Below are 60948 nucleotides of genomic sequence, written 5' to 3'. Positions count from 1 at the left end.
TCAAGTACCCTCAGAATGGTTTTCTGATTCAGTCTGAAGGTTATGGTACATTCAGCTCGTCAGACCTGACAAACCATGTCTTCCCACAGCTGGTTCCACCTGTTGGTGTGTCCTCTTTCCTCCACCTCCAGGGAAGCTGCATCTCGACACAAACTCCTCACTTGAGACGACTTTCTGTACCCGTGACACAGGAAATCACATCACTGTCAGTCTCCTGATACCGTGTCTGACCTGCTCACCTCCGGGTATCCTCCCTCAACAAGCCTCTTCCTCAGTCACCATCTGTGAGATTATTTAAAAATACAATCAGTGTAGAACGATCTATCAGACAGCTCCTGTACCCCTCCATCCCGGACGATGGTTTCCTGATTAAAACTCTCTCTCCTCAGCCCCTTCCCTATTCCCTTTCCCTTTGCAAACTCCAGATATGCCAGCTGATCCGAACCCACTGTGAGGACATTTATATCTCACAGGAGGATGTGTTGTTCTCTGATACAGAGGTCACTGACACCACCACTCAGCCGGCCGGGCAGCATCTATCAGAGAGAAAAACCACACTCCCACCCCACCTCCCGCAAAAAACAATGCAATCAGAGGTTTATGATCATTTTCAACATCAAAAGATTGCCCTGACACAAACTGATGAAATGCCTCACAAGGAAACAAAATGCTGAGCAATTCTTTTTCAATCTGGGCATAACGTGTTTCTGGAGCAGATAATGAACGAGTTGCATGTGCCACTTGTAGCCATTCCTTATCATGTTATGATCATTTTCAACATCAATAGATTCCCCAGTGGGAATCGGAATGAAAATGTTTGGACACCAGGAAGTCCCGCTCGGAGCGGATAGTTCAAAGGATAATTTATTATCAAAGCAGGTATCCGTAAACAATTCTTGAGCTTTTTTTCTTCTCCGGAAAACCACGAAACAAAGAAAGAGCATGAAAGTCGTTCAGAGAGAAAAATCAAACTCCCACCTCAACCCCCGCATCAAAAAGACAGGATCCCGATCATCAAACCCCCAAAATCCACCTCTCCTGCACAAAAGGGAACAATATCGTCGACCGCCCCCCCCTAAAAAAAAAACAACCCTACCCCGCACAACTGCGGAGGAGCCGGTGTCACCAGTGTAGAGGCGGCCGCATCGGGAGCAGCGGACACAACGGGCGACCCCGGAAGATTCACAGATGAAGTGTCGCCTCACCTGGAAGGATGTTTGGACAACGGAGAGAGTTCGACTGTCCGGCCCTTTCACTGTGACACCCCGAACTCCACATCAAATCCGTCCAAACGAATCTGGGCGAACTTTAATGACCAATAAATATAATTCCTCTCAGCGATCAGCTGTCTGAATGATTCCCTGACTCTGAGAGGAAGGGGTATCTATGGTCCACACTGTCAGGGTGTTGAGTTTACCAGGAGACAAAGACTGCAGGGACGAGAGGTTTTCTGTTGACTAATACACTGTGTGTGGACCCCGCTGGCAATTCTGGTGTTGTGACCCGAATCGAGACAAACACCACGCTGCCCACTCCACCAACAACACGGCACAGCCGGACACATAACAGGGGACTTTACATCTCACAACACTGGATTCAGTGATGAAACCCGTGATTAATGTTGTTGTCCCACCGAAAAATCCATTAAGGTGCTTTTAAATACGAGCGCTCCCCCACAGGTGACGTCACACAGCTCCCCCCCCCCACTCGCCTGACGTCACACATGGGCTCCCCACACCGGGATCTGCCCTCACGTGTGCGGTGTTTTACGTCACCGACGTGCTGCTGTGCTCGAGCTTTATCGGTTTAACGGCTGGGCTAATAATTAAGTGTTTATAAACATAGACTGATTTAACTGAAACCCGCACATTTCCTGTGTGGGTCTGAATTGTGTGTCGGGATGGGAAGTGAATCGAAATCATAACCCTGAGAACTCTGTGACCTGGGGGTGGCTGAAAAGGGATCGGGGAAGATATGGAGGGAAAAACTAAATACGTGTCTGGTTTAAATATGGAAATAATATAGGGAAATAATGAAATAATTTGGGAAATGCGACGGTGAGTCGGGCAGATGTGAAGGGGGAGGAACAGTCACCGAGTCACGTGATCCTGTTTTGCCGCGGATCGTCAGCATTTTCCGAGGCTCCGCCCAACGCCCGTGACGCAATAAGCAGATTGCGCATGCTCACATTCCCGGGAACGGCAGTGTTTTTTCGTTCTTTGTGAAAGCGGGACGGCGGTGAGATCGGGATCGGGAGGGGGTTCTCGCCCCCTTGGATGGGGAGCCGGAGGCGGATTATTCTCTGCGGGGCAGCAGCAACAATTTCCCTTCGGTGAGTATTGAAGTCGGTCCCGAGTGGGGAGGTCTGACGTTGGGTGGTGACTTAACTTTCCCGAACTCAAACAAGAGAAAATCTGCAGATGCTGGAAATGCGAGCAACGCGCACAAAATGCTGGAGGAACTCAGCAGACCGGGCAGAATCCAGGAAAAGAGTCCAGTCGACATTAGCGGCCGAAACCCTTCGGCAGGACTGGAGAATAAAAGGTGGGGGTGGGGAAGGGAGAGAGAAAGACAAGGTGATCGGTGAAACCTGAAGGGGGAGGGGATGAACTTTCCCGAACTGACGGCCTCGCCTCGCTTCCTTCACAGAATCTGCCGGGGTCGGTCCGGGTTGTGAGACCTTCACACCGAACCGTCTGAGATGAGCCGCCGCTCAGCCCCTGTTGTTCTGTTCCTATTAGAAGGATGAAGTAAAACATGTTTCTCTATTGTCACTGACAGAGAAATGTATAATTTGTGTTCTGTGTGTTATCTGAATGTACTTGCCTGTGTTGCTGCCACAAGTCAGTGTTTCTCTGTCCCTGTACCTTCCCGTACTTGTGCACTTGGCAATAAATTCAGCAGGACCTGAGAAATCTCAGTGAGATTTGATTAGTGATGATCATCTTGGCAACTCGGTAGGTCGAATGTATGAGACAGTACACTGTTAAATGCAAAACCCTGAACAGTGTCGATGATCAGAGGGATCTTAGACTCCAAGTTCATCGCTCCCTGAGAGAGACTGCACAGATTGATCGGGTGGTTAAGAAGGCAAATGGCGTGGTTGTCTTTATCAGTTGAAGCATTGAGTTCAAAAGTCGGGAAGTTGTGTTGCAGCTTTATAAAACTAATTCGACCACATCTAGAGTGTTTCATACAGTTCTGGTCGCTCCCATTCTCGGAAGGATATCGGGGCTTTGGAGTGGGCGCAGAAAAGGTTTACCAGGATATTGCCTGGATTAGAGGGCCTGAGCTTTAACGGGAGGTTGGACAAAATTGTGTCGTTTTCTCCGGAGCCGTGCCGGCTGGGGTGAGACTGGATAGACGTTTATAAGATTACCAGAGGATTAGAAGCAGTTTCTCAGAAAGGCAGCGTCCATTATCAAGGACCTCCAGCACCCAGGGCATGTGGTTTTCTCAATGTTACCAGCAGGTAAGGAGGAACAGAAGTCTGAAGGCTCACACTCAGTGATTCAGGAACAGTTTCTTCCCCTCTGCCATCCGATTGCTAAATGGATATTGAACCCTTGAACACTACCTCACATTTAAAATATATAGTATTTCTGTTTGTTGCACGATTTTTAATTTATTCACAGAAACATAGAAAACCTACAGCACAATACAAGCCCTTCGGCCCACAAAGTTGTGCCAACATGTCCCTACCTTAGGAATTACTATGGTTACCCATAGCCTTCTATTTTTCTAAGCTAGTATTTCTTTATTTTTCTCCAGTGTCTCCAGGTACCTATCCAAAAGACCATATTCTACCCTCCTCCACCACCGTTGCTGGTAGCCAATTCCACACACTCACCACTCTCTGAGTAAAAAAACTTATCCGTAACATTTCCTCTGCAACTACTCCCCAGCACCTTAAACCTGTGCTGTCTTTTCATAACCATTTCAGACCTGGGAAAAAGTCTCTGACCATCCACACGATCAATGCCTCTCATCATCTTATACACCTCTATCAGGTCACCTCTCATCCTCCGTTGCTCCAAGTAGAAAAGGCCGAGTTCACTCAAACTATTCTAATAAGGCATGCTCCCCAATCCAGGCAACATCTGTGTAAATATCCTCTGCACCATTTCTGTGGTTTCCACATGCTTCGTGTAGTGAGGCAACCAGAATTGTGCACATTGGGGTGTGACCAGCATCACATATAGCTGCAACATTACCTCTCGTCTCCTAAATTCAATCCTACGATTGATGAAGGTCAATATATCATATGCCTTCTTAACCACAGAGTCAACCTGCGTAGCAACTTTGAGTGTCCTATGGACTGGGACCCCAGGATCCCTCTGATCCTCCACACTGCCAAGAGTCTTACCATTAATGTTATATTCTGCCATCATGTTTGACCTAACAAAATGAGCCACTTCACACTTATCTTGGTTGAACTCCATCTGCCACTTTTCAGCCCAGTTTTGCATCCTATCAATGTCCCACTGAAACCTCTGACAGCCCTCCACACTATCCACAACTCCCCCAACCTTTGTGTCATCAGCAAACTTGCTAACCCATCCCTCCACTTCCTCATCCAGGTCATTTATCAAAATCACAAAGAGTAAGGGTACCAGATATACTGTAAATGATTTAGTTGTTTATTTTTATTATTTTATTTTGTTTTTTTCCCTTCTATAATATGTATTGCATTGAACTGCTGCTGCACAGTTTTCAAATGTCATGACACACACCGGTGATAATAAACCTGATTCTGATTCTGAGTGGACAGACAATCTATTTTTCCTGGGGGTTGAAATGTCTAATATATTTATGGTGAGAAGAGATGTAAGCAGCAAGTTTGTTTCTTTACACAGAACGGTGGGTAGCTGGAAAACTCTGCCTGGGGTGGGAGACACGACTGGTCACGTGATCCCGTTTGCCCCTCCCATTTAACAGCAGATGGGCAACAGCTGTGCATCTGTTTCTGAGGCCCTGCCCTCTGGATGATGTGACACTCACTTCGCGCATGTTCACTGTCTCCGGCCGAGCGGTGTTTTCTTTTCCGCTCATCTGTGGGATTGAGGGAAGGGTCCTCACCTCCTGGGTGGGGGAGCCAGGGGTCGGGATCACTGTCTGTGGGCCGAAGATATCGCGTTCCCATCGGTGAGTATTGAGACCGATCCCAAGCTGGGAGATCTGATGTTGGCCGTGAGCCCCGAACTGAGGACCAATTACTCATTTATTTTCTGATTATCTGGGCTGGTCAAAAATGTGTAGACTTCACTTAATCTGCATTGAACGATCCAAACCTGGAGCCCAGGCTGTCTATTTCTGCAGAGTTGAAATGGGAGACCCACCAACAGGTCACGTGAGGCTGTTTACTGTCGATCTGCCCTGCCCTTCACTTAGCGATGCAAGATGATGTGGTGTGTGCTCAGAGTCCCCGGGTGGGTCAGGATGCTTCCCCTATGTTGTGTTGGGGGATCTGACATTGGTCACTGAGTCTTGTTAACTTCCCCCAACTCACCTCGTTTCCTGAGGTTGCTCACATTTGTCCTTGAGCTTTCTGGCTGTTGTGTCTCCTCCTGGACTGGGGTGGGTGAGAAAGGAGAACGTCCCAGGTTGTGGAGATCTTTGATTTCACTGCCTGCTTTACCGAGGGACTGGGAAGTCTAGGGGGAGAGTCTTTTCTGTGATGTGTATGTGGCCGAGTGGTTAAGCAATCTGAAGGTCATGAGTTTGAGCCTCAGGCCAGGCAGTGCGTTGTATCCTTGAGCATGGCACCTAACCACACATTGCTCCTGCACGTTTATAGCCCAGATGGATCAAATCACCTAATCCTGTTCCTGTGTCTTATGTATTACCATGACAGAATGGTGGCTCCTTCTTATCCCATATTGTTTTGTGATGTGTGAGGGACAATAAAAGATTGTTCACTGAGATTATTATATTTGGCTTCAACGTTTAAATTTCAGTGAGTTTTGTTCTTAGTGACATTGAGCAGAAATGTTTGGTTCTCCTTTTCATTGTTAATGTGCTTCATTTTCTCTCTGGTTAATGTTAGACCTGCGGTGAGAGGTTTATTGGAAGAAAAACCCCAACTGCAAGCAAACCATGGCTAAAGATGTGGGAATAGCAACAAGTGAACTAGCCCGAGGACTGAGAGCATCAACTGGAGAGAACACCTCTGAATCAGCTGACTTGGAGTTCCCAGTGAGTCAGTGAGGAGGAAGTTTGGTGAGTCTCATTTACTCAAACACTGGTCCTTTATACATTACATACCTGTACAATAGAAGGTGGGAAATAGTTGGTGAGACTGAATGTGCCCAGAAGAAGCATTTATGCCTCTGTCAGACACAGTTGCAATCACACCAGTTCTGGTAATGTGCTTCCAGCAGCCCAGCCCTTTAAAATCACTCGCATTTTGTGGAAGTCAGATCTGGATAAAATGGTGGAAATCGGGCAGAATCTCAAGTTGCTGGAGATCTGCATTAAAAACTGAAAATGAAGTCATCGTGACAAAATGTTTTTAACCTGAATTGTAAAGATTGTTCCTCTCCCCACAGGTGTTCCTTACATGCTGAGCAGTTTGGTAATTCCAATTTCTTTTTATTACATTCACTCTGGATTGGTTTATGTTTCCTGAAATGTACCGGTTTTAATATGGACATGGAAATGGCTCACTCTGTGATAGAAGAACAGTAAAGTAACCACAACTTTCCCCTGCAAATTACCCTGGTACCAATTAGTTTGTTATTCCTAGAAATGTGTTCAGTACAGTTGCTGCGAACAAGGTTTACAAAAATAATCTCAGGACTGTTCGGCGTTATGTATGAGGAGCATTTGATGGCTCTGGACCTGTGCTCAATGGAGTTCAGAGGGACGGTGGGGGTGGTGGAGGGATGTATGGTTAAGTAAACCTACCAACTGCTGAAAAGCCTGGATACAGTGGACATGGAGAGGATGTTTCCATTAGACTGTGATCTGACAGCACAGTCTCGGAATAAAGAAGCTTCCCTTTAAAACTGAGAGGAGAAGAATTTTTTGGCCAGAAGATGTCTGATCTGTGGAATTTGTTGCCACAGAGGCTGGTTGAAGCTGCCATTTGGGTATATTTATGACAGCGATTAACATATTCCTGATTGCTGAGTAGCTCAGGGTTACAGGAGGAAGGCAGGAATATGGTGTTGGAATGAAAATCAGCTGTGGTTAAATGGTGGGGCAGACCAGATGGATCGAATCATCTAATTCTGTTCCTGACTGAATGATGGCTCCTCCTTATCCCGTATCATTTTGTGATGTGTGAATGACAATAAAAAAATGTTTACTGAGATCATTATATCAGCCTTCAACGTTTTGTTCTTAGTAACATTAACCAGAAATGTTTGGTTCTCCTTTTTATTGTTATTGTGCTTCATTATCTCTCTGGTTAAAGTTAGACCTGCGGTGAGAGGTTTATTGGAAGAAAAAGCCCAACTAGAAGCAAACCACGGCTGAAGACGAGGGAACAGCAACAAGTGAAACAGCCTGAGGACTGAAAGCATTAACTGGAGAGAACAGCTCTGCCTCAAGAGACTCGGAGATTCCATTTATTCAGTCAGGAGAAAGTTTGGTGAGTCTCATTTACTCAAACTCTGATCCTTTAGACATTACATACCTGTATACGGGAAGGTGGGATATAGTTGGAGCGACACTGAATGTGCCCAGAAGAACCATTTATGCCTCTGTCAGACCCAGTTGCAATCACTCCAGGTCTGGTAATGAGCTTCCAGCTTCCAGCCCTTTAAAACCACTCCTATTCTGTGGAAGTCGAATCTGGAGAGAGTCACTCAGAGACCGTATAAGTACAAATGCTTTGTTCCAAGCACCTGAGGCTTACTCAGTTGGTCACTCAGACAGACACAGTCGATGACTGTCCCCACCCAATCCACTAACTGACTAACAATTCCCCTTACACCACAGATATATCCATCCAGATACTCCCCACGCAACACAGGCTGGAGCCAAAGATATTTACTACATGACCCGCCCCTATAGACAAGTTACAGAACAGTCATAATGGCTTCCAGACACAGAACAGACTGAAGCTGTCCTATCTCTTCGCATGAGTGCACATGGAGATAAGCATCCTGAAACCCTAGCTAGCTACCCTCAAGAAGAAACATGGCTCAGCATAGCTTAGCACATCTGTTGATCATCAGCAGTTTCTTTCAGAAAAACAGGCTGCTATTGTTTAATGAAGTGTTAACCCTTTTACATACTTTATCATTCCATCTTTTAGATCATTACATGATCAACAAAGCAATAACTTTTTACAGAGAAAGCAACTGAGTACAGCTTTGACTTCTCAGTGGGTAATGACAGTGTACAACAGTAATTATAACAAAGATATGTACAACTATTAGGCCATAATGCAGTATCATGCCCCACATATTACCAAACAGGCCTTCAAGATCACCGTTTCGATCCTTCGGTGAACCCGTGTAAATCCTGCCCTACTTTCTTGATGCTGTCAATCTCCTTTGCAGTGTGCTCGAAGAGGGATGTAATGTTAGCAGATTCATCAGGGATATAGGTTCAACATTCTGTGTCAATAATAGCACAGGTTCCCCCTTTCTCAGCTAGGATAAAATCTAAAGCCATACAATTCTGTAGGACTGTTTGTCATATTGCAATAATTTCAGTGGATATTTCTGTTACTTGGGCCTGTGTTTCTGTCAGGGCCCCTGCAGTATTGTGGCCAGCTCCTCAAGTGCTGTATCCAAATTGATCATCTCTCATGAATTCCCGGCTACTCCATAGGAGAGAAAAGTAATCATCCAAAATCAATCAGTCTCAGTTGTTCCTCTCGGCTGCTGGGCACCTGCAAGTATGGCCAGGATGCATGTTTCCCAGGACAGGAAGTTCCATTTGGTGGGGGCCTGAGACACCTTTCCTCAAAACACTGACAGCCACAGTCATCTATGACTGGACCACAGGTCCTCATCTCACTTCCCCGGATGTTATTTGAGAAAGCCCAGGCTGAGAGTTCCTCACTCTGGTTGAGCGGGATTACTGAATTGGAACCATAGTTTTACCATGATGTGGAATTTCAGCACAAACCCAGCAGGCCCCTAGTTCTACCTATTTGGCATAGGTATGACAGAAAGACAGAAATGTGTTAACATGGGGGCCCCCGGATGCTGGGGTGAGCCCTCTCAAAGACATAAACATGAACACCACTAACAACCAATACATTCCCATTAGTCCGAGAGAGACCTTCTACACAGTTCCTTCAGTAACATGTTTGGCACCTAATTGATGTATCCACCGAGATTGCCCCTTCAGTTTCACACCCATGTGAGTGGTCGGCACACCTAATATGGTCCTCTCCACCGAGGTCCAAGATTCCCTCAATCCCAGTTGTTTGTCAGGAAAAAAATATCCCAGGTTCCATGGTGGGATAGTCACTCCTCTCTGTGGAATAGTTCTCTTCCTTGTAAGCCTGTCATACCTGTGAATGTATGCTTGGAAAATTTTGGTTAGTTAGCATATATATTTCCCCATGTCTTCCCCTCAGTTATGAATATCCAATTTTGCTGGTAGACTTTCTGGGAGCAATGGTACACAAGGTCTTAGTCCCCAGGGTGTCATCATGGGCCATCCATAAATGATTTCAGCTGGTGACAACCCTGTTTTCCCCTGTGGGGTAACCCTCATGTGGAACTGGGTGATGGTAGGACCTTCAACCGAGTCCAGTCTCCACTGTTAGTCTGGCCAGTTTACTGTTCAGAGTGCCATTGGCTCTCTCCACTGTGCCAGCGGCCCGTGGGTGGTGTACACAGTGGAATTGTTGCTGTATAGCTAGTTCTTTACGTACGCCTTTGTTTACCTTCATCACGAAGTGTGGGTCATTGTCAGAGCTCAGCATCTCTGGCAGGCCGTACCTGGGAATTATTTCCCGTAATAATACCTTCACAACAGTCATAACAGTATTATTGGTAGTTGGAACAGCTTCAATCCATCTACTAAACACATCTATAATATCTAAGCAGCATCTATAGCAATGTACTCTAGGTAATTCAATAAAATCAACGTAGACACAAAAAGGTCCACCTGGCAAGGGACTCGTACCCGGTGTGCAGGGTACAGGATACCAACTATTTCCTCCTTTCCCAGGTGTGTACAATTATGTATATAATCGACCAATATTGGTAAAAACTGTAGGAACACAAACCTTTCCCACTGGGTGATCCAAAAACCTAGGTTGGGGTCTTTCTGGCACCCCATCTGGGACCACAGTTTTCACTCCTCCTCAGAGGCGTCCCCCTGAGAAGAATAAAACTCGAGATAGCTGTACAGCGGTGAATAAGTTGTTTACAAAGGTGACATTACTAATGGGGTGGCCAGAGGAATTCTTGAATCCCCATGTTCCCAGAGAGCCCCGTAGTCATGTACAATTCCAAATGCATAACAGAGTCTGTATAAACGTTCCCACTTTAGTCTGTTGCTGGGATACAGGCACGAGTCAGAGCAAACAGCTCAGCCTTCTGGGCGGAGACAGCTGCTTCAAAAGAGGCCTGCTCAATTACTTCACTGTCCGTCACTATCGCATCGTTTTCCTGCTGGATCCACAAAAGAGCTTCCATCCTCATAAAACGTTGCCTCGGGATTGAGGGGATATTGCTAAATGGATGGGAGAGTCTGTCCTTCTTTCGTGGTGATCCAGACAGGGGGGCAGTTGGTGCGACAGAATTCTTGGGCTGAAATTACACAGAGATGGGGTACAACATCTTGGGATCGGTCAATATTAAAAGGTTGTCTTACCAGATATCCCGTCTTCACCTCAGACTCCTTCCCGTATTGGACTAGACCCGCGGCCAAGTCTTGCCAGTCTCCCTCGGTGCTGGAGGCTTGTTTCATTAGGGTGTAGGCCAGGAACCCTGGGCTCTTTGGCTTGAACCCAGTGCAAACCCTAATGGTGGTATGGGGAACTACCAGTTCTGTCTGTTGCCAAAGGAAATCTGGAAATTCGGCCAGTAATGCAATACCGTCTCTTCTTTTAACCTGTCTAATCACCGTGACTGGGAACTTCTGTCCCTCAAGAGGTGCATAATATTGGCTTTCCTCAGTGGCGCACCCTGTAGGGTCAAAGCACAGAGTCACATGAGGGTCGGCTGCTGGCAGAAGGAGTGGAGTCTAAATTAAGTGCCCTCCACTTGGGGGTCGGAAACTGGGGAAACTGCCGGTTGTTCACCTGTCAAGGGTGACTGCATTGTCTGTGCAAAGAATCTCGACTTCCAACAGACAGAGCAAGTCTCTCCCTGCTAGATTACACCCCCCCATCTGGTGGTGACTGTAAATGAAACCTCACACTGGCTCCCCTGGAATTCCACCTGCAGTGGCTGGATACGTGAATACGTACGTTCCGTGCCTTCGAACCCTGACAGAGTGATTATAATGTCTGATAGCTGGAATCCCTTTTCCAATACTATTTCCTGATCGATAGTGGTTGTGGTTGCCTCATATCAATCATAAATGGAACTGGATTTCCAGCAACTTGCAATATTACATTGGGCTCTTCCTGAGGGTTGGCACTCATGGTTGGAAGCATCTTCTTGTCAGTTTCTAAACGGGTTGTTGTCCCTACCTGTCCCGTGCTAGGTTTTTTCTCCCATTTCTGTTCCTCAGATATAGCCCGCTCGCGTCCTTCTTCCCGCTGAGCATATTCAGCTTTAATATTAGTTCCCTTCGGGGTTGATCGAGATTCGAAAGTTGGGTCCTAATGATATGTCAAAGCTCGTCACATTTGATTTCGGTCATTGTCAGACCAGTCCATATTATTTGTTTTAATCATGTTGGCTAACTTAGTTGGTAAGCATTGGAGCAGTAGGGCATTAAACTGGGGGGACAGATTTGCTTGGTCTCCTGCGAAGGTGCCGTACCAGGCCACAAATCACTCTCAATAGTCTGGTCCCGATTCCTCAGCCTTATGTTTGCATTCAGGTACTTTAGTGATGTTTACAGGTTGCTGGAGAGCCCTTTCCAAAGCTGGAATGATCTGGTCCATCTGTTCATTCTCATTATGTTTTCCCGCCTGTGACTGCTGATAGGTTTGGTATCTCAATTCTGCCTTCAATTTCCACCCCTCATCAGCTGAGAGAATCATGCAGCAGAGACCAAATAAATCTTGCGGAGTCACATTAAACATTTGTGTAGTACTGCGGACACACTGAGCAAACTGTGCTGGTTTTTCTTTTCTATCTGGGGCCTGATTCATGATCATTATCATTTCTTGAGGCTTCCAGGGAGCATACACAGGAATCACTGAGGGCTGTCCCTCCTCCTAGTCCTAGGGGGAGCGTTTGCTACTGCTGTTCAGGAGGATTTAAATTGAATGTGCAAATAGTTATTAATGAATATGATATAGTTGGGATCACAGAGACATGGCTCCAGAATGACCAAGGATGGGAGCTCAACATCCAGGGATATTCAATATTCAGGCGGGATAGACAGGAAAGAAAAGGAGGTGGGGTAGCGTTGCTGGTTAGAGAAGAGATTAACGCAATAGAAAGGAAGGACATTAGCCTGGAGGATGTGGAATCGATATGGGTAAAGCTGCGTAACACTAAGGGGCATAAAACGCTGGTGGGATTTGTGTACAGGCCACCTAACAGTAGTAGTGAAGTTGGGGATGGCATTAAACAGGAAATCAGAAATGCGTGCAAAAAAGAAGGAGCAGTTGTAATGTGTGACTTCAATCTACATATAGATTGGGTGAACCAAATTGGTAAGGTGCAGAGGAAGAGGATTTCTCAGAATGTGTGCGGGATGGTTTTCTGAACCAACATGTCGAGGAACCAACTAGAGAACAGGCCATTCTAGACTGAGTATTGAGCAATGAGGAAGGGTTAATTAGCAATCTTGTCATGTGAGGCCCTTTGTGTAAGAGAGCCCATAATATGGTGGAATACTTCATTAAAATGGAGAGTGACATAGTTAATTCAGAACCAAATGTTCTGAACTTAAAGAAGGGCAACTTTGAAGATATGAGATGTGAATTAGCTAAGACAGACTGGCAAATGATATTTAAAGGGTTGACAGTGGATAGAAACATAGAAAATAGGTGCAGGAGTAGGCCATTCGGCCATTTGAGCCTGCACCGCCATTCAGTATGATCATGGCTGATCATCCAACTCAGAACCCTGTACCTGCTTTCTCTCCATACCCCCAATCCCATTAGCCACAAGGGCCATATCCAAATATAGCCAATGAACTGGCTTCAACGGTTTCCTGTAGCAGAGAATTCCACAGATTCTCCACTCTCTGTATGAAGAAGTTTTTCCTCATCTCGGTCCGAAACGACTTCCCCTTTAACCTTAAACTGTGAACCCTCGTTCTGGACTTCTCCAACATCGGAAACAATCTTCCTGCATCTAGTCTGTCCAATCCTTTTAGAATTGTATACGTTTCAATAAGATCCCCCATCAATCTTCAAAATTCCAGTGAGTATAAGCCTAGTCGATCCAGTCTTTCTTCATATGAAAGTCCTGTCATCCCAGGAATCAATCTGGTGAACCTTCTTTGTACTCCCTCTATGGCAAGAATGACTTTCTTCAGATTAGGGGACCAAAACTGCACATAATACTCTAGGTGCGGTCTCACCATGGCCTTGTACAACTGCAGTAGAACCTCCCTGCTCCTGTACTCAAATCCTTTTGCTATGAATGCCAGCATACCTTTCACCTTTTTCACCACCTGCTGTACCTGCATGCCTCCCTTCAATGACTGGTGTACAATGACACCCAGGTCTCGTTGCACCTCCCCTTTTCCTAATCGGCCACCGTTCAGATAATAATCTGTTTTCCTGTTCTTGCAACCAAAATGGATAACCTCATATTTATCCACATTAAATTGCATCTGCCATGAATTTGCCCACTCACCCAACCTATCCAAGTCACCCTGCATCCTCATAGCTAACACCGTCGCCCAGCTTCGTGTCATCCGCAAACTTGGAGATGCTGCATTTAATTCCCTTGTCTAAATCATTTTTTTATATAACAAATAAAGCATTTATTAAACACTGAAAAACAAACTCCCAAAAGTAGACAAAACGCTAACGTAACCGGAAATCAGCTGTTGTGCGGCAGCATAAACAGTTCTTAAAGCAATAAAGCTTAAACAGTTCTTAAAACGATGTTGCAAAAACAGTTCTTCAAAGTAGTACTGCAAAAGTTCAAAATGCTTACAGTCCATTAAAGGAGAGACTTTTTAGACAATTTAAATTCTCTTTCACATCGTGTTGTTGTGGTACCCAGTCAAACTATACTTTTCCCGGAGAATTTACGAAGATGAAAATGAAACGGCTTAAAGGCACTGATCTTTCCTTTACAAAACTGTGCCCAATCCTCTCTGCTATATTTCGCAGGGACTAACATGGGGACAGCCAACGAATTCTTTCTGAATGAGGATCAAATAAGGTCGAACCTGTTTCACCGTCGAAGTCGACTTTTCTTGATCTTTTAGCTCCCGAACTCCGATCTTCAATCACCACTGATTTTTAAATGGCAGTATTATAAAGAAACTGCTGTCGACGACCTTTTAAACTTTAGGCATTAATTAAAACTCCACCTTTCAACCAAAAAACGAGATAACAATTCCTTCTCTATTGTCAAATAGTTTCTTTGATGCTTATTAAATTTCTTAGAAAAGTAAGCTACTGGATGATCAACCTCATCACCCTCATTACTTTGCATTAATACTGCTCCTGCAGCCTCATCACTAGCATCTACAGCTAATGAAAAAGGTTTTTTCAAAGTCAGGTGCCTTAAGCACAGGTTGTTGACATATCATAGTTTTCAATTTTTCAAATGCTTCTTTTTTAAAAATATTTATTTATTTATTAAATTTCAGAAAATTACAAAGAATAAATGTGATGATAAATAGTGAGAAAAATAATATTAACCCTCCCCCTCCCCCCTTAAACCTTATCTAAAGAGAGAAAAAAAAGAGAAAGTTTGCCTGGATATCGGAGGATCCCCACATGCTCCATGGAGTTCAAAATAATTTTAATATTTATTTTTACTTTCCCCAATTACTTTATAATTTTATCTTCAAAGGACCTATGTATTTAATCCTATCTTTTGTAGGTATGGGAGCCAAATTTTCAAAAATATATCATATTCATTTCTTAGATTGTATGTAATTTTTTCAAGTGGAATACAACTATGTATTTCATTAATTCAACAATCCATAGTTAAATATAAATCAGATTTCCAAGTAACTGCGATAACTTTTTTGGCTACTGCCAATGCAATTTTTATAAATTTTTTCTGATACTTATTCAATTTAAGTTTCGGTATTGTCCCTTCAATATCTCCTAATAAAAATAATACTGGACTATGTGGGAGTTGTACTCCAGTAATTTGTTCCAATAAAAGTCTTAGATTTATCCAAAATGGTTGAATTTTAAAACAAGACCAAGTAGAATGTAAAAAAATACCACTTTCTTGATTACATCGAAAACATTGGTCAGACATATTTGAATTTAACCTATTTATTTTCTGTGGTGTTATATAGATAGATAGATAGATAGATACTTTATTCATCCCCATGGGGAAATTCAACATTTTTTCCAATGTCCCATACACTTGTTGTAGCAAAAACTAATTACATACATACTTAACTCAGTAATAATATGATATGCATCTAAATCACTAACTCAAAAAGCATTAATAATAGCTTTAAAAAAAAAAAGTTCTTAAGTCCTGGCAGTTGAATTGTAAAGCCTAATGGCATTGGGGAGTATTGACCTCTTCATCCTGTCTGAGGAGCATTGCATCGATAGTAACCTGTCGCTGAAACTGCTTCTCTGTCTCTGGATGGTGCAATGTAGAGGATGTTCAGGGTTAATCTAAGTCGAACATTTATTGTATTTCTTATACTATCAGAACATAATCTTGACCAGTTTTTTCCATCAATTTTAACATTCAAATCAAATTCCCATTTTGTCTTGATTTATGAATTCCTGATTTAATTGTCTGTTTTTGAATCAAATTATACATGCAAAATGTAAATTTTTTAATTTTACCTTTTCGAATTAATATTTTTATTTCACTAGATTTTGGCATCAATGTTGTTTGACCCAGCTTTTCTCGTAAATAAGCCTTTAATTGAAAATAACAGAACAGAGTGTTATTTGATATTTTATATCTATTTTTTAATTGATCAAACAACATCAATATACCTCCTTCAAAACAATCACCTATATATTTAATCCACTTTTGGAACCAATTATGTAAAAGTTTATTATCTATTCTAAAAGGAATAAGCCTATTTTGAATTAAAGTTCTTTTTGCTAATAAAGATTTCTTTATCTCATCGTCCATAGTTACCTTATTCCATAAATAATCAAGTGTCTTAATATAGGAGATTCTTTTTTTCCGTATCCATTTAGATTCCCATTTACATATATAATCTTCTGGTATATTTTCTCCTATCTTATCTAATTCTATTCTAATCCATGCCGGTTTTTCTTCATCAAAAAAAGACGCAATAAATCTAAGTTGATTTGCTTTATAATAATTCTTAAAATTTGGAAGTTGTAACCCTCCTAAATCAAATTTACATGTCAATTTTTCCAATGATATTCTTGACATCTTTCCTTTCCAAAGAAATTTCCTTACATATTTATTCAGTTCTTGAAAAAACTTCTGAGGTAATTGTATTGGTAAAGTTTGAAATAAATATTGCAATCTAGGAAATATATTCATTTTTACAGCATTAACTGTACCTATTAATGTTATTGGTAACATCATCCATTTATCAAGATCCTCTTTTTTTTAATAATGGCAAATAATTTTGTTTATATAAATTTTTTACATCATTATCAACTCTAATACCTAAATATTTTATCCCGTTTATTGACCATCGAAATTGAGTTACTAATCAACATTGATTATAATTTCCTTTGGTAAGGGGTAAAATTTCACTCCTTTCAGATTTTCGGAGAAGGACTTCTGAGAATCGGAGCAAGAGTGAGGCGGAAGCCATTTTGAATTTTACCGGTTTTCATCTGAGTTGAGAGAGGCGGGACTGTGCAGGCGTGTGACGTCGGGCAGTGAAGTGCGGGAGATTTAAAAGGAACACAGCCAGATACAGTGGGCAGCGTCATTGCGGGCAGTGGAGTGAGCCGGGAGTAGAGTGGAGGCCTAAGGGCTTTGGCTCAACGGGCTTCGGCGGAACCGGGCGAGGCGAGGAAGACCGGAGCTGCAGAGCTCTCACAGCTAGTTGCTTGGTAAGTATTGGCAAGTAGTCCTGCTTCCTTTTACACTTATGACTTTAAAATTATTGTTAAATAGTGTAATAGTTAGCTGTATTGGGGCAAAGGGTTCTTGCATAACTAATACTAGTACATTAAATTAACTATATAGCATGGAGCAGGTGATGTGTTACTGCTGCGAGATGTGGGAACCGGTGGACCCCATTGAGGGACACGGCGACTACATTTGCAGCAAGTGTTTGTTGCTCGAGGAAATCCAGCTTCATATTGATGAGCTACAGTCCGAGCTTCAGACACTGCGACACATCAGGGAGGGGGAGAGTTACCTGGACTCTGTGTACCAGGAGATAGCCACACCTAATAGATTAACTAATATAGATTGCAGTCAAGCACAGGATGGTGTGGCTATGAGTGAGGCAAGTAGGGGAATCCAGGAGGTAGGGCTGGAAGAGATGCAGGCCTTGCTCTTGTCCAACAGATTCGAGGCTTTAACTCCCTGTGAGGGCAGGAGCGGGGACTGTGGGGAGGATGAGCAACCTGCCCATAGCACCATGGAGTGGGGGGCCATTCCAGAGGGGGGAGTCAATAGAAATGTTGTAGTAATAGGGGACAGTATCGTCAGGGGGATAGATAGGGTTCTCTGCAACCGAGAGCGAGAGTCCCGAAGGCTATGTTGCCTGCCTGGTGCCAGGGTTAAGGACATCTCTTCTGGGCTGGAGAGAAACTTGCAGTGGGAGGGGGAGGATCCAGTTGTCTTAATACACATCGGTACCAATGACATAGATAGGACAAGGAAGAAGGTTCTGTTACAGGAATATGAGCAGCTAGGGGTCAAATTAAAAAACAGAACCTCAGGGGTAATAATCTCTGGATTATTACCTGAGCCACGAGCAAATTTGGCTAAGTTAAATAAAATTAGGGAGTTAAACGCGTGGCTCAAAGACTGGTGTGGGAGAAGTGGGTTTTGCTTCTTGGGACACTGGCACCAGTACTGGGACAGGAGAGAACTGTTCCGGAGGGACGGGCTTCACCTGAACCGGGCTGGGATTAGTGTCCTGGTGAATCATAGAACTAGGGCTGCAGAGAGGTCTTTAAACTAACTAGTGGGGGGGAGGATTCTAGAGAGCAAATAATTAAAAAGACAATGGAGAAGGTAATAGATGTAGGTAAAAGTGAAGGAATAAAAAGACAGAGTGTGTCAGGAGGGGAAAGAATGTACGAAGATAAGCGTAAAGTTGTACAAAAGGAAAAGGTAGGAAATAAGTGTCAAACATATTTGAAAGTCCTTTATTTGAATGCACGTAGTATTAGGAATAAAATTGATGAGTTGACGGTACAAATAATTACGTATGGTTATGATATTGTGGCAATTACAGAAACATGGCTGCAGGGTGACCAGGACTGGGAATTAAACATACAATGGTATTCGACAATTAGGAGAGACAGGCAAGAATGAAAAGGAGGTGGGGTGGCTATGTTAATAAAGCAAGAAATCACTGCAATAAAGCGAAATGATATTGGCTCAAAGGATCAGGATAACGAAACAATTTGGGTAGAAATAAGAAATAGTAAAGGGAAAAGAGCAGTGGTGGGAGTAGTCTATAGGCCTCCAAACAGCTGTAACTCAGTTGGTCGGAGCATAAATCAGGAAATAGTTGGGGCTTGTAATAAGGGAACAGCTATAATTATGGGGGATTTTATCTTTCATATTGACTGGACTAATCAAGTGGGCCACAGCAGCCTTGAAGAAGAGTTTATTGAGTGTATTCGGGATGGGTTCCTTGAACAATACGTTACTGAGCCGACAAGGGGGCAAGCAGTCTTAGATCTGGTCCTGTGTAATGAGACAGGACTAATAAAAAAATGTCCTAGTAAAGGATCCTCTTGGAATGAGTGACCATAGCATGGTCGAATTCCATATTCAATTAGAGGATGAGAGGGTTGGATCTCAAACAAGCGTACTGAGCTTAAATAAAGGAGACAATGATGGTATGAGAGCGGAATTGCTTAAGATGGATTGGGAAAATAGATTAAAGGGTAGATCGGTACTTGATCAGTGGTGTATATTTAAGGAGTTATTTTACAACTATCAAGAAAAATATATTCCACTGAAGAAAAAAGTGTGTAAAAGAAAAAATAGTTATCCGTGGCTAAGTAAAGAAATAAAGCAAAGTATACAACTAAAAAGAAAGTTATATAAGGTGGCTAAAGTTTGCATATACGCTTCAGTTTGCATATAAGGAGAAGGTGGGAGTGGAGGATGCTATCACGTATTTGTTGCACAAATCTCTCTCTCACCTAGATGGGGTCAGTTGTGCTGTGAGGATTACATTCCTTGACTTCTCTAGTGCCTTTAACACCATCCAGCCCAAGATCTTAAAGCACAAACTAACGGAGATGGGAGTAGACTCTCACATGGTGGATTGGATAGTGGACTACTTGACAGAGAGACCTCAGTATGTGCGGTTGGGAGACTGTAGGTCTGACACGGTGGTCAGCAGCATAGGAGCGTGCTCTCTCCGGTCCTGTTCACCCTGTACACATCAGACTTCCAATACAACACGGAGTCCTGCCATGTGCAGAAGTTCGCTGATGACACGGCCATAGTGGGGTGTGTCAGGAATGGACAGGAGGAGGAGTATAGGAAACTGATACAGGACTTTGTGTTATGGTGCAACTCAAACTACCTGCGTCTCAATATCACCAAAACCAAGGAGATGGTGGTGGACTTTAGGAGATATAGGCCTCATATGGAGCCAGTGATCATTAATGGAGAATGTGTGGAGCAGGTTAAGACCTACAAGTATCTGGGAGTACAGTTAGACGAGAAGCTAGACTGGACTGCCAACTGGAGTGCCTTGTGCAGGAAGGCACAGAGTCGACTGTACTTCCTTAGAAGGTTGGCGTCATTCAATGTCTGTAGTGAGATGCTGAAGATGTTCTATAGGTCAGTTGTGGAGAGCACCCCCTTCTTTGTGGTGGCGTGTTGGGGAGGCAGCATTAAGAAGAGGGACGCCTCACGTCTTAATAAGCTGGTAAGGAGGGCGGGCTCTGTCGTGGGCAAAGTACTGGAGAGTATAACATCGGTAGCTGAGCGAAGGGCGCTGAGTAGGCTACGGCAATTATGGAAAACCCTGAACATCCTCTACATAGCACCATCCAGAGACAGAGAAGCAGTTTCAGCGACAGGTTGCTATCGATGCAATGCTCCTCAGACAGGATGAAGAGGTCAATACTCCCCAATGCCATTAGGCTTTACAATTCAACCGCCAGGAGTAAGATATGTTAAAGTGCCGGGGTTGATTGTATTTAATGTATTTAAGTAAACTACTTAAGAACTTTTCAAAAGCTATTATTAATGCTTTTTGAGAGAGTGATCTAGATGCATATCATATTTTTACTGAGTTAAGTATTGTATGTAATTAGTTTTGCTACAACAAGTGTATGGGACATTGGAAAAAAATGTTGAATTTCCCCATGGGGATGAATAAAATATCTATCTATCTATCTATCTATCTATCTATCTATCTATCTATTTATCTAATGCATCCACTATTTCTTGGGCTACTCTGGGATGCAGACTATTTGGCCCTGTGGATTTAATTGCCTTTAATCCCTTCAATTTACCTAACACCACTTCCCTACTAACATGTATTTACCTCAGTTCCTGCATCTCACTAGACCCTCGGTCCCTTACTATTTCCGGAGGATTATTTATGTCCTCCTTAAACAGAACCAAAGCAGTTATTCAATTTGTCTGCCATGTCTTTGATCAATTCACCTGTTTCTGACTGTAAAGGTCCTTATATTTGTCTTGACCAATCTTTTTCTATTCACATATCTGTAAAAGCTTTTACAGTCAGTTTTTATGTTCCCTGCCAGCTTTCTCTCATAATCTTTTTTCCCTTTCCTAATTAAGCCCTTTGAACTCCTCTGCTGGTCTCTGAATTTCTCCCAGTCCTCAGGTGTGCCGCTTTTTTTTGCTAATTTATATGTTTCTTCTTTGGACTTGATACTATCCATAATTTCCCTTGTCAGCCACGGGTGCACTACCTTCCCTGGTTTATTCTTTTGCCAAACTGGGATGAACAATTGTTGTAGTTCATCCATGTGATCTATAAGTGCTTGCCATTGCAAATCCACCGTCAACCCTTTAAGTATCATTTGCCAGTCTATCTTAGCTAATTCACATCTCATACCTTTAACGTTACCCTTCTTTAAGTTCAGAACCTTTGTTTCTGAATTAACTATGTCACTCTCCATCTTAATGAAGAATTCCACCATATTATGGTCACTCTTACCCAAGGGGCCTCGCACGACAAGATTGCTAACTAACCCTTCCTCATTGCTCAATACCCAATGTAGAATGGCCTGCTCTCTGGTTAGTTCCTCAACATTCCTATGCAATGGCAAGTATTTTAAGATTGCATGGATGAACTACAACAAGTGTTCACCCCAGTTTGGCAAAAGAATAAACCAGGAAAGGTAGTGCACCCGTGTCTGACAAGGGAAATTAGGGATAGTATCAAGTCCAAAGAAGAAACATACAAATTAGCCAGAATAAGTGGCACACCTGAGGACTGGGAGAAATTCAGAGTCCAGCAGAGGAGGACAATGGGATTAATTAGGAAAGGGAAAAAAGATTATGAGAGAAAGCTGGCAGGGAACATAAAAACTGACTGTAAAAGCTTTTATAGATAAGTGAAAAGAAAAAAATTGGTTAAGACAAATATAGGTCACTTACAGTTAGAAACAGGTGAATTGATCATAGGGAACAAGGACATGGCAGACCAATTAAATAACGACTGTCTTCACTAAGGAGGACATAAATAATCTTCCGGAAATAGTAGAGGACCGAGGGTCTAGTGAGATGGAGGAACTGAGGGTATTACATGTTAGTAGGGAAGTGGTGTTAGGTAAATTGAAGGGATGAAAGGCAGATAAATCCCCAGGGCCAGATGGTCTGCATCCCAGAGTAGCCCAAGAAATAGTGGATGCATTAGTGATAATTTTTCAAAACTCCTTAGATTCTGGATTAGTTCCTGAGGATTGGAGGGTGGCTAATGTAACCTCACTTTTTTTAAAAAGGAGGGAGTGAGAAACCGGGGAATTATAGACTGGTTAGCCTGACATCGGTGGTGGGGAAAATGCTAGAGTTGGTTGTGAAAGATGTGATAACAGCACATTTGGAAAGAGGTGAAATAATCGGACAACATCAGCATGGATTTGTGAAAGGAAAATCATGTCTGGCGAATCTTACAGAATCTTTTGAGGATGTAACTAGTAGAATGGATAGGGGAGAACAAGTGGATGTGGTATATTTGGATTTTCAAAAGGCTTTTGTCAAGGTCCCACACAGGAGATTAGTGTGCAAACTTAAAGCACACGGTATTGGGGATATGGTATTGATGTGGATAGAGAATTGGTTGGCAAACAGGAAGCAAAGAGTGGGAGTAAACAGGACCTTTTCAGATTGGCAGGCAGTCACCAGTGGGGTACCGCAAGGCTCAGTGCTGGGAACCCAGTTGTTTACAATATATATTAATGATTTAGACGAGGGAATTAAATGCAGCGTCTCCAAGTTTGCGGATGACACGAAGCTGGGCGGCAGTGTTAGCTGTGAGGAAGCTAAGAGGATGCAGGGTGACTTGGATATGTTAGGTGAGTAGGCAAATTCATGGCAGATGCAATTTAATGTGGATAAATGTAAGGTTATTCACTTTGGTTGCAAGAACAGGAAAACAGATTATTATTTGAATGGCCAATTAGGAAAAGGGGAGGTGCAACGAGACCTGGCTGTCATTGTATACCAGTCATTGAAAGTGGGCATGCAGGTACAGCAGGCAGTGAAAAAAGCAAATGGTATGTTGGCATTCGTAGCAAGAGGATTTGAGTACAGGAGCAGGGTGGTTCTACTGCTGTTGTACAAGGCCATGGTGAGGCCACAGCTGGCGTACTGTTTGCAGTTTTGGTTCCCTAATCTGAGGAAAGACATTCTTGCCATAGAGGGAGTACAAAGAAGGTTCAACAGATTAATTCCTGGGATGGCAGGACTTTCATATGAAGAAAGACTGGATCGACTAGGCTTATACTCGCTGGAATTTAGAAGATTGAGGGGGGATCTTATTGAAACGTATAAAATTCTAAAGGGATTGGACAGGCTAGATGCAGGAAGATTGTTTCCGATGTTGGGGGAGTCCAGAACGAGGGGTCACAGTTTAAGGATAAAGGCGAAGCCTTTTAGGACCAAGATGAGGAAAAACTTCTTCACACACAGAGTGGTGAACCTGTGGAATTCTCTGCCACAGGAAACAGTTGAGGCCGGTTCATTGGCTATATTTAAGAGGGAGTTAGATATGGCCCTTGTGGCTAAAGGGATCGGGGGTATGGAGAGAAAGCAGGTACAGGGTTCTGAGTTGGATGATCAGCCATGATCATACTGAATGGCGGTGCAGGCTTGAAGGGCCTAATGGCCTACTCCTGCACCTATTTTCTATGTTTCTATGTGTGGAAAATTAAAATCTCCCACAATCACAACATTGTGCTTACTACAAATATCTGCTATCTCCTTACAAATTTGCTCCTCCAATTCTCGCTCCCAATTAGGTGGTTTATAATACACCCCTATAAGTGTTACTATACCTTCCCCATTCCTCAATTCCACCCAAATAGGCTCCCTAAATGAGCCCTGTACTCTATCCTGTCAAAGCACCGCTGTAATATTTTCTCGGACAAGCATTGGAATACCTTCCCCTCTTGCCCTTCTGATTCTATCACACCAGAAGCAACGAAATCCAGGAATATTTAGTTGCCAATCACACCCCTCCTGCAACCATGTTTCACTAATAGATACAACATCATATTTCCAGTTATCAATCCATACTCTAAGCTCATCCACCTTTCTTACAATGCTCCTAGCATTAAAATAGATGCATTCAAGAAACTTTCCACCTCTTCCTCTCTGTTTATCCCTAAACAACTTTATTATCTCTTTTTTCCTTCTCCCCTACATCTTTGGTCTGCGTGCTCCTACATCAGGGAGGAAGTTCCAATCAGTTCTGTGTTAAATGTTTAACCATCACGGTGACTGAAGGCAGCTGCAGATTCATGAGGGACTGTTACTGTCAGATTCTGCAGTTCTTGCGGCTGCTGATCGCACCCAGGACTGAACCCTGGTCACTGAGCCTTGGAGGAGTCTGTTCTGCTGATGTTAGTCTTAAACTAGACTGGCATTTAATATTGTGGATCTGTGAACGATAAATCAGTTCTGTATCAAATCCCGTGTCTCAGGTACTTACTGTCTCTACCACACTCACAATGTACACTAGAAAGGCCACTCAGCCCATCTGGTTCCTGCCCATGTTTCTGTTCCATATCCGTATATCAAAATCTATCCCTGCCATTCCCCTCTCACTCTCCCGGAGATGACAGGTTGCAACTAGTCACCACTCCGTGGGATAGGAGATTTCCTGTGAATTTCATGGAAACATATAAATGCACAACACATTACAGATGCTTTGTCCCACTTTGCTGTGCGGCCCATGTATCTTACTCTAGAAGCTGCTTAGAATTACTCTACCACATAGCCACCTATTTTCCTAAGCTCCATGTACCTATCTGAGAGTCTCTCAAAAGACCCTACTGTATCCGCCTCTACCAACGTCGCTGGCAATTCATTCCACACACACACCACTCTTTGCTTAAAAAAGTTAGCTCTGACATCTCCTCTGTACCTACTTCCAAGCAGCTTAAACCTATTCCCCCTCGTGTTAGCCGTTTCAGCCCTGGGAAAAAGCCTCTGGCAATCCACACGACCAATGCCTCTCATCATCTTATACACCTGCATGATGTTCTGCAGGGTGAATAAGACGATGAGCTCACTGTGGTTTTGACGTTCTCTCTCTCTCTCTCTCTCTCTCTCTCTCTCTCTCTCTCTCTCTCTCTCTCTCTCTCTCTCTCTCTCTCTCTCTCTCTCTCTCTCTCTCTCTCTCGCTCTCTCTCTCCTCCCCCCCCCCCCTTGTTTTTGACGTGACAGCCCCGCCTCACTCAGGCACTTAAAGCGACACTCACAGTAAGCGAACCTGCGGTCTCGTAACACAATGCAACTCTAAAGTCTGACAGCAGACCAGCGAGTGAAACTTCGATGGTGCAGAATCAGAAACCAAAGTGTTGCCAGCCTGAGTCAGGGCTTTGGGGCTCCAGAGAGAGATGGGGTCCAGAGTTTACCAGGAGGAGGAGGAATCAGACCAGCAGGATGTGGCTACAAAAGAAAGGTCAGAAACATTTGTAAACTGGTTGACCGAAAAAAAGGTGGTTAATTTCACGCAGCAAATGTGGAGAGGAATAAAAAGACAATGTTTAGGCCGAGCCCCTTCTGCATGCCTAGCCTGTATACACTGCTTCTTAGTTGCTCTCTGAATTGCAGAGTTCCTCCAGCATTTTGTGTGTGTGCGTTTCTGTATTTCCAGCAACTGTAGAATCTCCTGTGTTTTATAACTGCATTTTACTTTGGCATTAGATACACGTTGATATTGAGTATATTGTTTATGGGAGCCGCTTTCTGCGTTAAAACAGCTGCAAATTTTTTCTATACACACTATAAAAAAAAATGAGGCATGGACATTGAACCGGTGCTTGCAGAAATGTTTAATGGCACCGTGATTACCCATAGGGCCATGCGTTAAGAATTTTGCTGTGCTGAAGTGCCGATGAAATGCGCCGGCGTCAGGCTGAGAACGTCCCCGAGTATCACGCATGCGCGCAGTACACAGAAGGCCTTGAAAATGTCGGCTGCAGGTAAGAACGATTTTATCTTAAACACTGAATTCACAACAATTCCTGTGAAATCTGGACACCGTGGCCAACAATCCCGGGACAGTCCTGCTCTCGTCCCTGTCTCTCAGCACCACGATCCGTACACGGGCCCTGGGGAGCTTCCGGCTGCAGAGTGAATGGGAACCGATGGATCTTTCAGACAGAGCTGAGCTCCAGCTATAATAAAGGCAAGGATTAGGAACTGAGAGAAAGGGAACAAAATCTTTTACATCACCAGTTGAGAAAATCACTTTTGTTCTACCTCCAATCACTAATAAGAGAAAATCTGAAGATGCTGGAAATCCAAGCAACACACTCACAAAATGCCGGCGAAATTCAGCATTAGTACTCTTTTCCATAGATGCTGCCCGGCCTGCTGAGTTCCTCCAGCATTTTGTGTCTGTTGCTTGTTCTACCTCCTCTTGTTCTGGACTTTTCTACCCATGAGAGCATGTTTTGTCCCATTCTCTCTGAGTACAATAATGATATCAAACACCTTTGCCCTGGGCAGCAAGTAGCTTTCACATTACACATGTGCCAGACTCCAGTGAGACAGACTACTGCCCTTCCCTTCATATTCATTGGCATTGCCATCACTGAGCTCACCACTGTCAGTCATTGGGGGAGGCTTCAGGGGAATACAGAAACTGGTGATACTTGTGTGTATTCTGGTGTTGCAAAAGTTGCTGGGGAATTTGCAAGTGGGAAGAAGTGAAGTGATATTTGGAAATCTGACTTTTTAAAGCATAACTTAGCAAGTAAACCACATATGGACAATATGCAAAAACTTTGGTAAGAAAATCCTTCATTACTCATTACAGGCCTGCTACATAGGTTGTGTGAGTGTGCAGATGAACTGGATCGAACCCAGAGGAGATCAAAGTTCCTATTGACAGTGATTTGCTAGCTGTGAAAATGAATACCTCTCTATAAAAAAATCACTGTGCACATCTTGTCACTGGGTAAAAAAAATGCACAGTGCAAGACTTATGTACACACTGGTTATTACAAATTAGAGGGGGTATTGGAGGGAAGATGGGGAGACCTGTAGTGACCCTGATGCCCTCACTTACAAGATTTGCATCCAGCTGCAGCTTGTAACCCTGCACTTTAAGGAGTTGGAACTTGAAACACATATGGGGATTGATGGTCATTTCAGATACCAGCACTCTGCCCAGTCAGGAGATGATTTCTCTTCCAACTTCGGTTTAACCTCAATGTAACAGTGTGATACCAAATCAAACCTTGGCAACTCAAGTAATCTCATCTGAAATGTTGTCCTACATCCATTGATGGATTTTGTAAATCTTTTACAGGTTAAAAATGAGAAGGAATTCGTCTCCAGGAATCTCAAACACGGCACGCCAGTTTTGTTCTCTCTGTCTGGATATTTAAGAAGTGGAGCGAGGGATTCAATCGACCATCCTTCCTGCTCAGACTGTGGGGAGGGATTCACTTGGTCATTTGAACAACTAGCAAGCCCGGCATTTTACACAGGAGAAAGGCCGTTCACCTGCTCAGACAGTGGGAATGGATTCACTCGGTCATTTCAACTGAAGGTACATCAGCAAGATCACACTGGGCAACGCCATTCATCTGTTCTGTGTGTGAGAAAGGATTCAGTCTGTCTTCCCACCTGTGGACACACCAGTCAGATCACACTACACTGGGCAGAGGCTGGTCATCTGCTGAATTTCGGGGAAGCGATTCTCTCGGTCATCTGACCTAATGGCACACCAACGTGTTCACACCAGGGGGCAGCCATTCACCTGCACAGTCTGCGGGAAGGGATTCACTCAGTCATCCACCCTACTGGAACATCAGCAAGTTCACACTGGGGAGAGGCCATTCACCTGCTCAGTCTGTGGGAAGAGATTCACTCAGTCATCCACCCTACAGATTCATCAGCGAGTTCACACTGAGGAGAAGCCGTTCACCTGCTCAGTCTGTGGGAAGGGATTCACCCGGTCATCCAACCTACTGAGTCATCAGCGAGTTCACAGTGAGGAGATGCCGTTCACCTGCTCAGAATGTGGGAAGGGATTCACTCAGTCATCCAACCTACTGGTACATCAGCGAGTTCACACTGGGGAGAAGCCATTCACATGCTCAGAATGTGGGAAGGGATTCATACTGTCATCCCACCTACAGAGTCATCAGCGAGTTCACACTGGGGAGAAGCCGTTCACCTGCTCAGAATGTGGGAAGGGATTCACTCAGTCATCCAGCCTACTGGTACATCAGCGAGTTCACACTGGGGAGAGGCCATTCACCTGCTCAGACTGTGGGAAGGGCTTCACTCAGTCATCCAACCTACTGGTACATCAGCAAGTTCACACTGGGGAGAAGCCATTCACCTGCTCAGTCTGTGGGAAGGGATTCATACTGTCATCCCACCTACAGAGACACCAGCGAGTTCACACTGGGGAGAGGCCATTCACCTGCTCAGTCTGTGGGAAGGGATTCACTCAGTCATCCAACCTACAGAATCATCAGCGAGTTCACACTGGGGAGAGGCCGTTCACCTGCTTAGACTGTGGGATAGGATTCACTCAGTCATCACAACTACTGGCACACCAGTCAGTTCACAGTGGGGACTGGCCGTTGTTATGAATCCCTGGGTTTCGTTTGCTGTGGACTGTCATTTTAAGACAGAGAGAGAGATTAAGAAGGTGAATCAGTCTGACTTGCAGCTTGTTTACATCGCTCGCAGCTTGTTTAGTTTTAACTGAGGACACAGACACTCAGAGTCAGACGGAGATGAAGGAGGAAAAATGGAAGGATTGAAACCGGGGAACTAGTGGCCAAGGGTCACTGTTTGGAACTTTCCTTTGCCCACAAGTGTGGGTTAATTATCGATTCACCGTACATCGAATGTGTGGTTGTCACTTTGTTTGAACAATAGGGGTGGATCTGATTTGGTGTATCCTGTGGAGACCCCTTATGTGTTAACCCTTGCCTGGCTGTGGTGTGGTAGTTCACTTGAAGACGATACGTCACTTTCGGTGAGAATTTGTATGTGGATTTGGAACAATGATGGATAAAATCTACAGCGACTGTTCTCTCGTTTTACCACCGTAGAACCTGTGGAATTCTACATATTTGCATGCTCTTGCCATTTACCCTGGATTACAAATCTCTCTCTCATCACCTATTCTGCGGTTGAACTGAACTTTCATACTTTACCATCTCAAGACTCCAAGCCTTGTTTCCCCCGAGCTCAATAGTTTGGGAGTTACATTTACACACATTTATAAACTTAACACTGTTAACTTCTGTTTATCTTGTTTAAGTTGCAAGATTACAAGTAGATTCTAATAAAGATAGATTTAACATCAAAACCAGACTCCAGGTGTAGTCTATTGCTGCTGGTTTGTTTCTAAAGCATTATGGTTCGTAAAAAATTTGGGGCGTGCGTCAGGGATATGAACAAATTTGGGGGCTATTGATCGATGAATTATCGATTTGATTGGGGAAATCCCTTTTGATTTATTTGTGTGTGGAAATCAGCAGCAATGGACATTTATAAATTTCTGGAAGTGCCAACCCCTGAGGCATCAGAAAAAGCCAAAAAGAATGAATTGCTGACTGTTGCTAATGGGCTGAATCTTAAGCAGGTAAGGGGGTGTGAAGGACCAGGGCAAGCATAAAACTGGGAGAGGAGGTAAAGGTAAACCAATAGGGGTTTTATTATAAAATATAGGCATCCACCCCCTTTTTCAGAGACTGGGATACCTGTTTCAAATGGTAATGATGTGCATTTCAATGTGTTCACCTCTCCGTCCTCGATTCTCTAAATGAAAGGGTTATCACATTTGATTTTTCTTTATAGGATGACCCAACCATTTCAGGGATCAGTCTATTGAAACTTCATTGCACTCTCTATAACAAATACTCTCTAACCACTTTGTTAATCCTCTGTGCAAAAAAAATGTCCATCTTCTGTAGCCCCTTGTTGCCCCAACCACTCACCTCCTACCCCTGTCATTGGCCCCACTTGCAGGTCAACTGTCTGCTGGTGTTCTCCCCCACCCCCCCCCCCCCCCAATGTGAATCCCTCTGCTCGCCACCATCGTGGGCTCAGACATTTCCACCGGGACAAACATCCTGTCCGCCCCCTCTCACACCATCGTTTTCCTTTCAATAAAATCCCTCCTCTCCCTCCCCAGGGAACTAGCATCATACCGACGGGCCGAACGGTCTCCTCCTACCTCTCGGCGACACATCAGACTCCGGCCGCAGAAGACGCTTCACAAAAGCCCCAACTTCCCTTGGAGGGAAATGGAAATAAATCAAAAAACGGACATTTACTCCGCTGTGATGTGGAGTTTGAGGCCGGAGCGGGAGGCGAACTCAGCGGGGATAACGCCCTCTGGACTTGTCCACCTCTGCGACTGGTGGTAACAAGTGATTGACATCGCTTTGCACCAATGGGAATAGCGCAGCTCCTGAATCCTCTGTTGACAGCGGTGGGGGAGGGCTGGTCACGCGATTATTAGCCCAGCTATTAAACTGATAAAGCCCGAGCTCAGCAGCGCATGGATGACGTAAGACGCTGTGCACGTAAGGGCAGATCCCGGTGTGGGAAGACCATGCGTGACGTCAGGCACGAGGGGGGTCTGTGTGATGTCACCTGTGGGATGCGCTCGCATTTAATTGCACCTTAATGTGCGTTTCTTAAGATTTCAGAGGGACAACAACATTTATCACGGGTTGCATTACTGAATCCAGTGTTGTGAGATGTAAAGTCCCCTGTTATGTGTCCGGCTGTGCCGTGTTGTTTGGGGGCTATTGATCGATTAATTATCTATTTCATTGGGCATATCCCTTTTGATTTATTTGTGTGTGGAAATCAGCAGCAGTGGATATTGATAAATTTCTGTAGGGTGGATGACTGAGTGAATCCCTTCCCACGTACTTCCTCATCCAGGTCATCCACTCTTGGTCTTTCTGGAATAATTCTTTGAAACTTCTCCGGACCCACTCCAATACGAGCACATCTTTTGCTCAGATAATAAGTCGGAAGTACAGGTCGGACTCTGCTCACCATACACCAACAGTGATCTGCCCAATGCGTTATAAAGCTATAGTATCGCATCCTTGCTCTTATATTGCTAACAGTACAGTTGTCATCCTTAATCAACTCAATCTGCAAGCAAACCTTTAGGGCCTCTTGCTCAAGGACTCACAAGCACTTATGCACCTCTAATTTTTTCAAGTTTCTCCCATTTATTTTTTTTCTACGCCCAATTACTTCTACCAAATGTACATGACTTGCATGCACTTTATTTCAACTGCTACTTTGCTGGCATTCTCCAGACCTATCGAAGTCCTTCTGCAGACTCCCGCTTTGCTCTAACTACCTGTCCCGTACCTATCTTTGTATCAACTGCAATGTTCGTCACCAAGGTATCAATTCCGTCATACATATCATTCAGATTTAACGTGAAACGATGCGGTCTCAATACTGACCCCTGCAGAACAGCATTAGTTACCGACAGCAAAACAGAATTGCCCACATTATTATGACTCTTTCTCCCTTGTCAGTACAGGTTTCTTTCCTGTAATTCCATGAGCTGTGATCCTGTTCAGCAGCCTCACGTGCAGCACCTTAGAAACATAGAAACCCTGCAGCACGTTACAGGCCCTTTGGCTCACAAAGCGATGCCGAACATGTCCTTGCTCTAGAAATGCCAAGGGTTACCTACAGTTCTCTATTTTTCTCAGCTCCGTGTACCTATCCAGGAGTCTCTTAAAAGACCCTATCGTGTCCGCCTCCACCACGATAGGTGGGAAAGCCTCTGACTATCCACACGATCAATGTCTCATTTTCTTGTACACCTCTATCAGGTCACCTCTCATCCTCCATCACTCCAAGGAGAAAAGACTAAGTTCACTCAACCTATTCTCAAAAGGCATGCTCCCCTATCCAAACAACATCCTCGTAAATCTCCTCAGCACCCTTTCTATGGCTTCCACATCCTTCCTGTAGTTTGGCGACCAGAACTGAGCAGAGTACTCCAAGTGGGGTCTGACCAAAGTCCTATATAGCTGCAACATTACACCTCGGCTTTTAAACTCAAGCCTGCAGTTGATTAAGGCCAATGCACAGTATGGCTTCTTAACCACAGAGCCAACCTACATAGCAGCTTTGAGCGTCCTATGGACTCCGTCCCCAAGATCCCTCTGTTCCTCCACTGCCAAGAGGCTTACCATTAATACTATATTCTATCATATTTGACCGAAGAAAATGAACCACATCACACTTCTTTGGGTTGAACTTCATTTGCCATTTCTCAGCCCAGGTTTGCAGACTATCAATATCTCCCCGCAACCTAACCCAACCTTTGTGTCATCAGCAAATTTACTAACCCGTACCTCCACTTCCTCATCCAGGCCATTTATAAAAGTCACGAAGGGTAGGGGCCCCAGAACCGATCCCTGAGGCAGACCACTGGTCACCGACCTCCATGCAGAATATGACCAGCCTACAACCACTCTTTGTCTTCTGTGAGCAAGCCAGTTCTGGATGCACAAAGCAATGTGCCCTTGGATCCCATGCCTCCTTACTTTCTCAATAAGCCTTGCATGGGGTACCTTGTTGAAGATCATCTGAAAATCCAAGCAAACAACATACACTACCTCTGCTTTATCTATCTTGCCTGTTATTTCCACAAAGTATTCCAAAAGATTTGTCAGTCAAGATTTCCTCGAAACAATCCGGCTGACTGCACCGAGCTGCCAGAGCAAGTGGCAGGGACGATTGTAATCTTTAAGAGAAGTTTGCTTAGGTCACTGGATGAGAAGCATATGGAGGGCTATGGTCCAGGTGGAAGTTGTTGGAACTCGGAAGATTAATGCTTTATCACGGACTAGACTGGCCGAATGGCATTTTCCTGTGTTGTAGTGTTTTATGACTCTAATGCCTTCACAATCTCTTCAGCTACTTCTTTCTGAACTCTGCGGTGTCTTATCTACCTTCAGGCCTTTCAGCTTCAAAAACACCTTCTCTCCTTGGTAAAAGCATGTATCCTCACTTCTGCCCCAGGTACTGCTGAATGTTTGGCATTTATGTAATAAATTTAATGACACAACTGTAGTGGGTGACTTCAATCTGCAGGAGGATTGGGAAAGTCAGATTGGCGTGAGATCGCAAAAGAGGGGATGTATTGAATGCAAACGAAATGGCTTTTTAGAGCAGCTGATGGTTGAGCCTACTCGGGGAACTGCTATCTTAGATTGGGTGTTGTGTAATAATCCAGATCTTATGAGGGGGGTTAATGTAAAGGAACCATTAGAAGGCAGTGATCATAATATGATTGAATTCCTACTGCAATTTGTGAGGGAGAAGCACAGGCAAGATGCATAGTATCTCAATGGAATGAAAGGGAATTTCAGAGGCGTGAGAGAGGTGATTCCCCAGGTGGATTGGAGAAGGATGCTGGTGGAGATGACGCTAGAGCAGAAATTGCTGACGTTTCTGGGAATAGTTCATAATGTACAGGATAGATATGTCCCACAGACATAGTTCTCAAACAGCGGGGCTAGGCTATCGTGGCTGACAAAGGAAGTTAAGGACTGTATAAAAGCATATAAGGTATTAAAAGTGAGTAGTAGGTTGGATAATTGGGTAGCTTTTAACATCCAACAACAGGCAAATTTAAAATAAAAGCTATAAGGGGAAAGGTGAAATATGACAGCAAACTATACAATAATATAAGCCAGTTATAAAAATATACGAAAGGGGGGCGAGAGTTGATATTGGACCACTGGAAAATGATGCTCATGGGGTACAAATGGGGAAGAGATGGTAGATGAACTTGATAGGTACTTTGCATCCGTCTTGTCTGTGCAAGACACCACCAGTGTGCCAGAGATCCGTGAGTGTCAGGGAACAGGAGTGAGTGTCATTGCTATTACAAAGGAAAACGTGCTAGGCAAACTCAGGTTCTTAAAGTGGATAAGTCACCTGGACCAGATGGACTACATCCCAGAGTCCTGAGAGAGGTTGCTGGAGAGATAACAGATGCATCGGTCATGACCTGTCAAGAATCACTTGATCCTGGCATAGTCCTGGAGGACAGGAAGATTGCAAATGTCAATCAACTCTTTGAGAAGGGAGGAAGGCAAAGTAAAGCAAATTATAGTCCAGTAGGCCTAACCTCAGTGGCTGGAAAAGTGTGGAGTCATGATAACAGATGATGTTTTGGGGTACTAGGAGACTAATGATATAATAAGACAAAGCCAGCATAGGTTATGTACAGGGAAATCTTGCCTGACAAGTCTGTTGCAGATCTTCGAGGAAGTCATAAGCAGGATGGACAAACGAGAGGCAGTGGATATCATTTACTTGGATTTTCAGAAGGTATCTGATCAGGTGTCACACATGAAACTGCTTAACAGGATAAAAGTCAGAAGTAATACTGGCATGGATAGAGGAATTGCTGACAGCCAAGAGGCAGTGAGTGGGAATAAAAGGGGCCTTTTCTGGTTGGCCAGCAGTGACTTGTGGTCTTCAGGGGTCAGTATTCGGTCCGCTACTTTGTCAGTGATCTGGATAATGGAACTGATGGGGTTGTGTGGCTCAGACTGTGGGAAGAGATTCACCACATCATCTCACCTACTGACTCACCAGTCAGTTCACACTGCAGTGAGGGATTTCACCTGTTCAGTCTGTGGGAAGAGATTCACTCAGTCATCTAACCTACAGAGACACCAGCGAGTTCACACTAGGGAGAGGCTGTTCACCTGCTCAGACTGTGGAAAGGGATTCACACAGTTAGCTAGCCTACAAGCACACCAGTGAGTTCACACTGGGGAACCGCCGTTCACCTACTCAGGCTGTGGACAGGGATTCACCAAATCATCTCACCTAGTGACTCACCATTCAGTTCACACAGCAGAGAGGGATTTCACCCGCTCAGATTGTGAGAAGGGATTCACTCAGTCATCTGATCTGCTGGCATACAAGTGAGTTCCACTGGGGAGAGGCCTTCGACCTGTGAATGTGGGAAGGCATTCACACGATCATCTCATCTATTAAAACACCAGCGAGTTCACACCACTTAGAGGCCGATCGTCCGCTCAGACTTTGGGAAGAGATTCCGTCAACTGTCTCCACCAAGGCTGCATCATTGTGTTCCACTGGGGAGAGGCCATTCACGTGCTGTGAATATGGGAAGGGATTCACTCAGTAATCTAACCTTGTAACACACGACCGGGTTCACATTGGGGAGAAAGTTTCAATAAGCTGTAGGCTGGATATTTGCCCATACCCATTGCTGAATGCAATTTCGACAGTGACTGGGGGAGTCTAGTACAAGAGGGCATGACTTAAGGTTTACAGGGCGCCCATTCAGAACAGAGATGCGATGAATTTTTTTTAGTCAGAGAGTGGTGAATCTGTGGCATTTGTTGCCACGGGTAGCAGTGGAGGCCAAGTCATTGGGTGTGTTTAAGGCAGAGATTGATAGGTATCTGAGTAGTCAGGGCATCAAAGGTTATGGTGAGAAGGTGGGGGAATGGGACTAAAGGGCAGATTGGATCAGCTCATGATGAAATGGTGGAGCAGACTCGATGGGCCAAATGGCCGATTCTGCTCCTGTGTCTTATGGTCTTATGTGATTTTTTTTCTCATTTGTGTTATTCCTCTTCCTCCTTCTGTCCAAAGTCGTGTTAATCTCAGTGGGTTTGAGTGTAAATAGTCTTTTCTAAACTTGTCATTTCAGTTCTTACTTATCTTTGTAAATTTTACTGATTGAAATGGGACTAAGATATTTTCATTAAAAAAAGTCAATGCCGGTATTGATGGAAGTGTTTATTGCCTTTGTTGTATTTGTTAACTATTGAGCTCTGTTCGGCAGTTTTTTAAAGCCTTGAAATAAATTTTGTCAAAGGTTTTCCCAATATTGCACTACTTTCTGTTGTCTTTGCTTGTTGATTTTTCAGATACGTGGTTATCACGAGTCCCGGTGAAGGGTCATGGCCGGAAATGTTGATTCCCATCCATAGATGCTGCCCGACCTGCTGAGCTCCTCCAGCATTTTGTGTGAATTTCTCTCGATTTCTTGCATCTGCAGGTCTTCCTGTTTCCAAAATATTTATATGTTTAGTGAAATAACAAGCTGGTCGTGGGTTTGTGTGGCTCTGTTGGTAAAATATTAAATAAAATCATTAGATAAGAGGTGGCATAGGGTTGGGCAGTGTGGAATCTGTGGGTAGTATTAAGGAACAGCAAATGTACAAAAAAATCCTTGATGGGAATTGTATAGTGACCCCAAAACAGTAGTAAGTATGTGGTCCACAAATTACAATGAGAGATAGAAAATGAGTGCCAAAAGGGGCAATGTTACAATAGTCATGGGGGATTGCCATGCAGGAGATTAGGAAAATCAGGATGGTGTTGGTCTCAAGAGGAGGAATTCCTAGAATGCCTACAAGATGCATTTTTTTAGAGCAGCTCGTGGTTGAGCCCACTTGGGGATCAGATATTCTGGATTGGGTGCTGTAATGAACCGGAATTAATTAGGTCACTTGAGTTCAAGGAACCCTTCGGGACAAGTGATCTTCATATGATCAAATTCACCCCGACATTAGAGAAGGAGAAACTAAAGTCAGATATGAATAAAAAGAGAATTAGAGAGGCCTGAGAGAAAAATTGGTCAAAATTGATTTGGAAAGAACACGGGCAGGGATGAAAACAGAGCAGCAATGGCTGGAATTTCTGGAAGCAATCTGGAAGTGACGGGATATACACATCACAAAGAGGAAGTAGTATTCTTAAGGTAAGGTGACAAAACCGTAGCTGCTAAGAGAAACCAAAGACAACATAAAGACCAAAGAGGGCACAGAACAAAAATTACTAGGCAGTTAGAGAATTGGGAAGTTTTAAAAATGAACAGAATGCAACCAAAACCATTAAGAAGGAAGAGATGAGATACATAGATGAGCTAGCCAGTAATATTAAAGAGGATACCATTTTGAATTTCAGGTACATATTGTGTAAAAGAGAGACAGAAATGGATACCAAACCACTGGAGAATGATGCTGGAGAGGGAATAATGGGGTGAGGGTGAAAGGTGATGGCTGATGAACTGAATAAGTATTGTACTCACTCTTATCTGTGGAAGGCACTGGCAGGAATATGGAAGTCCCAAATGTCAGTGGTCAGAATGTGTAAAGATACGTTACTCGGGAGTAAGTAGAAGGAAAGGCAATGGGCTGTGAATTTTTTTTTACTGGAAGGAGAAATCGATATTCATGCCTTCAGGTTGGAGCTACGCAGGTGGAATATGATGTGTTTCTCTTCAACCCTGAGGCTGTCAAGTGGAGCAACTCCAGCCATTGCTATTCTGCCATCATCCCTGCCAGTGTCCCCTTCCAATCAACTTTGGTAAGCTCTTCTCCAGTGCCTCCGTAGTTCCCCTCACTCCACTAATAATGATGCATCTTGTTTTACCTTTCCCCTCTCAAAGTGAAGGGTGGATTCAGTCATGTTATTATCACTGTATCCACATGCTCCCTTTACCAAAAGCTCCCCTATCAAATTTGGTTCATTCCAGAATTAACTTTTCCCTAGTGGGCACAATCGCAAAGGGAAGGTAGGTCACATCCGGAATTTTCAATTTAGCGGGCGATTTCCTCTGACGTATTGGGAAATCATGTACGAGGATAGTTACAGCAATGGCTTGCCATTGTTGTATTTGCCTTCTGCCGGGTGAGATTTTTTTTTAAGAGATCAACAGCTCTTAACCCAGCACGGATGGAGAGCATGCAAGGGTGCCGGCTGGATTCAAACTCAGGACCTCCCGCCACTGATGCCACTACGCCACCAGCCGGCTGCACAATTCCCAGCTGTTCTAAAAGGCATCTCATTGGTATTTTCCAAATTCCCTCTCCTGAGATCAAGCACCGATCTTATTTTCACAATCTACCTTCACCCATCCCACTCATGGACTATTTGTCTCACTCCCATCGGGGGTAGATACACAGCGTCCTCACCAGGACTACCAGCCTCTGGGACAGCTACTTTTCCCAAGCAGTAAAGCTGATAAATATCTCTACCCTCTAACCCACCCTTCCACAACACCAAACACCTCTATCATTTCCTGTCTGTCATCTTATATGCAGGCATCCTATGCCGAGCGTCACTTTATGAACATACAATCAATCCGTGCACTGTATATAAGTTGTGGATATATGTTGTTACCGTTGTGTTTCTGTGTTGCATTGGAACCGGAGTAATAATTATTTCGACCTCATTTACACGTGTCTGCTGGAAATGGAATTAAACAACCCTGAATCTTGAAGAAACATTTCAGCAGGCTGCAGCGTCACATTTCTGTCTCTCAGCGTTATTGCGCCAGAGCGCCACCTGGTGACAATGGAGTCCACAAATCAGGGGGTCCTGGTATTGTGGTAAATCACCACGATAAGAATGGGTGTAGGGGCTGGACGCCAACTGCACGTGGATGAAGTGCCAGAGATGCCCCTAACCTCTCTCCTCACCACTAGTCAGGGTCCTAAACAGTCCTTCCATATGAGGCAACTTTTCAACATCGTGCTTGTTGGGGTCATCTACTGTTTCCAGTTTTGCAGGTGTGGCGTCCTCGACATTAGAGAGACCCGATGTAGTCTCTGCATTCTGCACTCTGTCCCGATGCGATTCTGCAGATGTTGGAGATGCAGAGTAACATACACAAAATGTTGGAGGAAGTCAGGAGGTCTGGTAGCTTCTATAGAGGGGGTAAAGCCAAAGAGAGATTTCCTGCCGAGACCCTTCATCGGGACTGGAAGTGGGGAGGAGCCAGAATAAGATGGTGTGGGGAGTGGAAAGAGTCCAAGCTGGTAGGTGATAGGTGAAGCCAGATAAGAGTGAAGGTGAGTGGGTGGGGGAGGTGGGAGATGAAGTGAGACGCTGTGAGGTGGTAGGTGGAAAATGCAAAGGGCTGAAAAGGAGGAAACTGATAGGACAGGAGAGCGGACAATGGGGAAGTAAAGGGGAACCAGAGGGAGACGATCCGCAGTGGAGAAGAGAGAAGTGAGGAGACAGAATGGAAGAGACTGGCGTGTGGGTTGATGAAATGAAAACGTGGAGATAGAAGTTAAAGATATCGATGTTCATGCCATTGAGGTGTAAACTACCCGGATGTAATATGAGTTGTTGCTCCTCCAACCTGAGAGTGCATTCATCGTGTTAGTTAAACAATGAAACGGAAGGGAGAGTGGATTAATAGTTTTGCCCTGGGATCCCTATTAACTCAATCCTCTCTCACCTTAAACCAGTCCTCTCTGGTTGTTGATTCCACAAAAATGGGGTAAAAGAAAAAAATAAACATAGAAAACCTACAGCATAATACAGGCCCTTCGGCCCACAAAGTTGTGCTGAGCATGTCCCTAAATTAGAATTTACGAGGGTTACCCATAGCCCTCTATTTTTCTAAGCTCCATGTACCTATCCAGTAGTCTCGTAAAAGACCCTATCGTATCCGCCAGCAGCCAGCAGCACATTCCACACACTCACAACTCTGAGTAAAAAACTTACCCAGGATATCTCCTCTGTACCTGCTCCCAAGCACATTAAACCAGTGCCCTCTGTGGCAGCCATTTTAGCCCTGAGGAAAAGCCGCTGACTATCTACACGATCAATGCCTCTCATCATCAGTTTGCTGATATATAACATTGAGGAGGTGGGATACAAGGCGGACTGAGGATGACCCAGATGGTTGATGTATATCACTGAAGCGGGGTTGGGGGGTGTGAGGAGACTGGACAGAGGTTGAACAAGATGAGCAGATGGAACCAGGTGGGAGAAGGGATCAAGGACGATCACTGATGGTCCTCCAGCAACACATAGGTACTGAATGAATAGTACATACTATTGTACAAAAGATTCTAAAATGACAGAATTAGCAAAAATAACAAGAACTTTGCCAGATATACTTTGACCCTCACCAAAATTTTATCAACACACCACAGGAAGTTTCCATTCCGGACACTTCACGCTTTGCACGGTAACTACTCTGCCCGTGACTGTCAGGATCTGTAGAGACCTTTGGATCCAGATCAGCACATCACAGAAACCATTCTCCCCCCTAGACTTCCCAGTCCCTCGGTAAAGCAGGCAGTGAAATCAAAGATCCCCATAACCTGGGACGTTCTCCTTTATCACCCACCCCAGTCCGGGAGAAGACACAACAGCCATAACGCTCCATGACAAATGTGAGGAAACTCAGGAAACGAGGCGAGTTCGGGGGAAGTTAACGGGACTCAGTGGCCAACATCAGATTTCCCAACACAACAAGGAGGATGCGTGACCGCCCATCTGGAGATTGTGAACATGCACAAAGAGATCGTTACATCTGCGGTTAAATGGGAGGGGCAAATGGGATCACGTGACCGGTGGGGTCTAACATCCCAGGCATAGACTCCAGCTCCCCAGCATTCTGTGGAAATAAACAGACGCCCCTCACACCTCCTCTCACCTTAAATGTATTCGACATTTCAAAACCCAGGAAAAATATATCGTCTGTCCACTCTATCTATTCCTCTCGTAATCTGAAAAACGTCCATCCAGTCTCACCCCAGCCTGCGCCGCTCTGGAGAAAACAACACAAGTTTGTCCAGCCTCTGGTTATAGCTCATGCCCTCTAATCCAGGCAGTGTCCTGGTAAACCTCTTCTGCGCCCTCTCCAAAGCCCCGACATCCTTCCGAGAATGGGGGCGACCAGAACTGTATGAAACACTCCAGATGTGGTCTAACTAGTTTTACAAAGCTACAACACAACTTCATGATTTTTGAACTCAGTGCTTCAACTAATAAAGACAACCGTGCCATTTGCCTTCTTATCGACCCGATCAATCTGTGCAGTCTCTTTCAGGGAGAGATGAACTTGGAGTCTAAGATCCCTCTGATCATCGACACTGTTCAGGGTTTTGCATTTATCACTGTACTGTCTCATACATTCAGGGGTGCAGTGCTAGCAAAGCTCACCGGAGAGCCGCTCCGACACCTCTGTAAAAAAGTCAAAATAAGCAAGTACGGAATTTAACAACCCCGGATATTAAATAGAGGGAATTTTACGGAAGCGGGAGTGTTGGCTGGTGGGGACAAATACCACTAATAACATTAGGATATTTGATCGTTTTTGGTGAAATCCTGGAGCTGTGACTGTTTTTAATTTAGGTATTTGTGAAATTCCTTCTCGCTCGACCCGTTGTCCAAGGAAGCTAGGAAATACCTGTACACAAATGCAAGCATTTTTCCGCTCTTTCCAATTTGTACCATTCGATACCAGGAAGGAGCTATATTAAGCACGGAATGAACATCGAAACCTATGTTTAAGCGTCGAAAATAATGAAAGAAAAATTCACTGCTCGCTCATCTTCGGCCTGATTTTGATGAAATATTCAAGGTAATCATCCAAAATCTTCTTCTACACCTGGATAAATTTAGTTTTGCTTTGGAAGCCAAATGGAAAAAACAATTCTAGGCTACAAGCTAGTTTTACGTCATTTCATATCATTAGTAGCTGATTAACTCCTTGGCCTCGCTCCACCAACTGTAGTTGATTGAAAAGAGGCTCTTTTTCTCTTTGTGTTGATAGGAAAAGAGTAATTTAGTGAGGCAATGAATGAGATGAAATGCATTTCCAAACCTCCCAAATGGTTGCACTCCTCCCGTTAACATTTGTCACTTCCAAAATACAATATTTTCTATTCGTATAGTTGCGATAATAATTTATGTAAAGATTCAAGCTTCTTTAACTTTTTATATATTTAAACACTAAACAGGATGTACAAAGTTCGAACCATGTAACACCTGACGTGTGAGGATATTTTGAGTATCGATACTCACAGGTACACTTCAATATATTGAGAAAGGGATGGAGCAGTGGACCCAGAGTGAAGTGATCAGCAGGTGAGAGGTCGTAAAACGACAGAGAGGATGAGAGGGAGTGGGAGGGAGGGGTGTGAGGTAAATTTGTTCACCGGAAGGGGAAATCGATATTCATACCATCAGGTTGGGTGGGGGCACCCAGACGGAATATAAGTTGCTGATCCTGCACCCTGAGGGTGGCCTCATCTTGGCAAGGGATGGGATGACACGTCGGAACGGGAATGGGAATCGGAATTGAAATGTTTGGACACCGGGAAGTCCCGCTCGGAGTGTATAGTTCAAAAGTTAATTTATTATCAAAGCAGGTATTCATAAATAATGCCGTTTTTTCTTCTCCAGAGAACCACGAAACAAAGAAAGCATGAACATCGTTCAGAGAGAAAAAAAAACTCCCTCCCCCCTCCGCATCAAAAAGACGGCATCCCGATCATCAACCTCCAAAACCCACCCCTCCCGCACAAAAGGCTAGAAAAATATCGACACCCGTTAAAAACACTCCTACCCGGCACAACTGCGGAGGATCCGGTGTCTTCAGTGTAGAGGCGGCCGCATCGGGAGCAGCGGACACAACAGGCGACCCCGGAAGATTCACAGGTGAAGTGTCGCCTCACCTGGAACGATGATTGGACAATGGAGAGAATTCGGCCGTCCGGCCCTTTCACTGGGACACCCCGAACTCCACATCAAATCCGTCCAAACGAATCTGCGTGAACTTTAATGATCAATAAATATAAATCCTCACAGCGATCAGCTGTCTGAATGATCCGCTGACTCTGAGAGGAAGGGGTATCTATGGTCTACACTGTCAGGGTGTTGAGTTTACCAGGAGTCAAAGACTGTAGGGACGGGAGGTTTTCTGTTGACTAATACACTGTGTGTGGACCCCGCTGGCAATTCTGGTGCTGTGACCCGAATCGAGACAAACACCACGCTGCCCACTCCACCAACAACACGGTACAGCCGGACACATAACAGGGGACTTTACATCCCACAACACCGGATTCCGTGATTAATGTTCTTGTCTCACCGAAAAGTACATTAACCCTAACCCTAACCCTGCAATATGGTGTAAAATCCCGCTCCCCATACTAACACGGGTTTTTCAGACCAAATAACAAACTGCCGGAGGAACTCAATGGGTTGGACAGCATCTGTGGAGGGAAATGGATCTTCAACATTTCGGGCCGAGACCCTCCGTCAGGACTGAGAGTGGACGGGAAATAGTCAGAAAAAAGGTGAGGGATGGGGCAAGAGCTGGGGAGTGAGAGGTGGATCCAGGTGAGGGGGGAGGTGGTGAGGGGGGAGGTGGAAGGTGAAAATAGTGACATGGGAGGGAGGTGAGTGGTTGGGGCAACACGGGGCTGCAGAAGATGGAAATTAATTCCATAGAGGATGAACAAAGAGGTTAGAGAGTATTTGTTATAGAGAGTGCAATGAAGATTCACCTGACTGATCCCTGGAGAGGTGGGGTCATAACCTGAAGAAAGATCAAATGTGATAACTCTAAATGTCATTTAGAGAATCGAGGACTGAGAGGTGAACACATCGAAATGCAAAGCATCTTTACCGGTTGAATCAGGGATCCCAGTCTCTGAAAAAGGGGATGGGAATCAAGCCCGTGACTCTGTGACCTGGGGGTGGAGGGAAAGGGATCGGTGTAGATATGGTGTGGAAAAGTAGACATCTATCTGGAGTAAATATGGAATAATGTGGGGAATGCGGCGGATGGGTCGGGCAGTGTGTGAGGGGTGAGGAGCAGAGTCACTGGTTCAGGAGGGAGTCCCTCCACCCGTCACCCGATCCCGTTTCCTGTTCACTTTTTTCTGCAGATCTGCAGCATTTGTGGGTCACTGCTCGACGTGTACTTGTAGCTTCACCTTTGTCCCCTTCAGACAACGCGGTGAATCCGGAACAAATAGTTCCACACAATTAAAATAGTTTATTACTTTTACACAATTAGAATACTATATTACATTTTTATTTTTTCTATTTTTGTACTATATATATACTTATTCTAAATCACAATTGTTAAAATCTTTTGTTAAGAATTAGGTTCTACTGCTACCGCAGAGACAACGAATTTCATGGCATATTCCGGTGCTACTAAACCTGATTCTGATATTGATATGGGAGACCCACCACCGGTCACCTGATCCCAGTTACTGCAGATCGTAAAGTGAGATTGAAGCATTTTCCATATATTTGCTCTCCACAGAAATGACAACAGTTCAGTTTCCTTCTGTGGTTCCGGAGCAGAAGCTCAGTCTGTCTAATATTTCCACACAATTAAAGTGGGGAATTTGTTTATTATCATCACGTACTGAGCTACAGTGAAAATCTTGCCTGATGTACCATCCACAAAGATCGATCCATTACAACAGTACATTGAGTTACAGAAAAATAACTGTAACAAAGCATTATGCTGCAGAGAAAGTGCAGTGCAGATAGACATATGGTGCAGGGTCACATCAAGTTACATTGTGAGGCCGAGTCCATTTTATCATTTATTTGGCTTATAACCACAGACAGGAAGCCATTCTTCAGCCTGGTGGTACATCAGGTACATCTCTCTGCCAATGTGGGAGCGGATTTGCAGCAAGAATGTCCAGGTTATGAGGTTCTTTGAGTAGATGGCCTGCTTTTCCGAGGGAGGGGAAGTGTAGGGAGAGTCCATGGAGGGGAGGCTTGTTTCTCTGATGGTCTCTGCTCTCCAAAGTTCTCTGCAGTTCCTTGCAGTCATGGGCAGAGCAGTAGCCATACAAAGGCATGAAGTATCGACAAGGAGCTCAGAGACCTCGGCCTTCACCCTGCCTTGTGCAGCTGGATCCTGGACTTCCTGTCAGATCGCCGGCAGGTGGTAACAGTGGGCTCCATCTCCTCTGTCTCGCTGACCCTCAGGACACACAACCCACAGGTTTGTCTGTTTGGCCCTGTCATTTACTTTCTGTGCACCCGTGACTCGTGTTGCCACCCACAGCTCCAATCTGCTAATTAAATTTGCTGAGAATACTACATTGATTGGCCTAATCTCAAATAATAACTTTCAATCGATCAAATGCATCCTGACAAGGTTCAGTCCAAACAAACTTTTCACCCTTCTTCAGGAGATTAGTCAGAGGAAGAGCGACAGCAGCAAATTTCTTACAGAACTTACGGTAATATCCATTCATTCCCAGAAACCTTCTAAGAGCCTTCTTAGCAGTCAGAATAGGAACTTGAGAAATTGCCTGAACTTTTGCCCGAACAGGAGCCAACTTGCATTGACCTACAACATAGCCAAGACAGGTCACAGTGGCATGGCCAAATTCACTCTTAGCCAAGTTAACTGTAGGGCTGGCCTGGGAAAGCCTGTCAAACAGCTTTTCTACTGCAGAGATATGCTCTTCCCAAGTGTCACTCCCTGTGACTAAGTCATCAATATAGGCATCTGTGTGTTCTAACCCTCGAATTACAGAATCATTCTCTGGAATGTTACTGGAGCATTTTTCCTTCCAAAAGGAAAAAAACATTGTATTCATACAACCCAGATGGTGTCACAAATGCAGAACTTTCTCTACCTCTGTCCGTCAATGGAACACACCAATACCCTGTCAACAGATCAATCTTTGTAAGAAATTAGCTATTCCAACCTTATCGATGCAATCATCTATCCTAGCGATAGGATAGGCATCTGTTTTTGTTACTGCATTTACCTTCCCATAATCAGTGCCTCTGAGACCTACTGAATCTGTTTCCACACTTACAACAACTGCTCAGCCAATTTACATTTTCTACGTTCATGCGATATGGGTGTTGTTTAATCAGTTTGGCTTGACCAATATCTGCGTCATGTACTGAGACCGTGGTTTGCTTGGGAACATCGGGAAATAAATCTTTAAACTTCAGAATTAATTTCTTCAGCTGTTGTTGTTGCTTTGGCTGCAGATCAATATTTTCTGGAACAACGGAGTTCATTAGTCTAACTGGGACCATGTTTGGCTTGTGAAAAGTCTCAGACGAGTCAATTGTTTCATTCTCAGGGTTGCCAGATTCATATATTTTGACAACACACACAGATGGTGCCTGATTGTCAAAATAAGGCTTTATAATATTTATGTGTACCAGCTGTGTTAGTTTACTTCGGTCGTGTGTTGTAATAAATAATTCACATCATTAAATTGAGAGACTATTTCATACGGTCTATTGAATTTCACCTGAAGTGGATTCGTCAACATAAGGCAAGCACCTTATCCCCCACCCGGTATTTTCTTTCGCAACCCTGTTTAACAAACCAACACTTCATTTTGTTTTGAGAAATCTTTAAGTTTTGTCTTGCTGGGCTACAGAATTGGTGTAGTTTATTTTTGAACTTTAAAACATAGTCTAACAAGTTAACATGTACATCGCCATCAATCCACCGCTCCTTTTACAAGGTCAAAGCTCACCTCACTCTGCGACCAAATACGAGTTCAAATACAAAGCCCAATGATTCCTGAACCGACTCTCTTACTGCGAACAAAAGCAAATGTATTCCTTCATCCTAGTCGTTTCCATTTTCAACACAGTATGTCTTGATCATTGTTTTGGGGCTAGAGTGAAGTCTTTCTAAAGCCCCTTGTGATTTCGGATGGTATGTAGACGATGTAATTTGTTTTGCTCCCAGTTCATAAACTACCTGCTGAAATAACCCAAATGAAAAATTACTTCCTTGATCAGACTGGATTTCTTGAGGCAAATTGAATAAAGTAAAAAAAAAACTCGGTAAGAGCCTTGGACACATTTTTAGCTTTAATATTTCTGAGAGGCATTGCCTCTGGGAATCTGGATGCAGTACACATAATAGTTAGCAGATACTGATGGCCAGCTTTAGTCTTTGGCAATGGGCCAACACAATCCACTATAACATTGGAAAAGGTTTCACTGAATGCAGGTATAGGCTGGAGTGGGGCCACTGGGATGACCTGATTAGGTTTAGTCAAAACTTGACAAGTGTGACAAATCCCAGCATTAATTTCTGGTTTACCCTGGTTATCCCTGCTACTCTTTTCGAAACTCTTATTCAGGGTAAACATAACCTTATGAGTTAAAGCAAACTGATCTGCTAATCTAGCAGACTCCTGCATAGTGGCAGCATCATTTCCATCTAAATACGTCTTTATGTAATCAGGGACGCACTTTTTGAATTCTTCAATTCAAACCAACACTTTCAAGCTGTTAAAATCATCATTTACATTTTTATATGTGCACCAGTGGGCAATACACACAAATTTCTCATAAGCAAATTCCATATAAGTCTGGTTCACAGATTTCTTCAAATTTCTAAACTTTTGCTTGTATGCTTCTGGGACCAACTCATAAGCTTTGAGCACAGCCTGCTTTTCTAGGTCATAATGTGTGGTGCGTGGCCAGCTGGTTAAAGTGTTGAACTAGCGATCTGAAGGTCATGATTTTGAGCCTCAGCCAAGCAGCGTGTGTGTCCTTGAGCAAAGCACTGAACCACACACTGCTCCTGCACGTTTATAGCCCAGTGGCGATGATTGGGTCAGCATAAATAAATAAATAATCAGCTGCTTCAGCAACTGTCAAAGCAGAATAGGCATGCTAAGCCTTCCCCTTTATTACACTTTGAGACAATTTTCTGTCTGTTTTTCTGCCTCTCTAGCCTCAAACTGCCTCTGCCTTTCCGCAGACTACAGCTTTAATTTTTCTCACTTGTACTGGAGCTCAAGCTCACTAGGTTTCCTTAAACAAGTTAAACAAAGATTAACAGTGTTATGTGTATATATGTGTGTAAATATAACTCCCAAACTATTGAGCTCGGGGAAAATAAGGCTTGGAGTCTTCAGATGGTAAAGTATGAAAGTTCAGTTCGTCCACAAAATAGGTGATGAGAGAGATATTTGTAATTCAGGGTAAATGTCGAGAGAAGGCAGTTATGTCGAACAGCAAGGGAGATGAGGCTGAGTACAGAGCTATGGTGGAAATCTTGTCACATGGTACGAGCAGAATCATCTGCAGCTTAATGTGAAAAAGACTAAGGAGCTGGTGGTGGACCTGAGGAGGGCTAAGGCACCAGTGACCCCTGTTTCCATCCAAGGGGGTCAGTGTGGACATGGTGGAAGATTACAAATACCTGGGGAGACGAATTGACAATAAACTGGACTGCTCAAAGAACACTCAGGCTGTTTACAAGAAGGGTTAGAGCCGTCTCTATTTCCTGAGGAGACTGAGGTCCTTTGACATCTACCAGACGAAGGTAAGGATGTTCTACGAGGCTGTGGTGACCAGTGCTATCATGTTTGCTGTTGTGTGCTGGGGCAGCAGGCTGTGGGTAGCAGACACCAACAGAATCAACAAACTCATTCGTAAGGCCAGTGATGTTGTGGGGGTGGAACTGGACTCTCTGACGGTGGTGTCGGAAAAGATAATGCTGTCCAAGTTGCATGCCATCTTGGACAATGAATCCCATCCAATCCATAATGTACTAGTTAGGCACAGGAGTACATTCAGCCAGAGACTCATTCCACCGAGATGTAACACTGAGCATCACAGGAAGTCATTCCTGCCTGTGGCCATCAAACTTTTCTAATCTTCCCTTGGAGTGTCAGACACCCTGAGCCAATAGGCTGGTCCTGGACTTATTTCCACTTGCAAAGATTAACTTATTATTATTTAATTATTGATGGTTTTATATTGCTATATTTCTACACTATTCTTGGTTGGTACGACTGTAACGAAACTCAATTTCCCTCAGGATCAATAAAGTACATCTGTCTGTCTGTCTGTTCTCCAGGTTCCATAGTGTTAAAATGAGAGAACAATTGCTGTAGATTTTATCTGTGATCTTTACAAATCTACATACGAATTATCACCGAAAGTGACTTGTCATGAGGGGTATCATCTTCAAATGAATGACCACATCACACCCAGGCAAGGGTTAACACATAAGTGGTCTCGACAGGATATCCCAAATCAGATCCACTCCTATGGGTTAAATGAGGTGACAACCATACATTCGATGTACGGTGAATGGATAATTAACTCACCCTTGTGGGCATAGGAAAGTTCTAAACAGTGACCTTTGGCCACTAGTTCCCTAGTTTCAATCCTTCCATTTTTCATCCATCTCCGTCTGACTCTGAGTGTCTGTGTCCTCGGTTAAATCTAAACAAGCTGCGAGCAATGTAAACAAGCTGCAAGTCAGACTGATTCACCTTCTTAATCTCTCTTAAAATGACAGTCCATATCAAATGAAACCTAGGGATTCATAACAATGGCCACTCCCCAATATGAACTGACTTGTGTTCCAGTAGTTGGGATGACTGAGTGAATCCTTTGCCACATTCTGAGCAGGTGAACGGCCTCTCTCTAGTGTGAACTCGCTGATGTTTCTGTAGGTTGGATGACTGAGTGAATCCCTTTCCACAGTCTGAGCAGGTGAACAGCCTCTCCCCAGTGTGAACTGACTGGTGTGCCAGTAGGTGGGATGACCGAGTGAATCTCTTCCCACATTCTGAGCAGGTGAACGGCTTCTCCCCAGTGTGAACTCGCTGATGACTATGTAGATTGGATGAATGAGTGAATCTCCTCCCACATTCTGAGCAGGTGAATGGCTTCTCCCCAGTGTGAACTCGCTGGTGTACCAGTAAGGTGGATGACTCAGTGAATCCTTTCCCACATTCTGAGCAGGTGAACGGCTTCTCCCCAGTGTGAACTGACTGGTGTTCCAGTAGGTGGGATGACTGACTGAATCCCTTCCCACATTCTGAGCCGGTGAACGGCTTCTCCCCAGTGTGAACTCGCTGATGTCTCCGTAGGTGGGATGACTGAGTGAATCTCTTCCCACATTCTGAGCAGGTGAACGGCTTCTCCCCAGTGTGAACTCGCTGATGTCTCTGTAGGCTGGATGACTGAGTGAATCCCTTCCCACATTCTGAGCAGGTGAACGGCTTCTCCCCAGTGTGAACTCGCTGATGACTCTGTAAGGTGGAAGAGTCAGTGAATCCATTCCCACATTCTGAGCAGGTGAAAGGCCACTCCCCTGTGTGAACTTGCTGATGTGCCAGTAGTTGGGATGACCGAATGAATCCCTTCCCACACTCTGAGCAGGTGAATGGCCTCTCCCCAGTGTGAACTCGCTGATGAATATGCAGGTGGGATGACTGAATGAATCCTTTCCCACATTCTGAGCAGGTGAACGGCTTCTCCCCAGTGTGAACTCGCTGGTGTACCAGTAAGGTGGATGACTCAGTGAATCCTTTCCCACATTCTGAGCAGGTGTACGGCTTCTCCCCAGTGTGAACTCGCTGATGACTATGTAGATTGGATGAATGAGTGAATCTCTTCCCACATTCTGAGCAGGTGAATGGCTTCTCCCCAGTGTGAACTCGCTGATGAATATGCAGGTGGGATGACTGAGTGAATCCTTTCCCACATTCTGAGCAGGCGAACGGCTTCTCCCCAGTGTGAACTCGCTGATGTCTCCGTAGGCTGGATGACTGAGTGAATCCCTTCCCACATTCTGAGCAGGTGAATGGCTTCTCCCCAGTGTGAACTCGCTGATGTACCAGTAAGGTGGATGACTCAGTGAATTTCTTCCCACATTCTGAGCCGGTGAACGACTTCTCCCCAGTGTGAACTCGCTGATGTCTCCGTAGGTGGGATGACTGAGTGAATCTCTTCCCACATTCTGAGCAGGTGAACGGCTTCTCCCCAGTGTGAACTCGCTGATGTCTCCATAGGCTGGATGACTGAGTGAATCTCTTCCCACATTCTGAGCAAGTGAACGGCTTCTCCCCAGTGTGAACTCGCTGATGACTCTGTAAGGTGGAAGAGTCAGTGTATCCTTTCCCCCATTCTGAGCAGGTGAACGGCCTCTCCCCAGTGTGAACCCACTGGTGTGCCATTAGGTCAGATGACTGAGTGAATCCTTTCCCAGATATTCAGCAGATCACCAGCCTTTGCCCAGAGTGAACTGACTGGTGTGTCCACAGGTGGGAAGAATGACTGAATCCTTTCTCACACACAGAACAGGTGAATGGCCTTGCCCAGTGTGAACTTGTTGATGTACCTTCAATTGTGATAACCGAGTGAATCCATTCCCACTGTTTGAGCAGGTGAACAGCCTTTCTCCTGTGTAAAATGACGGGTTGCCAGTTGGTCAAATGACCGAGTGAATCCCTCCCCACAGTCTGAGCAGGAAGGATGGTCGATTGAATCCCTTGCTCCACTTCTTAAATATCTGGACAGAGACAACAAAACTGGTGTGCCGTGTTTGAACTTCCTGGAGACAAATTCCTTCTTGTTTTGAACCTGTAAAAAGATTTACAAAATCCATCAATGGGTTTAGGAAAACATTTCAGATGAGATTACTTGAGTTGCCAAGGTTTGATCTGGTATCACACTGTTACAGTGAGGTTCTATCCAAGTTGCGCAGAGAAATCATCTCCTGACTGGGCAGATTGCTGGTATCTGGAATGACCATCAATTCCCCGATGCTCTTCCTGTCTCTATAAGAATGGGGCATTTCTGCCATCTGCAATTTGTACCTTGGCTGAGTTGGACTCTCTCCATTGTTATTATTCCCTGTTCCTGCTGAGCTGCATGGGTGCCTGGCCCCACAGTAACTGAAACACTCTCACGCAATTAGCCTTTCTTGACGTGCATCTGGAATTTTCTTTTATGTATTATTAAAGTGCCACAGATTTAATGCCATATAAAAATTCCTGTTGAGGTGAATGGTTGGTCCGCACAGCTGTTGAAAAGACAGAGTGAATTTTTATAATATAGTATTTCACATTCTTGTAGAAAATTACAACACAGAAACATGCCCTTTGGGCCATCTAGTCTGTGCTGAACTATTTAATCTGCCCACTCCCATACCCCTACCATGCAGGTACCTACATGAACCTCTGAAATATTGAAATCGAGCATGCATGCACCACTTGTGCTGGCTGCTCATTCCACAACCGGATGACCGTTTGTGTGAAGAAGTTTCCCCTCATGTTCCCCTTAACATTTCACCTTTCACCCTTAACCCATGGCCTCTGGTTGTACTCCCACCCCATCTCAGTGGTAAAAGCCAGCTTGCATTTACACTATCTATGCCCCTCTATCACAATCAAATCTCCACTCAATCTCCTACAGTCCAAGGAATAAAGTCCTGACCTGTTCAATCTTTCCTTATAACCCAAGTACTCCAGACCTGGCAACATCCTTGTGAATTTTCTCTGAACTCTTTCTAAGTCCTTACATCTTTCCTGTAGGTTGGTGACCAAAACTGCACTTAGTACTCCAGATTAGGCCTCACCAATATCTTCTATAAGTCAACATAACATCCATCTATTGTTGTCAGTACTTTTGTTCATGAAGGCCATTGGGCTAAAATCTTCCCTTCCACCTCTATCTAACTGTGATACCACTTTCAGTGAATTAAGGACTTTCTTCTACAAGAGGTCCCTTTCTTCTACAACACTCCTCCGTGCCCGACCAGTCACTGTGAAAGACCTCCCTTGGTAAGTCAGACCAAAGTGCAACAACTCACACTTGTCTGCATTAAATTCCTTTTTCCATTTCTCAAACCATTTTGCCAGCTGGTCCAGATCGCACTGCAAGTTTAAATGCTTTTTTGGCATTGACTAGATGGGACAAGTAGCCTGTTTCTTTACTGAACTTCTCCATGTTTCTATGGCAGAGAAGCTGGCCAAACTTGTTTGGAAGGGGAAGGGTAGGAGTGACAATTGAGCAGCAGTGGCTGGATTTTCTGGAGCAATTCGGGGCCTGAGTGATTCCACAGAAGTGGAAGCATTAGAAAGACAGGAGGACACAACTGTGGCTAAAATGAGAAGCCAAAGCCAACATAAATGTCAAAGAGAGGGCAAACAAAAGAACAAAAACTATTCGGAAGCTTTGAGAAACCAAAAGAAGACAAAAAAAAATTCAGATGAGCTCAGTGCGTGGAATCATGATTTGTAGTCATTAATGGGACTCGGTAGCACCCAACAGTCTGAGGCATTTAGAGGAACAAAATATACGAGGCTTCAATTTCTCTTCAAAAGCAAGGTTCCCTGGACCAGTTACCTTTCAACTTTCATTTTGGCAGCTACATACAAACTCCGCATCCTCAAAAATTCACATCTGAAGGCCTCCCACTTACAGGTACTCCTTTGCCAGGAAACAACCTGTCCCAAACCACACTTGTCAGATCCTTTCTGATACCATCAAAATTGACCCTTCTGCAATTTAGTATCTCAACCCGTGGTCCAGACCTCTGTTTTTCCATATTTACTTTGTATCTCATGGCATTCTGTCACCACCCTGGATCATTTCCTAACAGCTTCTACATCGGGAATTCTACATACTGATTAAGGTCACATTTGACAAACTCTACCCGATTTAATCCTTTTACAGTATGGGAGTCCCAGTCAATATATGGAAAGTTAAAATCACTTACTGCAACAACCTTTGGTTCTTGGCATGGTCTGCAATCTCTCTACAAATATCTCTAAATCCCACAGACTGTTGGGTGTAAACAAGCCCCTATAATGGCTACAATATCATAATTCCCTGTCCTGAGCTCATCGGGCTTTCCTACGGTGCTTCTTGCATTGTGATATACACAGCTCAGCACATTCATCGCACCAGGCTCAACCATTTGATTGCTGACTCTGTCTGAGGTCTGAACAACATCTGACTTGTGTCAAGAAAACAAACTCCCCCTCAATGTCACAAAAACAGAGGAGCTGATTGTGGATTGCAGGAGGAATGGAGACACTCTAACCCCTGTTGACATCAAAGGATCTGGGGCTGAGAGGATGAACAGCTTTAAGATCCTCGGCATAAACATCACCAAGCATCTCACATGGTCTGTACATACCGGCTGTGTTGTGAAAAGAGGACAGCAGCACCTCTTTCACCTCAGATAGTTGAAGAAGTTGGGAATGGGGCCCGAAATCCTGAGGACTTTCTACAGGGACACAATTGAGAGCATCCTGACTGGCTGCATCACTGCCTGGTATGGGAACTGTACTTCCCTTAATTGCAGGAACCTGCAGAAATTGGTGCGGGACAGCCCAGTGCATCTGTAGATGTGAACTTCCCACTATTCAGGACATTTACAGAGACAGGTGTGGAAAAAGGGCCCAAAAGATATTGGGGACCCAATTCACCACAACCACAAACTGTTCCTGCTGCTACCATCCAGGAAATGGTACCACAGCAAAAGGACCAACAGGCTCCAGGACATCATCTTCTACCAGGCTATCAGACTGATTAATTCATGCTAATACAATTGCATATCTATGTTATACTGACTGTTCTATGCACAAACTATTTATTATAAATTACTATAAATTACACATTGCACATTTAGATGGAGATGTAACGTAAAGACTTCTACTCCTCATGTGCATGAGGGATGTATGTAAGAAAGTCAATTCAATTCAAATCACCCTCTCCACTATCTGTCCTGTCATTCTGGCTCCCATTCCCCCTACAAATCATTTTAACCACATCAGCACCCCCCTCCACCACACTTGCTCTCGCAGCCTTACCACTAGGATATTAGTCCCCTTCCTGTTCTGTTCCCCTAACTAATGAATCCCCTATCACTCCTTTGACTTTCCTCTGCCAGGTAATCCCCCCCAATACTTTCTAAAGTGTTCCACCTGTTGTTGTGTGGGATGGCCACAAGAGTGCTCTGCAATGGGTATGTAACCTCATTCCCCTTCCTGATTCTCGCCCAGTTTCCTGTGTCCTGCACCTTGGGTGGAACTCACCTCTCTTCATGTCATATGTATTACCCCCTCCAACTCCCGGATGATCCGGAATTCATCCATTTCCAGTTCCAATTCCTTAAAGTACACATAAATCATGTACTGTGTACTTTTTTTTTACCCAGTGACAACATGTGCACAGTGAATTTTATATAGAGAGGTATTCATTTTCACAGCTAGCAAATCACTGGCAATAAAAACTTTGATCTCCTCTGGGTTCTATCGAATTCATCTGCACTCTCACACAGCCTACGTAGCAGGCCTATAGCGGGTTATGAAGGATTTTCTCGCCAGAGCTTTTGCACACTGTCCATATGTGACTTGTTTGCTAAATGACGCTTTAAAAAGTCAGATTTCCAAATTTCACTCCACTTCTTCCCATTTGCAAATTCTCCAGCAACTTTTGCATCACCACAATACAGACAGGTAACAGCAGTTTCTGTGTTGTACATAAATATTTCCCCTGAACCCTCTCCAGATGACGGACGGTGATGAACTCGGTGATGGCAATGCCAAGGCAGTAGTCTGTCTCACTGGAGTCTGGCACATTTGTGATGTGAAAGATACTTGTTGCCCAGGACAAAGGTGTTTGATATTATCATGTACCCAGAGAGAATGGGTCAAAACATGTTCTCACCTGTAGAAAAGTTCAGAACAGGATGAGGTAGAACAAACAACACAGACACAAAATGCTGGAGGAACTCAGCAGGCCAGGCAGCATCTATGGAAAAGAGTACTAATGCTGAGTTCCTCCGGCATTTTGTGTGTGTCGCTTGGATTTCCAGCATCTGCAGATTTCCTCTTGTTTGTGATTGGAGGTAGAACAAAGGTAATTTTCTCTACTGCTGATGCAAAAGATTTTGTTCCCTTTCTCTGAGTTCCTAATCCTTGCCTTTATTATGGCCGGATCTCAGCTCTGTCTGAGAGATCCATCGGTTCCCATTCCCTCAGCAGCCGGAAGCTCCCCGGGGCCCGTGTACGGATCGTGGGACTGAGAGAGAGGGAAGAGAGCAGGTCTGTCCCGGGATTGTCGGTCACGGTGTCCGGATTTCACAGGAATTGTCCCGAAGTTGCTGTATAATATAAAAACACGGAGAATTGCTCTTACCTGCACCCGATACTCGGGGACGTCCTCAGCCTGACCCCTGCGCATTTCATTGGTGCTTCAGCGCCGGCGAAATTCTTAACGCATGGCCCTATGGGTAATCACGGTGCCATTAAACATTTCTGCAAGCACCGGTTCAATGTCCATACCTCATTTTTTTTCCCTGTGTATAGAAAAATCTGCAGCTGCTTTAACGCAGAAAGCGGCTCCCATAAACAATATACTCAATATCAACGTGTATCTAATGCCAAAGTAAAATGCAGATATAAAACACAGGAGATTCTGCAGTTGCTGGAAATACAGAGACGCACACACACAAAACGCTGGAGGAACTCTGCAATTCAGAGAGCAACTAAGCAGCGGAGTACACAGGCTAGGCATGCTGAAGAGGCTCGGCCTAAACATTGTCTATTTATTCCTCTCCACAATTGCTGCCTGAAATTAACCACCTTTTTTTCCGGTCAACCAGTTTACAAATGTTTCTGATCTTTCTTTTGTAGCCACATCCTACTGGTCTGATTCCTCCTCCTCCTCCTTGTAAACTCTAGACCCCTTCTCTCTCTCTGGAGCCCCAAAGCCCTGACTCAGGCTGGCAAATCTTCGGTTTCTGACTCTGCACCATCGAAGATTCGCTCGCTAGTCTGCTGTCAGACTTCAGAGGTGCATTGTGTTACGAGACCGCAGGTTTGCTTACTGTGAGTGTCGCTTTAAGTGCCTGAGTGAGGCGGGACTGTGACGTCAGACACAAGGAGAGAGAGAGAGAGAGAACGTCAAAACCACAGTCAGCTCATCGTCTTATTCACCCTGGAGAAAATCATACAGGTGTATAAGATGATGAGAGGCATTGGTCGTGTGGATAGCCAGAGGCTTTTTCCCAGGGCAGAAATGGCTAACACGAGGGGGAATAGGTTTAAGCTGCTTGGAAGTAGGTACAGAGGAGATGTCAGAGCTAAGTTTTTTAAGCAAAGAATGGTGTGTGTGTGGAATGCACTGCTAGCGACGGTGGTAGAGGCTGATACAATAGTGTCATTTAAGAGACTCTTAGATAGGTACATGGAGCTTAGGAAAATGGGTGGCTATGCGGCAGGGTAATTCTAAGCAGCTTCTAGAGTAAGATACATGGTCGGCACAGCAATGTGGGACAAAGCATCTGTAATGTGTTGTACATTTATATGTTTCCATGAAATTCACGGGAAATCTCCTATCCCACGGAGTGGTGACTAGTTGCAACCTGTCATCTCAGGGAGAGTGAGAGGGGAATGGCAGGGAGAGATTTTGATATACGGATATGGAACAGAAACATGGGCAGGAATCAGATGGGCTGAGTGGCCTTTCTAGTGTACATTGTGAGTGTGGTAGAGACAGTAAGTACCTGAGACACGGGATTTGATACAGAACTGATTTATCTTTCACAGATCCACAATATTAAACACCAGTCTAGTTTAAGGCTAACATCAGCAGAACGGACTCCTCCAAGGCTCACTGACCAGGGTTCAGTCCTGGGTGCGATGAGCAGCCGCAAGAACTGCAGAATCTGACAGTAACAGTCCCTCATGAACCTGCAGCTGCCATCAGTCACCGTGATGGCTAAACTTTTAACACAGAGATGATTTGAACTTCCTCCCTGATGTAGGAGCGCTCAGACCGAAGATGTAGGGGAGAAGGGGAAAAAAAGAGATAATGAAGTTGTTTGCACCGTTAGGGATAAACAGAGAGGAAGAGGTGGAAAGTTTCTTGAATGCATCTGTTTTAATGCTAGGAGCATTGTAAGAAAGGTGGATGAGCTTAGAGTATGGATTGATAACTGGAAATATGATGATGTATCTATTAGTGAAACATGGTTGCAGAAGGCGTGTGATTGGCAACTAAATATTCCTGGATTTCATTGCTTCTGGTGTGATAGAATCAAAAGGGCAAGAAGGGGAGGTATTGCAATGCTTGTCTGAGAAAATATTACAGCGGTGCTTTGACAGGATAGGTTACAGGGCTCATTTAGGGAGTCTATTTGGGTGGAATTGAGGAATGGGAAAGGTATAGTAACACTTATAGGGGTGTATTATAAACCACCTAATTGGGAACGAGAATTGGAGGAGCAAATTTGTAAGGAGATAGCCGATATTTGTAGAAAGCACAAGGTTGTGATTGTAGGAGATTTTAATTTTCCACACATAGAAACATAGAAAATAGGTGCAGTAGTAGGCCATTAGGCCATTCAAGCCTGCACCGCCATTCAGTATGATCATGGCTGATCATCCAACTCAGAACCCTGTACCTGCTTTCTCTCCATACCCCCGATCCCTTTAGCCACGAGGGCCATATCTAACTCCCTCTTAAATATAGCCAATGAACCGGCCTCAACTGTTTCCTGTGGCAGAGAATTCCACAGGTTCACCACTCTGTGTGTGAAGAAGTTTTTCCTCATCTTGGTCCTAAAAGGCTTCGCCTTTATCCTTAAACTGTGACCCCTCGTTCTGGACTCCCCCAACATCGGAAACAATCTTCCTGCATCTAGCCTGTCCAATCCCTTTAGAATTTTATACGTTTCAATAAGATCCCCCCTCAATCTTCTACATTCCAGCGAGTATAAGCCTAGTCGATCCAGTCTTTCTTCATATGAAAGTCCTGCCATCCCAGGAATCAATCTGGTGAACCTTCTTTGTACTCCCTCTATGGCAAGAATGTCTTTCCTCAGATTAGGGAAACAAAACTGCAAACAGTATGCCAGCTGTGGCCTCACCAGGGCCTTGTACAACAGCAGTAGAACCTCCCTGCTCCTGTACTCAAATCCTCTTGCTATGAATGCCAACATACCATTTGCTTTTTTCACTGCCTGCTGTACCTGCATGCCCACTTTCAATGACTGGTGTACAATGACACCCAGGTCTCGTTGCACCTCCCCTTTTCCTAATCGGCCATTCAGATAATAATCTGTTTTCCTGTTCTTGCAACCAAAGTGAATAACCTTGCATTTATCCACATTAGATAGATAGATAGATAGATAGATAGATAGATAGATAGATACTTTATTCATCCCCATGGGGAAATTCAACATTTTTTCCAATGTCCCATACACTTGTTGTAGCAAAACTAATTACATACAATACTTAACTCAGTAAAAATATGATATGCATCTAAATCACTTACTCAAAAAGCATTAATAAAAGCTTTTAAAAAGTTCTTAAGTAGTTTACTTAAATACATTAAATACAATCAACCACGGCACTTTAACATATCTTACTCCTGGCGGTTGAATTGTAAAGCCTAATGGCATTGGGGAGTATTGACCTCTTCATCCTGTCTGAGGAGCATTGCATCGATAGCAACCTGTCGTTGAAACTGCTTCTCTGTCTCTGGATGGTGCTAGGTAGAGGATGTTCAGGGTTTTCCATAATTGACCGTAGCCTACTCAGCGCCCTTCGCTCAGCTACCGATGTTATACTCTCCAGTACTTTGCCCACGACAGAGCCCGCCTTCCTTACCAGCTTATTAAGACGTGAGGCGTCCCTCTTCTTAATGCTTCCTCTCCAACACGCCACCACAATGAAGAGGGCGCTCTCCACAACTGACCTATAGAACATCTTCAGCATCTCACTACAGACATTGAATGACGCCAACCTTCTAAGGAAGTACAGTCGACTCTGTGCCTTCCTGCACAAGGCATCTCTGTTGGCAGTCCAGTCTAGCTTCTCGTCTAACTGTACTCCCAGATAATTGCATCTGCCATGAATTTGCCTACTCACCTAACATATCCAAGTCACCCTGCATCCTCTTAGCATCCTCACAGCTAACACTGCCGCCCAGCTTCGTGTCATCCACAAACTTGAAGACGCTGCATTTAATTCCCTCGTCTAAATCATTAATATATATTGTAAACAACTGGGTTCCCAGCACTGAGCCTTGCGGTACCCCATTGTTGACTGCCTGCCAATCTGAAAAGGTCCTGTTTACTCCCACTCTTTGCTTCCTGTTTGCCAACCAATTCTCTATCCACATCAATACCATACCCCCAATACCGTGTGCTTTAAGTTTACACACTAATCTCCTGTGTGGGACCTTGTCAAAAGCCTTTTGAAAATCCAAATATACCACATCCACTTGTTCTCCCCTATCCATTCTACTAGTTACATCCTCAAAAAATTCTGTAAGATTCGCCATACATAATTTTCCTTTCACAAATCCATGCTGATGTTGTCCGATTATTTCACCTCTTTCCAAATGTGCTGTTATCACATCTTTCACAACCAACTCTAGCATTTTCCCCACCACCGATGTCAGGCTAACCAGTCTATAATTCCCCGGTTTCACACTCCCTCCTTTTTTAAAAAAGTGAGGTTACATTAGCCACCCTCCAATCCTCAGGAACTAATCCAGAATCTAAGGAGTTTTGAAAAATTATCACTAATGCATCCACTACTTCTTGGGCTACTCTGGGATGCAGACCATCTGGCCCTGGGGATTTATCTGCCTTTCATCCCTTCAATTTACCTAACACCACTTCCCTACTAACATGTATTACCCTCAGTTCCTCCATCTCACTAGACCCTCGGTCCTCTACTATTTCCAGAAGATTATTTATGTCCTCCTTAGTGAAGACAGAACTAAAGTCGTTATTCAATTGGTCTGCCATGTCCTTGTTCCCTATGATCAATTCACCTGTTTCTAACTGTAAGTGACCTATATTTGTCAACCAATTTTTTTCTTTTCACTTATCTATAAAAGCTTTTACAGTCAGTTTTTATGTTCCCTGCCAGCTTTCTCTCATAATCTTTTTTCCCTTTCCTAATTAATCCCATTGTCCTCCTCTGCTAGACACTGAATTTCCTCCAGTCCTCAGGTGTGCCACTTTTTCTGGCTAATTTATATGTTTCTTCTTTGGACTTGATACTATCCCTAATTTCCCTTGTCAGACACGGGTGCACTACCTTCCCTGGTTTATTCTTTTGCCAAACTGGGGTGAACACTTGTTGTAGTTCATCCATGCAATCTTTAAATGCTTGCCATTGCATAGGAATGCTGAGGGACCAACCAGAGAGCAGGCCATTCTACATTGGGTATTGAGCAATGAGGAAGGGTTAGTTAGCAATCTTGTCGTGCGAGGCTCCTTGGGTAAGAGTGACCATAATATGGTGGAATTCTT

The 60948-nt window shown here is 44.3% G+C and overlaps 2 protein-coding genes across 16 annotated transcripts in view; one reads left to right on the top strand and one right to left on the bottom strand.

Annotated features, from left to right (window-relative positions):
- The first annotated feature begins 2187 nt into the window (after positions 1–2187).
- On the top strand, positions 2188–29397 carry LOC140723832 (uncharacterized). 10 transcript variants are annotated; one of them, XM_073038390.1, is made up of 7 exons: positions 2188–2332; positions 6047–6219; positions 7422–7594; positions 16962–17257; positions 22796–22903; positions 25914–26038; positions 27373–29397. In XM_073038390.1, the coding sequence occupies exon 7, from the start codon at positions 27785–27787 to the stop codon at positions 28667–28669; it is 885 nt and encodes a 294-aa protein (XP_072894491.1). In that variant the 5' UTR covers positions 2188–2332; positions 6047–6219; positions 7422–7594; positions 16962–17257; positions 22796–22903; positions 25914–26038; positions 27373–27784; the 3' UTR covers positions 28670–29397. The 10 variants fall into 10 exon arrangements, 7 of the variants coding, with proteins under 7 accessions (XP_072894491.1, XP_072894485.1, XP_072894492.1 ...); XM_073038384.1 differs by having other exon boundaries at positions 7418–7594; XR_012097977.1 differs by lacking the exons at positions 25914–26038; positions 27373–29397 and adding an exon at positions 25278–25583 and having other exon boundaries at positions 7418–7594.
- Positions 29398–48206: 18809 nt separating this feature from the next.
- Positions 48207–60948, bottom strand: part of LOC140723824 (uncharacterized) — a 746760-nt gene continuing 734018 nt past the window's right edge. For 3 of the 6 annotated variants that reach the window (XM_073038367.1, XM_073038364.1, XM_073038368.1), the window contains exons 5-7: positions 59552–59659; positions 55815–55974; positions 48207–51245 (exon numbers count right to left, since the gene is read on the bottom strand). In XM_073038367.1, the coding sequence (XP_072894468.1) occupies positions 49199–50839 (1641 nt within the window). In that variant the 5' untranslated portion in view covers positions 50840–51245; positions 55815–55974; positions 59552–59659 and the 3' untranslated portion in view covers positions 48207–49198. The remainder of the gene's footprint in view (positions 51246–55814; positions 55975–59551; positions 59660–60948) is intronic. The other 3 variants (XM_073038365.1, XM_073038366.1, XM_073038369.1) reach the window with 3 other exon arrangements.

Source organism: Hemitrygon akajei, unplaced genomic scaffold, assembly GCF_048418815.1.
Source record: "Hemitrygon akajei unplaced genomic scaffold, sHemAka1.3 Scf000139, whole genome shotgun sequence".
Classification (NCBI taxonomy): Eukaryota; Metazoa; Chordata; class Chondrichthyes; order Myliobatiformes; family Dasyatidae; genus Hemitrygon; species Hemitrygon akajei.
Note: the sequence above shows the minus strand (reverse complement) of the source record. Positions and strands in the feature narration are given on the sequence as shown.

Excerpts from the sequence above, each read along its gene's own strand:
- LOC140723832 (XM_073038391.1), top strand. The coding sequence starts at position 27,785 with ATGGCACACCAACGTGTTCACACCAGGGGGCAGCCATTCACCTGCACA.